The sequence below is a fragment of the Poromitra crassiceps genome (genome assembly GCF_964638095.1).
Source record: "Poromitra crassiceps genome assembly, chromosome: 15".
In the NCBI taxonomy this organism is placed as follows: Eukaryota; Metazoa; Chordata; class Actinopteri; order Beryciformes; family Melamphaidae; genus Poromitra; species Poromitra crassiceps.
This window is the reverse complement of record NC_139634.1, coordinates 17,756,494-17,828,582: the sequence shown is the minus strand read 5'-3', so window position 1 is coordinate 17,828,582 and position 72,089 is coordinate 17,756,494. Positions and strand designations below refer to the sequence as shown.

The window sequence follows — 72,089 nt, the reverse complement described above, 5'->3', positions numbered from 1 at the left end:
TTTTTTTTTATGAAGACATCTCCCGACATATATACTTCAGTTTAAATGTGGTGCAATTTGGAGGCAATTTATTTTCGATTTATTTTCGATTTATTTCTTCTTCTCTCCATATATTATTGTCGAAGCCTTCTTCTTCTTCTTCTTTGAGTTTTATGGCGGTTGGCAAACATATATGTGCATTACCGCCACCTACTGGAGTTTGATATCAGCCAAATGCCTGAGGGGTGGGCATAAAAACGAAGGCCACGCGAGCCCAGTGCATTGTGGGAAATGTAGTATTTCGAGTCCCCGCACCCGCACCTCCCCCCCACCACCCCCCCCCACACACAGAGTGGATTTCGGTTGATATCTCTGTGAGTAAACCTCCAATTTCAAAAATTTCAACGGATTCGAAAACCTTAGGGGCGTGAGATTTAATATATATTCATATTCCCCACGGAAAACCCATCCTTTAAGCACCTGTGCCATGCACACAGCTCGGAATGTGAATAACTCTCTCTTGATATAGATTTTGATAGCACTTAAAGGAAACACTCCCATAAAAAGTCTTTGTGTGGCGTTGGGCCACAGAGTGCTTTGGGAAGAATGTGGAGCATAGCTTTAGCACACTGTGCTGCTCCAGCATCCTCATCTGCGAGCCTTGAAGCCATTCAACACATTTTAAATCAGCAGCCTGTGGAAAGCCGGCCCAGCACACGGTGTTTTAGAAGTGATGTCTTTCACCTCACAGAGCAAAAACACTTTTCTTTTTGAAGGCCACTTTCATCTTCGCACGATGAGTTGTACAGTACAATGGGCAGCAAAATGGCTTCACTTGTGGCCAATATACTGTATATGGTAGACTTCAGAATGAGACTCATCTCAACTATGGTTCTGTTTGTTTGCAATACGTTTACCAAGGCGTAGGGCTGCATGATCAATTGTATTTTCATTATCATCGCGATACGGACATGTGCAATAAACACATCGCAAAAACTGCTTGAAATGCAATAAATAAGAAAAATCCTTTCATTTACACGCACCATGCGTTCACACTCAGCATGCGATCATTTGGTCTTGTGTCCAGCACACACCTTTCCCTTGCAGCGGTGTGCTCCGCCAAAGCCCAAACACGCTGTGTGGAGTTTCAGCTTGAGTCGGTAACAGAGTGCTTGTTGTCATAGGCTATTCGATGTTTAGGGTCTATGTATAGCTAATATGCATTTATTTATTTATTTATCTACAAGTCATCTCGTCATCGCAATATTGAACGTTGCTGATTTTCCTCATTATTGTGCAGGCCTACCAAGGCATCAAAATGACTTTGCTAATGATATATTTAAGCAATATAGCATGAGAGCAAGTGTGTTGTGGCGAATATATCCCGCTGATAAGCTGTTATCCCACGCGGCCTCGTGGGATAACAGCTTATCAGCGGGATATATGCCACAACACCATGCAGCTCGAGTGCTATATTGCTTTTATAAAACGGTTTCCAAGTATAATAATATAATAATAATAATACTATAAGTCCGACTGGCATGGTATTCTGATAGAGTCAGTTGAAACACTACTGTAAGGCGGGACCGCAAGAACGTGCGGGTGATTTGATTGGATCGTTCTGGAGACTGAAGTTGACATTGGCCAATCCTGGCGCTTGCTGAGAAGCTGAGAGCTTTCTGGAAAGCCGACAGGCAGCTCGAGCGCAGCGCTGCATTCTCAGCGCTTGCTGAGAAGCTGAGTGCTTTCTGCAAAGCCCGACACCAACTAACGTTATGGGGTTAAATGCGGGGTTAAATGCGGGGTTAACAGCCTTTTTTTGCAAAGAAGACATTAGCCCGCATTTATTCTTGTACAAAACATAATTTTCTGCGAAGTATTAGTAAAGTTATAAGCGAAGATCGATTCACAAGGATCTGACAGCTGTCTCCGCCATTTGTTTTTTTTGAGGTAACCAAAGGCTTTTAGTAAGAGAGTTGCCATGGCAACCAATAACCCATGGCCATGGGTTATTGGAGTGGGTTATTGGATTTATACAATGGCTGTGAACCAATCAGATTGCTTGATTTGAGAGAGCCGTTTTATAATGAGGTTTATACTCAACTGGCTGTCATCTGACTATCAGTTGAATATCAGTGATTTGTCAACTGAAGTTTAGGTGATAATGATTTTTTTTATGTTAATCAGTATGTTAATCAATCATTGATTATCAGTGTGTTATGAAGCATGTTAACTATCTGCAGCAGCTCAAACATAATCCTCCATCTACATAATGAGGATGTGGACCATCCAAATAAAGTGATAGACAGTTGACCATGGATAACTCTGTAATCAACGGCATGTATATTTAGATGCTCATCAAAATGACAGTTGACTGTCAACAGAACTTAAACAGACAACCTGCAAAATATCCCAAAAGAATTGAAAGAGGCTTTAGCATCGGTGATAGTCAAAAACATATATCCAGATACTCAACAACCTATAGAGAACAACTCACCACCTGATAATGTAGCAACACTTGTGAGAAAAATGAAGAAGAAATAAACACATTAAAGCATACGTATATTTATTGCATGCGTTATGATTACAACACCTTGCGTTGCAGTTTTTTTTTTAATGTAACAGCTTGTGTTGTGGATGACTGAGATGTCTTGAGTCATCTGAGATTGATCTATTGAAAAAACCCTCAAAACAACATCATCCTCAGTCACATTTACAAAATGCTCCTTGACAGTCTAAACAAACCATCAGAGTATTTGACATTAATGAACATTTTGCATTAGTTTCCTTTTGATCCACCTCCCCTTTCTATGTTAAAGGGGAGTTCATTTATTTGTTTTAGATATTTGGAAGTCAGATGATTCAAGGTACAAGTACAAGGTAGTTTGAGCATGGTGGGTATACCCACCATGCTCAATTGCTTATATTTTGACTTTGTAAGTGAGAGCAGAAGTATAGCTAAAGGGTCTGACGTATACAATACATGTACAGTATGTAGTGATAAAGTTGTGTGAACTGTCACAGTTTTAAAATGTGTGAATTTAGTCAAAAGTACAGCCTGGGATTACTGCGCTTGTCGTCACGCGTGATGCTAAGGTCGCTATGTCTCTAGATTACGTGTGGCGTGAGGCAGCGTAACTGGTCTTCATCTTGAAACTAGGTCGAGACCATCATTAAATATGTCTTTTTCAATTATCTGTTTCAACCAATCTTCGACAAAACAAGTGACCAAAATATTGATGGACCCTTAGGAGGCAGAGCTGACTTGGTCCGTCTCATGTCTTCCCTCCTGACTGGGTGTATAGTGTTAATGTTCTGTCCTTTGGAAATGTATGATGCTAATAATTTGAAATTGAGTGCGCTTCCATAGCTGCTCGCCTTCCCCTCAAATTAATCAAAGGTTCATGTACAGTATAGGTGAACAGGCTATTTCTGGTTAAGGTCTATAACACCGTCTACATGAGTGAAATATTCGATTCAACAGTTCTAAACAGCTCACTGGGAAATTAAAGTCTAGCCTCTATTCATAATGTATGAAAGGTTGCCAAGTACTGTGGCATTTCTCAGCAGAACCTGCAACACTAAATCTGAGTTTCTCCAAGGTCTTGCGCGCCACAGTGGAGGCGCAGGCGAAGCCAGACAAGATCACACTACATGAAAAAGAGAAAAGGGGCCAGCACTCTCAATGTTATTATTATTATTTTTTTTTTAATAATTCTGGGTCAGACCAACAACAACGGACCCGTTTCAGCAAACAGCCTTCTTCAGCATTCTCAAGGGACACAGCGCATTCTAGTCTATTCTATTCTATTCTACTAATTATGCCATCACCAGTCAAGTTAAAAACAATATACAGTATGAGACGTTTGAGCTGCATCATATGACATCAAAATTAAAATCAGTTATGTGCTAGAGATATGAGCCAGTGCTGACTCTCTGTCTCCTCCTATGGTTCTTTTGTCAAGGTGCAGCTGACCTCCAGCCCATGAGCAACAGGTGCTGAAATGGCAAACAAAAGCAGACCGCCTGATTCGGCAGATGAAAACACTTTTCTTCACCAGCAATTGCAAGAACAAAAGTTAGTTTATAAATTTCCATAATAACCTTCGCTTATATAACTATCATTATTATGGTGTTTTGCAAGTCGATTGCAATCATATCCCAACACTTCATCCAGTGAACTTCAGCATAGAGAAAGAAGCCTTAACCCTGTGTATGTGTCTGACAAGCATTGGTTGTCATGGAAACAACTCCATTCAAAGTGTGTGGTGCACATGACCCTACCTCCACTCCATGCAGGCCTCTTTCGCTATTTGGAATAGCCTAATACACAATAAATCATTTGTTTGAATTTTGATGAGAATAAATCTTAACACCTAGGAACTACTGTGGAATATCCAAGTGATCGTGCGTGACTCAACTTGCCGGTGATTTTACCACATCAACTTTTCAAAAAGCCCCCAGGGAGAAAGAAGACTTGTGCTGTGAGACTTCAGTGCAAGCTGATAGTCTTTCAGACAGTGTTCTAATTGTAAAAAGCATGCTACTGAGATTGCCATCTGAGCTTGGGCACCAACTTAGAGGTCTTCACGGGTCCAAAATCACGGACCCTAATGGACCCGGGGAATTTGTGCCCGAACCCGTAATGGACCCGTCTATTATTAGAAATCTGAGACCCGGCCCCGTTCAGAACCGATGAATGTCGGACCCGGACCCGGAGTGGACCCGTCTATTATTAGAAATCTGAGACCCGGCCCCATTCAGATCCGAGAAATACCGAGGCAGAGACTAGTGGTGTCGACGTCCAAGTTGCTTGTTAACTGCTACAAGTTGTATATCAAATGAAACTTTGTGCATCTTTATTAACTAACGTTATAGCATTCTCCCCTGGTTGATGCTGCCTAACGCTAGTTAGATAGTACAGTGGCAGTCTCTCTATGCTACCGCGGTTCCTTCGCCCAAAAACACACACAACAGCGCTAGAAACAATCACATACATGTTGTGACTTGTGTACTCACCATGCGATCATCGAATAATAATCCAAAAGTACGGGAAACAGTCATCTTCAATTAAATCCATAGCGAGAGGAACCAGCAAGAGGGTTACCTCTCTGCAACGAGGCGCATGTGTGCGCATGTGTACGCATGTGTACACATGTGGTCACATGCGCCTCATGTAAACGAGGAAGTAATTTTCATTGCAGATGGGAACGCTCTTTGCTAGTTATTTTCTCTATGGATTTACTTGCAGTTTGTGACAACAAGCCTCACGAGTGCTGTTTTGATGCATTTCTCTCGTGATCAGCGCTGATCACAGGTCTTCTCGGATCCACTCGGGTATTACACGCCCTCGGCTCGCACAGACTCGGGAGGGGAGGGGGGATGGGAAAAAAAAGTGGGGCGGGGTGATTTACAGCTCTGACAGCCACTCGCCGGGTCCACTCGGGTCTTATTGGATCCGGCATGTCACTGTCAGAGACCCGTGACAATCGCTACCGGAGCCGACCCAGACCCGGAGTCACTTCTTTTGAATGGACCCAGCCCCGGCCGGGTCCGGGTCGGATCCTCGGGTATTTGGGGGGTCGGGCATACCCGAAGACCTCAACCAAGTGATGTTACTGTACTACTTGTTGTACTCTATAGCAGGTGACATCACGAGACCAGCCAAAAGGCTAGCAGATGGACATTTCAGTAGCTTTTTACCATGAGATGTCAGACTGGTTTGGTGTTCAGTTACTCTTTAACCATCTCAAACTACCAAGGCGTAAGCAGCCAGACCCTTCTCAAACCTCTAGCTAACGTAGCTACAGATAATAAGTTGGGTTATTTGAGCACAAGCATGATGCATGGACTACCACTGACCCACCATGTTTCAGTTGCCCATGTTGAAGGCTGGGAATCATCAAAAAGGGGGGACTGTGTGCCTTCAGTTTGCCAAAATGTAGTTGACTCGACGCCACCATGAGTGGAACTTGACTCGGTTGACAGGTCCCTACGTGAGGAATCCAAAGGTGAGTTCTAAGGAAGGAAACAAAGAAACAAACTAATGCCCTTTACAAAGGGGAGTCAAAGGGAAACAAAGTGGTTATGGATGTGAAATAATGTGAGGATTTCCCTTGGACTCTCAAGCAGAAACGAGGACGGAGGATTGCATTGTTTTGAGGGATTTTCAATAGAGCTGTCAATCTCCGATGACTCAGACATCTGTCATCCAAAACACAAGTCCTTGCATTAAAAGACTGCAAAGCAATTGTTAACAAACAAAGATAACAGATGCAACAAAGACATTTACTGGAAGATGTGTTTCTTCTTCATTACCAGATGGTGAGTGTTGTTCTCTATAGGTTGTTGATTATCTGGAATTCTGGGACACATTTTTGACAATAACAATGCTCAATCAACCAATCAATCTATCTGTCAATCAATCAATCTATCTTTATTTTTGATAGCACATTTATAAAACAAGGTTACAATGTGCTTTACAAGAGATAAAAGAGCAGCGAAAGACCACGCTTTGGAATCGTAGGACACAATATGAAAGAGCAAACAATTAAAGGGATTTAAAAAAATTACAGCTACAGAAGATACTGTGAGGGGCAGAGAAAAGAGAAAGACAAGGCAAGCTAAATCAAAGCAAGAGAATAAAATACAGGTAGGAGAAGAAAGAGGACCGAAAAAGGGAAAAACGGTATCAAATACAATTAAAATGGGTGAATAGAAGTGTCTTCAGACGACGTTTAAAAATATTATGGAACCATGATGCTGATCTAATGAGGCTGTTGCACAACAGAGAAGAGAACATCCTTTTAGATGTATTCCTACTGTTAGGCCATGACAGTAGCTCTTGGTTTAAGGAGCTATGGCATCTCTCAGAGTTATGAGGAGCCTAAACTTGATAACCAGTGGAGGGAAGTGATGTGCGATCTCAAGCGAGCACCTGCAGCTTTCAGACTAATTGGAGTGAGGCCAATGCTGATTGGCTAAAATGCATTTGTTGAGCAGAATCAATCTGACCTCGGCAATCTTTCTCAGCAGTAGAAAACACTGAACCAATTCTGTGTGTTGTTCTAGCTTCAACTGTGGGCAGAAAATGACACCTTCATTCTTGGAGGCAGACTTTATATTGGAAGCGGAAGTTGGGAACTTTTGTGACATCCAGTCCTTTCAAATAGCCAATCAGGTCCTTTACCTGGATATAGACAGTTTTAACTTGACAACAAAAACATTCTAAATTGAACCCCCGCTCACTTCCTGTTGCAGTGTTTGCTATGGACATAAAAGAAAAAAAAACATTCAAGTGCAGGACTGACTATTCCGTGAAAACCGTCTTTACAGCTGAGCAGCGAAAACAAAAGTAACGTTGTCAAGTGAATATTTCTGCAGTTTGCCGAATGCTGAGAAAAAGGAAGTGCTGTGGGGTTGCGCTCTGGTGAAAACCGTCTATATAGTGTAGTCCAAGTGCTCATGTTTGACTTTACTTGCATAAGTTCATTGACATGCCACAGAGTAAAAAAAAAAAGAAGCCTTTCTGAGCATTTGTAGATTGTCTATTAGTTCTGTTGACAGTCAAATGACATTTTGATGATATGTTGTTGTTTAACAACAATGTTCAACTGTCTCTCACTTTATTTGGATAGTCCACGTGTTTAATATTTAATATGTTTTAAACCGCTAAATTAAAATAAAGTGTTACTCCAGGGTGCCTTTGTATTTTTGTATTCTCGCTCAGTCATCTTTAATTGGTTTCAACACATTCTTTTGTATGGTTCAGCTGTTTGCGTATGAGATCATCCGATGCCCAAACAAGCTGTTAAAGAGACCGTGCGTGCCGTCTCACACACACCTGACGGAGACCGACTTGATCAAAGCGTTTGTGATCATACAAATTGTAGGAGAACAACATTGTTGCGTGTTTGAGTTGTACAAGGGGTTTTTTCACCATAAAACAGTTTTTGTAGAGGGTTGTGTTTCAAACCCAATTCACAATTCAATTTCGACAAGTATGTGCTTCCATCCACTGTAGAGCTCATCGCTTGCGTTCGGGGACATTGGATTGCGTTGGCGTAGTCAAAATGAAGCATCCCTCTCCCAGTTTGTGAGCGAGTCTGAAATTCGGGTGACACTTTATTTCTAGTCCTTATCACCAACTCAACCTTTCTTAAGTTACCTTTGGCAGAGAGAGGTAATACACATCGGGATGGTTGGACTGTAATCCCTGTGGATAGAGTGAAATCTACATTGGCTAAAGGACAATAGTAATGATATTCACCTAATCTCCCTTGACAGATTCAGGACATGCTTTTCATTAAGTGAAAAGTGGATACGAGCGCAATAAGCACTGTTTCAGAGTTTACCTAAATCCTTGGAAGGTAGCTGAGATTCACATTCCGCCGGCGTGCGTCTCTGTCTGCTTGGGCTTAAGCCAATGCAGGCATCGTATTTACAGAGCTCTTTGACATGCGTCTCCAGATGTATTTTTTCAAGGTGTGACGACAAACAATAAGCAGGGACAAAGTTAACTTTGCACAGCTGTAAGCTTAAAGTATTTTCACTTAGACGGCATAGCAAGACGATTACAGAGGAACCGCTGTTGTTATTTTCAGTTTCATTATAGAAGCAAGATTGTTTCCTATAGTTCTCTTTGCTGCATTTTCGAAAGAAAGGGTCGATCAAAGAATCTCCTGGGCTTCTTAAAATTCATGATTTCGGGGCAATTGACATCAAGCTCTTCTTAGCTCTAATAAGTCTATTCCTCTATTTTAATGCTAGACTCATAAGGAATCCAGTTCTGAAGAAACTGTACCGATACAGATCATACATGTAAGTTCAAGTTCAAGTAAACGGTATTGTCCCCGAGGGGAAATTCCTCATACAGCCAGGTAAAAATATAGAACACATACTGTAGCACACCGACTCAGGTGCCAAAATAATCATAAAATACATTGATTGATTGATTGATTGAAGTGTTTATTTCGAATATGAAAGCAAAATAATAAAATAAAAGCCATTTCAGAAACAAAGAAAAATAGAATATATACATATTACATGAATACATCAAGTGAATCAGCGTGTGTGTGAGCCAACACCAAAACCATCATTCACCCCCAGTGCCTATGGAAAGTCATCAGCGAGTCCTCATGGGCATTAAGCAGTTTGATGGCCTGAAAGATAAAATTATTTTTCAACCTGTTAGACTTGGCCTTTGGTCTTCTTCTTCTGTGGTGTTTTATGGCAGTTGGCATCCTTTATGTTACATTACAGCGCCTCCTTCTGGATTTGTCCATCCACTGTTTCCCTACATTCTGTCCATGGTCATCTCTTGGCCTTTGGTCGTCTCAATCTCCATACGGAGGGTAGGAGCTCGAATTCACCATACAGAGGGTGTATGTTAAAGGGATAGTTCACATTAAAGCCTAGCCCTATTTGCTATACTTACCAATAATGATGTTTATTGGTAGAGTTCTTTCTCAGCACTGCTGTTGCTCATAGTATTTCTGGAAAATTGGGGGGAAATGAATTCAAGGTCAATGGGGTCATGCTCATGTATGTACAAGCTGACTGAAACTCACTGAAATGTACTTTGTGTGCACTGTGGATGATAGTGAGTCAGCTTGTACACACACCAGTGTGATCATCCTTAACTATAACTATAACTATCCAGAGCTACTATGAGGAACAGCATGGAGAGTGCTATCAATCAACATCATCATCTATACACTTTTAGCAAATCATGAAATGATCAGCCACACCATTAGTACATGATTAACAAGTCATTAGTTGACATTATGAATAATTTGCAGTCAGCACTTACAAACACTGCAGTACAGTACAAACTACAAAGTGTCCCTCACCTGTTATAAATTATGAAGATGTGTAAATCATTTACAATTCATTTACAAGGCTCTCTGTATTCCCTAATCTAAAGTGTAAACAATTCATCACACATAAATACAAGGGGGTAGCTCCATCCGTGAAAGTTGAAGCCAATGCAAAGGCGTCTTAAACCTGCATTACTTCGAATGACCTGCAGGAGGCGACTCCACTGGCTGCAAAAAGAAGTCCGATTGTATGGAAGTCAATGGGGACATGACACTACTTTTCTCACTTGATTCATGACCTCAGTAAACACTTTCCTATGAGTTTATGGTCTCAATCGCTAGTTTCAAGTCTTTTTCAATGCAGCATGATGTTCATTTTGTAAATTATGGTCCCGTCTTAGTTAAAATTGGGTGGCGGTGTGTGTGGTGGGCGGTATGTGTCACGATTGTGATGTCACTTGAGCAATTGTTGATGTCATCAATGATGTCATCAGTGATGTAACTTGAGCAATTGTGATGTCATCAGTGATGTAATAAATCCTTCCTAGGTTTAGAGTATAATAGATGGTAAAACAGACTATGTTTTGGGGCATGATTGACAGGTTGCCTGTTGATTGACTGTGCAGCTCGCCGATCACGGACCAGTACTGTAGCAGGCAGCTCTGCGGCTCTTCTCATCCACATTTATGTCACTTCTGGCTCCAAATAACCAAGATGGCAACAGTGAAAATGACAACCTCGAGGCTTCAAAATGGGAGTCCAAAAACCAATGGGTGACGTCATCTGACTTCTTTTTGCAGTGGAGTCGCCCCCTGCAGGCCATCTGGAAACAATGCAGGTTTAAGACATTCCACAATTTTCATGAACGGAGCTACCTACCTTGTATGCAACATGTTTACATGTGATGAATTGTTTACACTTTAGATTAAGGGATGCAGAAAGCCTTGTAAATTAATTGTAAATGATTTACACATCTTTATCATTTATAACAGGTGAGGAACACTGTAGTTTGTACCGCAGTGCTTGTAAGTGCTGATTGCAAATGAGTCATAATATATCAACTAAAACTGATTAATCATTTACTAATGATTTGTTTATGATCATTTCATGATTTACTAAAAGTTTATAGATGACTTATACACATTTGTGATATGTATACACATATTAATGATCTACAAATGTATATTAATGTTTTGTAAATGATTAGTTTAACATTAACTGAAGACTTATAAATGAATAATGACTTACAGTATGACTGAACGTTATTATAAAGTGTTACCAAATAACCTAATAAAAAAGACATTTCTCTGCTCTTGCGGAGAAATGTTGATTTCCAAAGCACTTTAAATCCATTTTGGCAAGAAGAAGAAGAAGGAAAAAAATGGGGCGGGGGGGGGTATTATTATTCAATATATCTAACAGATGAAGTCTGAAAAGTGGAATTACTTTGTCAACAACATTCTTAAGTCACCTGCTATCCTTTAACAAGAACCACCATTTATTTTTCTGTGCTGTCAATCATTTTGCACGAGCAGGTGTGACCTCCTTCAGATGGCGGTTCTCTCTCGTCTCTTTAGAGAAGCTCCTGCTTTCTTGATGTTTGGGGGGAAAGATAATCAGATGAATCTTTCAAAAGAGCCCATCTCTCCCTCTTCCTTCTTCTCAGTCTTACGGGAAACCAAAGGGATTTTCACCGCCGTTTCCCATTCAGATTGCAAAGGAGGTAAGAAGAGGGAGGATAGCACTTATTTTTCTTTTTTAATTAGCTCCATCTGAGGCATTATCCAGCACTAATATAATGGCTCGATTCATCTCCCACACCATCTGGCGTGAGAGAGGTGCACCTCTGGAGCTGATTGCTTTCCCCTGGTGCGGTGTCGGGGTAATAGGCTGTTCAAAGGCTGCTGTGGGCTGGGACAGCTGAGCAGAGGTGGAGCAGCAGCAGCTGGCCCCAGCACCATCACCTGCTGCCTGTCAGAAGGCTTCCCAATATGGACCATCCACACCCTAAGTGTGTGTGTGTGTGTGCATGCGTGCATACGTGCATGTGGACATGTGCATCATACTTCAGAGTCTTCAGGCTTCAGGCTATGCCAGTCGCATCCTCTTCCTGAAGCGAAGGGGAGAGAGAGAGAGAGAGAGAGAGCGCACATCATTAGAACTCTCGTATGAACATCTGGGAGAGGTGAGACAGGTGACAAATAAACAGTAGTGTCTGGAGGTGAGATGATACCAGCACTCGGGTTAGACAGCCAAGTGGACACATAGCGTCATGACAGCCAAGTGGACTCACGTCATTTGTTGCATTGCTTTATTCGATCAACTATTAAAAGGCTGACTAGCAGCATTTCAAACATCAACACGTTGTTTTGTTTTTTAATGATGCCCTTGCAGCTAAAGTTTTGGTTCAAGCTTTATTGGTCTCAATGGGACCACCCCAGACAAAATACAGAAAACATAGAAACCATTATAAAAAAATACATACATATACATGAATCAAACGAGCGATGTTAAGTGCAGAAACGGGCCAAGGAAGATGCAGCATGGGGACGGGGGGGGAGGTTATCTCTTACAGCTGAGCAGGTTTATGGCTTTTAATAGGCAGCCCATATCGGCTTGAATTGTAAATATGGAGTGCCATTGTTCATTTGGAGGCGTGTACATCCTGTGCTTCATTGACCTGATGCTTCGTCATGACCACGCCGTTCATTACACCACAATTAAAATGAAGAGAGGCTGAGCCAGACAGGAAGCCATTTACACCTTCGCCCGAGCCGACTTACACACACCAGACACAAATTCCACCGTTACTTGAAAACTTCCCATGCGTGGAGCACATTATCGTTTGATTTCCATCCAGAGTTCTCAATTAAAATTATACAGAGGTTGCATTTCATTACCTGAGCTTGGGGCAATTTGCAGGCCATTAAGCTCCTACCTGTATCAGTGGAGATGTTTTCGAGGTGAACATCTGGGGTTGAGGAGGCAGAGCATGAAATGAAATGCCCCTGGCTCTGCTCTGCCTTTTGTCCAAAAAGGGCCAAGGGTATTTGAACAGCATGCATAGTAAAAAGCATGTTACTACTGGCTGCTACAAATTGGTCTGCGATCTGGATTGGAATAGAAAATAGAGTGGTTACTGTGTTCCTCATGCAGCTACCACGACACAAAAAGTCCCTTGTTTCCGTATTCCAATAGGAAAGATGGAATTATTATGATTTCATGATTATTTTTAATAATGTAATGTGTCCCCAAGGCTGTGATTTTGAAATGTCCGCCTTTGCATTCATGTTCATCCAATCAAAAAATTAATTTCCACAGGCTTTTTGCTTTTGTTTAACACTAGAGTGTTTCCTTCATATAATAGTGCAGTAAAACCTCTGCAGATCCTAATTTAAGGTCAATAAATATACAGGCAAAGAAAACAGAAGGACAACTCATTTGCATTTAAGGTTATACTGTAGAGGAGTACAGGACTGAATCCATGAAATCTCAGTGAAGAATCCTAGCCTCAGGAATCCATAAACCACAGCCATCACTACTTTATAATTTAGCGACTGTGTTATCTCCGATTATTTGAGGCTCTGAGGGCAAAGTGGGGAAAGTGTTCCGCTGCAATAACGCGTCATTACAGCCTACAAGCTCACTGCTTTTAAACAGCAGCTCTCCACTGCACTTCCCCCATTGCTCAAACACAAAGTACATGGAAAGACCAAGTATAAAACAATCATCCAGCGAAACGCAGGCCAGCTGCTTACCAATGTGTGATAAGCCCTGGACGATTTGCCATTCATTCTCATGCTAATACTGTTTTCAAGTCACAAAACTCTTCACTATGGACCAAATCCCAAAGTCCTGTAAAAATGCAAAGTGTTCCTTGCTGAATTCCCCATAAGGGATCAAGATTCTCTATAAAACGCTAATTGATTGCTGTGCCAGGCGATAATAAAAACTTAGCATGAAAATACTGCTCTTATGAGACCTGTTAAGAATCAGACCTTATTATGCTTTGAATCTTTATTTATTTATTTTTTGGTCTCTCTAAATCAAGATTTACAGTACAAATTGCAATTAGGTTGTGTAATGATAAAAATGTAAATTGCTTGTTAATCTCACGAAAACTGAAGCTACAGAAGATTGTTCTCTGGACCTGAGTAAGATCTGATACGTCTTCCTTATGTCGGCTATATGTGGCTCAGTGTGTGATGACGCTGGAATCGCAAACAGACTACAGTAGCTGATAAAAATAATCATATCAGATTTTCTTTTCAAGTGATTTAAATGCCATGGTGATGTGGGCTGAATGAATCTCTTGGAAGTAAATGCCATTCTTTTATTAGCTGGCAAACGTTTGATGGAAATTCGTAACGCTCACATGGATGTTTTGCCTCGCTTTCAACAAATCCTTTTTAGTAACTTTTATGTCCAATGTTTTATTGTATCTTTTCAGATACAGTAAATTAGTCATTGTGAATGAATCTTCTTGGTTGAAACATCTGAAGTTAAATGTTTAAAGGAGGTTTGGGTTTACAGGAATTGTGAAATCTGCTTATACAGTAGGACCATGCCATGTTCATTTACTGTACACTAACATCTATACTCAGTGATACTCAACCTGAGGCTCTAGAGCCACATGCAGCTCCTTTATGGGTAGTTGTGGCTCTTTTAAGTCCTACTTACTCAAAATAAATAAATAATTAAAAACCAGAGAATAAATTGGGAGGAAAGGACTTTGTTGTATTGTGGCTCTTGCAAAGATTCTTTTGGGTCAATGAGTAGGGGAAAGGTTGAGTACCGCTGCTCCAAATAATCTGAACAAGTAGTACTACATGCTGACGAGTTGGCACATCAAGTTTATTTGGAGAGACGATATATGAATCGATTAGAACATATGGACAATCTACATACATGATCTTGTCGTTTTTGATTCAGCATTTCTCATTACACTCGACAGCTTGCTGTCACACACGGAAATGACATTGACTTTTCCCCTTTTATGCAAGAAGCAATATCTATGCAAAGAGCAGTTTTATCAAGTGTTACTGTGCTTGCTGTAGAGTACTGCCCTTTCATCTTCTGCACTTGAAAGAAGCGAAAAGAATGAAAAGACAGTCTAATATCTTTCATGGGAAAAAATGGACTAAAATGATCAAAACCCGTAGCAAAACCCACACTTGGTGTAGGGCAGCTTTGGTGTGTCTCTTTCACACCGTGTGAATAATAACGTTTCTTTGTCGGGGATTATAGGTCGTTGCTACAGGGTGTTCCAAATAATTTTGCTTGTGACAGCCTGAAACTGCTTTCAGTTTGTCAAATGTACTGTAACTGCAGAGTTGCTGTCTAAAGTAGGGGCAGGGAAAATTCGCCCATCACTTTCCTCGACACAGGGCAACTTGTGTTAAGAGAAGCCCGGCACAAACTAGCTTTTCATTTCTGTTATCATACTCCAACAGTACTGGGAATCTCACTGGAGATTTGGGCGGTACAAGTTGTATTCTGGATGATATTCAGTAATCAGCCCCTTTGAGTCTCTCTGTCTCTCTCCCTCCCTCACTCTCCTCCGGTCCATCTCTCTCTCCCTCCCTACCCTGCCCTTGCTTAAAGCTGGTGCGCGCTCAAGTTTTGCAGTGTTTTAGCATTACATCACTCCACATGGCGCACTATTGGGAACTGGGAAGACAGCCCAGGCCTTCAGATTTGTCATGGCGGTAAGCTTCATTGTTGCACTGAACAGATGAATCACATGCTGACCAAATCAGCACTATAAGCCAGAGGAAATCATTAACGCACGGCCACCCCCCCACCCTCTCTTTTTTTTTAAGAACAGCGTGCATGGCCAAGTGCTCCTTGTTACCAGATTTAGTCCCTTTTGTGTCAACATCAGTGACACATGTTTGTTCTGCAAGAGGTCTCTGTGAAAAGAGAGGGAGGGGACACACACACACACACACACACACACACAGGCCCGCCCTCCTCTGGAAGGCTTTTCAAACTCCCTCCCTCTGTCCATACTTCCCCTCCGTCTCCCCCATATGATATTCTATCCAGGTGCGATGTCATGGCGACGCTTAGTTATGCAGTGGGATTTATTGTCTGCACTGCGGCAGATTACCATTGCTTAACATGCCACACAGGAGACTTAAAGAGGCAACACCTATCGCAGTGTCGCGTCCCGCTGGCAGGGCAGCATGTTGGGTTGTCTCTGCATGGCTCCCTGCACTGTGAAGGACATGCGGGAGGGAGAGAGAGAGAGGCGAGAGACGGCGCTCGCTGCTCTCTCCCTGCTGGTCGCCGTCTTCCTTCACACGCATTTTGTTTTCAGTGCTATACTCAAGCCGTACACTGTGTTTTTTATGGGGTGTTTTTATGGTCGCCATATACACTGAATATCATTCTAAATCATCATTGCAGCCGTCAGAAATCACAAGTCACACACCCGAGAGCTGCACTGCAAATGACAATCTGTTGTTCTCTCGCTCAAATATGATGCGCTTTGAATAGAGGCTGCCGGTGGAAACATTCAGTTGTACTGTATAATAATCAGGTGTACAAACCCCAACATTTACAAGGCCAATATGTTTGTTAAATTTACCCTCTAAACTGAGCGTACTTCCCTTCATAGCCGGCACCTTGATGCTTGTTAATATTCTTTTCCATTACTTGCCTGTATAATAAAATAGAGATTCTTCCTAAATAATTGAACACCTCCGCACGTCAAACAGGGGGTATCAGGCAAGAGCCTCCGGATGCATTTGAAGGGAAACTTCTTTACCAAGCTGAAGGCTATGTAACAAAAGGACTTAGGCTAACTCTAAGTACAAGAGATTTTCCCACAAAAGAAAATTTGTAGTAAGATGAGAGCTAATCTTTTGAAGTTGTTCTCTGCATGCATACGCTACCCGCTTTAGACAGTGAGCTATAGGAGAATGAGAAAGGTTCGGCTTTTGTCTGCCGTGGGCAATCCTCCTGGCAATATGGCTGCCGTGTGGGTTTTGCCTGTGTGATACCGCTTGCCTGCGGTTAAGCAAGAAACAAAATGTTCTCAAAATTGATTAAATCAACCCTGGTGCGTCTCTGTTCAGATCCCATCTGTAGGTAGTTATAGACTAGCCTGAAGGCTGCAACACTGTACCACAAGTGTTGGCTTTTGCATCATCATTCACTGTACTTGCACAGTATATTCATTTGGAACATTCTTGCCGTGTTCACAAAGCTGTCATTTCATCTCTGTGTGTGTACACACAATCTTGTGTATGTCTTGTATGTATGTCTTGTGTGAGATAGCTCAATAATGTAGTTTAGTTTGCGTCAAATAGATTTGGATTAAATATGCATTCGAAGCCTGTAGCCTATATGTGGAGTAATGCTCATCGTACAAATGCAAAGGACACATGCGCTATGTAAGATTCAAGGTGATAATCTGTTTCATTTTGCTAGTCTCTATCATGGGCAATTGATATAACACAATAGTGATTGAATAAAAGCTGTTAAATCTGCTATTCCATAAACACCCATAGTGGTAGCTCTTTCCTGGGAAAGAAATCTCTAGCGCAGAAGATGTTATGTTTTCAACAGCAGTTTGTTTGGAATAAACAGAAGAAAAACTGGGTAGTTAGCATGAGGACCGCATGGCTGAACAGACAGAAAAGAGCGCCACCTACAGAACCTTATGGTGCAAACACACTGGATCCGAAAGCGGTGCCGCACCTAAACTCGGTTCGAGCAGGAGCCTAGCCATTCACACCAGAAGCCATTCACACCAGAATCCATTCACAACAGAAGCGGTGTGTTTTCTTCTCTGCGTCGGTCACAACTTGTACTGACTTCCTGCCTGGCTGCACACAGTCGCTCGCGGCTCACGTCAGAAGCAGACAGATGAGGAAAATATGGCTGCAGGCCGCGAGCCGCCTGTGTGCCGTGACCCGTGTGACCGCTCTAATATGTTAAGGGCACAGAAATGAAACTGCCTGCACTTCCAGCCGCTTTGCGTCTCTTCAGCGTCCAGAGTGTTTGCACCGTTATGCGTCAACAGACAACAGACAGTGCTGGACAGAACAGTGGGAAGAATACAGTTCAAAAACACTACAGGAATTATTACAATTGTGCAAACATACTATGGCCGAATAAAATAATTCTGATTCTGAAGAATGACAACAAATTTTGTATTAGAATAGTCAAGAATCTTATAGATCACCACTGTAACGGTCGCCAGCGGATAGTGCTGTGCAGTGAGTAAACCTCAGGTGATGATGGGCTTTAGCCTCCTTGCTGTAGCATCCGCCAAACAGGGTTCCCGGTTCGATCCCCAGCTGCAGGGGGACTACACACAACGACGCAGGTTACACCACTATGAGTGTGCACATTTGCATAGCGTATTTCCTCCCTCTGCTGTTCTTTTCTGTCCTTCCCAGAAGTTTGTTTTCACACTCCCCCAAACTCCGCTAATGCATTCTGTAAGTTTCCAAAGTGCTCTTAACCTGCACGCGTCCATCCATCCTGACCCCGTGTGTGCGGAGCGTTGGACATTTGTGGGCTCTTCATCCGTCCCATGCCTCTCCATTACGGGGCCGGATGACAGATGCAGATACTGCGGCGTTCTCCCCGCCGGCTGTAAAGCATGAGGCCTAACCTTCCATTCAGCAGAAGTAATGGTCCACAGCTTTAATTGTGGTGGGCTGTTCATCTTCACTAACAATAGCAGTAACCAATGGCTCTGCGGAAGAAAGCCAGCCGGCTCTGACAAAGGAAGTGATTTAGTTTCCCGGGGCAGTTCGTAAGCGGATGTTGCAGGGCCAGCAATAATGTGCAGGAAGAACGATCATAGTGAGGTAAGAGATCGTAGCAGCACAATGGTGGTACACAAGCTACAATAGATGTCTTTTTTTCCCCTTCAGCCGTAAAGATGAACCGGGGGAAAAAATGGCTATAAAATTTTGAATGTGTGTCCTTCAAGGAATGAAAGTGTTGGCGTTATTGAGCTGTACATGATGTTCTCTGGATGGTGGATGTTGTAAAGACTTTGAGAGAGTTAGACAACACAAACTTGGGAGTCGCCGCTGCTATCAGTCGGTAAACAAACCGCAAATCGTCTGTAAAGAACTGCGTGGTTTGTGTGTGAGAGATCCCCCCCTCCCCCTCCACTTTTGAAATATTCCGTCTGATTTTGCAGCCTCATTTGATGTTCAACTTTTCAAAAGAAATGTGCATTTTTTCTTTGTTCTTCTGTCCAGCCTTCCGAAGAGGCTGAACCTGTGTGGGAAAATATGCCATTGATGGGTCACTGGTTGCTGTTTGAATTAGACACATCAAGCCGGGGAATAGACGAGTCTAGTTACCAAATTACAGTGTGTTCCCTGGGAAAAGTTGAGGCCTATTAAAATGATAGATTGCACTGCGTCATGGTTTATGCAGAGGGATGTTTTACACCCACAAAACAGTCTAATTGCATTCATTCCTGTGAGAAGTCCACAAATGTTGAATCTAGACTCTCGGGCGTATTGGCGGCAAGCTGCTAGACAGCGGATGACTAGCTTCAAGTGAGGGAGCGAAGGGAAGGGGAGGGATGACAAGCTTCAAGCGAGAGAGCGAAGGGAAGGGGAGGGATGTAAATCTTGACAAACAGTGAGAGCCGGTGTCCACATCATCTCTCGCCCCTGACAGGCTTCCCCATGCATGAATTCAAAGCTGGTAAAAGCATGGCTGCATTCTGACATCCATCTTGTAGATCAGTGTTGTGCTTCCAGTGTACTGTGTCCACGATAAGATGTTTTGGCAATCGGCCCATGAAGTGTGTGGGAACCGCTGGAGAGAAACCGCACGTCTGTCACAGGCTATTGTTGGCTTTTGGCTTTTGGCACTGTTCAGTGATATTAGAATATGCAAGCATCTGACTTCAGAATCATCCCTGAACTTGGCATATATTATCTAAAGGGTGAATCAATGTATTTTCCGTTCTTTTAAATTCTTATAATAACATAATCCATGTGTATATTTTGGTAACACTTTATATTAAAGGGATAGCTCTGATTTTTGGAACCCTAGCTCTATTTGCTAATTACCAATGATGATGTTGATTGGTCGATTCACAATCATGTTGTTCCCCATACTAGCTCCAGATAGTTAGCCACAAACCAGTACAGGTCAATGGGTCACGCTCCTGTCTGTGCAAGCCGACTGAGGCTCACTGAAATGTACTTTGTGTGCACTGTGTGTGTGTGTGTGTGTGTGTGTGTGTGTGTGTGTGTGTGTGTGTGTGTGTGTGTGTGTGTGTGCACTGTGGAGTAAATTTCAGTGAGCCTCAGTCAGCTTGCACAGGCAGGAGCGTCACGCTCCCATTGACCTTGTACTGGTTTGTGGCTAACTATCTGGAGCTAGTATGAGGAACAGCATGGATTGTGCTGAGAAAGGAATCTACCAATCAACATCATCATCGGTAAGTAGCAAATAGAGCTAGGGTTCCAAAAATCAGAACTATCCCTTTAAGGTACACATATTCACCATTGACTAGTTGTTTATTAGCATGCATATTAGTCACATATTGGCTGTTTATTATTCATTATAAAGCACTTATTAATGCCTTATTCTGCATTATCATATTATATAACTACTAGGCCATTAGCTACAGTGTAAGCGTTGTCCCTCCTAAGTACAGCTTGATTATTGATAGTAAGTAAGGAAGTTGGACATGAATTACCATCTCAATAAGCTTTGCTCAATATGCGCCTTAATGTATGGACCTTGTAGGTAGTAGTACCACTAAAGCATAAGATCGTAATTCATTTACCACAACTTGCGCAATAAATAAGTATTAATTAGGAGGTTATTGAGGGAAAACTCTTAATGGTTGTAGAATATGACCATGCAGAGTAAGGCATTAATAAGTGCTTTATACATGTATGACTAATACACAGACACTATGCTACTAATATGCATGCTAATAAGCAACTAGTTAATGTGAATATGTACCTTAATATAAAGTGTTACCTATATTTTTGACGGGCCCACATAGTGATTTATTGACACATGAGATAATACGATTCTTCTGTGTCATCATGCAAATCCCACATTTCACTGCATCAGTCCCATGTAACGGTGTGTTTCCTGTGCTGCATCAGTCTCATGTAACGGTGTGTTTCCTGTGCTGCATCAGTCTCATGTAACGGTGTGTTTCCTCTGTGCTGCATCAGTCTCATGTAACGGTGTGTTTCCTCTGTGCTGCATCAGTCCCATGTAACGGTACGTTTCCCTGTGCTGCATCAGTCCCATGAAACGGTACGTTTCCCTGTGCTGCATCAGTCCCATGTAACGTTGTGTTTCCTCTGTGCTGCATCAGTCCCATGTAACGGTGTGTTTCCTCTGTGCTGCATCAGTCTCATGTAACGGTGTGTTTCCTCTGTGCTGCCTGAGTCCCATGTAACGGTGCGTTTCCCTGTGCTGCCTCAGTCCCATGTAACGGTGTGTTTCCTCTGTGCTGCCTCAGTCTCATGTAACGGTGTGTTTCCTCTGTGCTGCATCAGTCTCATGTAACGGTGTGTTTCCTCTGTGCTGCCTCAGTCCCATGTAACGGTGTGTTTCCTCTGTGCTGCATCAGTCCCATGTAACGGTGTGTTTCCTCTGTGCTGCATCAGTCCCATGTAACGGTGTGTTTCCTCTGTGCTGCATCAGTCCCATGTAACGGTGTGTTTCCTCTGTGCTGCATCAGTCCCATGTAACGGTGTGTTTCCTCTGTGCTGCATCAGTCTCATGTAACGGTGTGTTTCCTCTCTGCTGCCTCAGTCCCATGTAACGGTGCGTTTCCCTGTGCTGCCTAAGTCTCATGTAACGGTGTGTTTCCTCTGTGCTGCATCAGTCTCATGTAACGGTGTGTTTCCTCTGTGCTGCATCAGTCTCATGTAACGGTGCGTTTCCCTGTGCTGCATCAGTCTCATGTAACGGTGCGTTTCCCCTGTGCTGCCTCAGTCTCATGTAATGGTGTGTTTCCTCTGTGCTGCCTCAGTCCCATGTAACGGTGTGTTTCCTCTGTGCTGCATCAGTCCCATGTAACGGTGTGTTTCCCTGTGCTGCATCAGTTTCATGTAACGGTGTGTTTCCTCTGTGCTGCATCAGTCTCATGTAACGGTGTGTTTCCCCTGTGCTGCATCAGTCTCATGTAACGGTGTGTTTCCTCTGTGCTGCCTCAGTCCCATGTAACAGTGCATTTCCCCTGTGCTGCATCAGTCCCATGTAACGGTGTGTTTCCTCTGTGCTGCATCAGTCTCATGTAACGGTGTGTTTCCCTGTGCTGCATCAGTCTCATGTAACGGTGTGTTTCCCCTGTGCTGCATCAGTCTCATGTAACGGTGTGTTTCCTCTGTGCTGCATCAGTCTCATGTAACGGTGTGTTTCCCTGTGCTGCATCAGTCTCATGTAACGGTGTGTTTCCCCTGTGCTGCATCAGTCTCATGTAACGGTGTGTTTCCTCTGTGCTGCATCAGTCTCATGTAACGGTGTGTTTCCTCTGTGCTGCATCAGTCTCATGTAACGGTGTGTTTCCCCTGTGCTGCATCAGTCTCATGTAACAGTGTGTTTCCTCTGTGCTGCCTCAGTCCCATGTACCAGTGCATTTCCCCTGTGCTGCATCAGTCCCATGTAACGGTGTGTTTCCCCTGTGCTGCTTCTCCAGCCCTGGAGGATTTTTTGTAAATTGGAAAATTGGGAGGGATTGGAGAATTAAAATTTTGCTCTCTATTCAGTTGTCAGAAAGTATAAAACCCTGGCAGCCAGTTGCCTGGGGTAAATGAGTTTTGTGTTCTATTTTAAAACCATTGGGGGGAAATGAGTAGACTACACAACTACACATCAGCTGCTGCAGTATTAATGATGATGTGTAAAGCAGACTAGATACTGTGCGATATAGTCACAGCCTTCCCAGCAAGCAATAGCCGTCATTTCAATATCTGGGTTCGATGTAGTCCCGTTTTATCCAGCTATATGCAAGCCACTATAGCCAAAATTATCTTGAAATTGGTTAGCTGTAGTCTTTTGCCAACGCAGCTTGAGAGAGATACTGTATGACATTCCATCATGTAAGCAAAGTCAATAGACCAAATCACCGTGACGTCACCATGTAAACAAATTTACTTCCGGGTACCACTTGGGGAAGGCGGCAGGTTTAAATGTGCGTGTTGTCAAATAAATGCTGTCAAACCCTCTCGTTGTTTTCAGCCGACTACTTTCAATTTAAATGGTTAAACGGTTGGTAAACATGCTTGTCCGACGTATCTAGCCTTTCTTCTGTGTTTGTTTTATGTAGTGTTAGCTAGCTAATAGCGTTTGTTTGTCTGTCAAACTCGCTGTTTTTTTGCAGTCGTTAACGTTACAGAGTAACCTCGCGTCACCAGGCTCTTCTCGGCGAGCCTGGTACAGACAGAGATACTGACGCCACGTCAATTTAATTTAGCTTCAAGTCTACTCTAGTCTGGTCCAACAGGTAAATTAGCTAGTCTGGTCTCCACTAACGTTAGTGAAAGTGTTGTTATGAATGATATTAAACAACAACACAACACGGACGAACCATTTTTGTCTTCTTTGTCTGTTTTTGTCTTCAAAACGTCAGTTTGTGCCGTTCACCGCCATTATAATGTGTGGACCCAGGGGTACCCGGAAGTAAATGTAAACATCCCGCTGATTTGGTCTATTGAGTGTTTATTTCTTTGACATGGTCTATGCGTAACCCATGTTAGCCATGATTTAGCTCCCAATTAGACTAGCTATTTGTAGCCCACTTCTAGCCAAAACTGTTTCATTGTAGTTTTTGCCTGCGCAGCTTATGATCCCGCCCCCCCTGATAGTTATATACCAATATGAATATGAAATATGAAAGTGAGTCCTGATAGTTGCTGTATATACCAATATGAAACAGTGAGTGAGTCCTGATAGTTGCTGTATATACCAATATGAAACACAGTGAGTCCTGATAGTTGCTGTATATACCAATATGAAACAGTGAGTGAGTCCTGATACCTGAGTGAGTGCTTAAGATGCATGTCATGTATCACAATCACAAGATCTGTGGTTCAAATCTGGCTGTGGGTTTTAGTTCCACGTCGCTGTATCTCTCTCGCTCCTGTTATTTTTCCTGGCTTTAAATGTTTAACATTCACATTCACACCATAATATTTAATAATATTCTTCTTCTTATATTATTAAAAATATCCTGGTGAGATCTGGTCTAAATATGAATGGTAGAGGTCTACTCACTGACAGCCCAAATTTGGCCACTTTTTAGCCTAGACGTCAGGTCTAGAATAGACGGCTCATAGACATCTATTGAAGGCAAATTTGCTTGCTGGGTTGTTCATATACTCATCCCATCAGAAAATATATGCATTCTCTTGATTGGCAGTATAAAATGCAACACTTTAGTTAGCATATGTGCCAAACTGCTTAGCATATTATCCATCCTTAGCATGTTCGGACTCCATCCATTAGCTGAGTTACAGATAAAACTGCCACCAGTGTTTCTCCGCCAGCTAGTAGCCGAGGTATGGTGGCATGTGTGCAGAAGGCGTTAGGCAGATGGGATGCGTCTGATATCTCTCACTCAACATAATGAGACGCGAACGCGCTTCGCCGGTCTTAGGGGCCCGTGTGATGAGGGGCCCCGTGTGATGGCAATAGACACAGTGCCCACTTCCCCTCTTCAAAGATAATGAGATGACAATGTATTCGACTAACATTAGAAAGAGGCAGAGGGGGGGGGGGGGGACATTAGAAAGAGGCAGAGGGGGGGGGGAGACATTAGACAGAGACAGCGGGAGGGGGGGGGAACATTTTGCAGCACGTGTCTGCCGCCTTTGATCAGATGAGAAAAGCAACTGTCGTTCTTTCATTAAAGCATAGATAACTATTTTATCACCGTCAGTGTCACTTAAATGCTAGTTTATAGTATACCTCTTCATGGGTATTTTCAACTTGAGTTAGATTATGTATTTATGTATTTATTAATTTATTAATTAATTTATCTATTTGTTTATTTGTTTATTTATTGAAAAGAAATATGCATCTCTGTAGTGAGATCCTGTCCTGTATTTTTTTTTTTTTATTAAATCTTTGGCTGTCTCACTGTAAACAAAATTTTCCATCACCTGGGAAGAGAAGAGGTGACGTTTTGCGTGACATGATGGAACTCCATTGCAAGATGTCAGAAGTGCCATGCAGTAAGTCTTATTGAAGCAGGCTTGACGAGACAATCTTATTCTAAATTGACAGGTTGTCATCTCTGCTTTTGTCCACGTGGCCAAGACAATCCTCCAATTGCTGCTTTTTCTTTTTCTCTCTCTTGTCTTCCTTGGAACATGTTGTTTTGACAAATAAACTATACACATCCTCTCTTTCAAGCAATCCTCAGAGAGAGAGAGAGAGGGCTACCCATCTGTACTGAAGCTTTGAGACAGGATTTTGACAGAAATCATTTCAACATTTATGTCGATTTAATGTTTTGTATTTACTTATCAGCGCTTTATGAAAACTAGGTCCAAAAATGATGTACAGATGTATATGATACCATGCTTCATTAAAGAAAATGACTAACTTGGTACACAAGCAGGCTGTCTTCACATCCAACAACCAACATGCATACTGTTTGCAACTGATAGTGCCCTGTTGCATCTTCCTCTCATCACTTTGCCCATCTCTTCACTGTCACTAAAAATAATAAAATACGAGGGAGACTTGCTCTCTCACCTATAATAAAAAATAAACAAAAAAGGTGAGGAGCAGAGCTCAAAAATAGAACAATGTGTCTACATTTGTCACATAATTATGAGAGATTGTTTGAACTTTTGTGACTCAAACATTCCTTCAAAACTTGACAAATCATGTCTGAAGTCAGACCTCATCTCGCTCGCAGGCGTCACGCTCTACTGGTGAAAACTCAGCAAGATGCTCATTTGAAAGTAAGAGGGGGGAAGAACACCTTACCATCCAATTTCTCAACATTTCATCATCATGTCTGTGTAATTATGCAGGGTTATTAGCTCAAGTATTTGTCCTTGGCATTCTTAATGCCGGTTGACATTTATTATGAACGGTAATGGTGTTGGTTGGAGATCTTTGATTTCCCTGTCTGTGGTGGTGTGTGGTTTGGTGCGTCCTCTGAAGTGCAACAGCACCCTCTCTTGATAAATGATGATATGATTACATCACACACAGAGCCATATCCACAGAAACATGTATGTCTTGTGTGAGACGTTATTGTCAAGGAGCCATGTTTGAAAAAAATTAAATCATTGCAGAAGTCTCATATCTACTGCTGCTCTTTGAGTCTCTCTTATATATAAATTTTTAAAGATGGCATTACTTTTTCAAGCATTACACCCCTCCAAATGATGAGAGGCGATACAGTGAGTAGGCTACGTGATGCTGATGGAAATATACTCAAACTCTTGAGGTAACCTGTTGCTGAGTCATCAGCTGTAGTGTGTTTTAATGATGCCACAGGGGGATGCCAGTGATTGATGAAGACATGAAAGCCACACTTGAGTAAAAGTACAGATATCTTGATGACACTTTATATTAAGGTACACATAGTCACCATTAAATAGTTGCTTATTAGCATGTATGTTAATAGCATATCTGCTGTTTATCAGTCATAAAGCACTAATCAGAATCACAATCACTTTTATTACCACAGTAGCCTATATGTAATCAGATTACATACAAGGAATTTGACTCAGTATGCAGCGTAGCACTCGCATCAATAGTCAGAAGACCAAAAGAATACAGAAGACAAATCCCCCAAAAAATTAAGTGCAGTCCAACATATCTTTCAAGAGATGTATGATGGGGAGGATATGTTCTTGTCAGTGGGAGGATTCTGGCTTGTTGTTGAGGCGGCTGTGCTCAGGGGATAGCCGGTGAAATTTTAGTGAGGCTCAGTCACATTGTACATACACTACAGGCGTGTGACCCCTTGTATTGACCTTGTATTTGTTTTTGCCCAACTTTCCAGAGCTACTATGAGGAACAGCATGCATTGCTGAGAAAGAACTCTACCACTCAACATCATCATTGGTAAGTAGCAAATAGTGTTTTTAGTCAATAATCCCAGACTAAAAAGGAGGCAACAGTTCAATTTACTCTGGTAAAAGTGTACCCTTTGTCATCTTCATGTTTTGTTCCTCGGTTTTCTGTTCAGTAGACCTATACAGTAATGTTGTATTCTACACTGATCTCCTTTAACTATAGAGAGATAGATTGATAGATAGAGAGAGACAGAGAGAGAGAGAGAGTATACATGTGGACACGGTCGTCCACGTGTCTGTGTTTGGGTCGTACCTGAGACAACAAGGGACAAAGAGAGTGAGCTGGTGTTTTGTGAAAGATGAATGAGTCACTTGTTCAACATCATTCTCTACTTTCAACTCCGCCTCCTCAGGGAACCTTAGCTCAGGTTGTGCTTTGGCTTGGATTACTGAATCCCCAAGGGCCCTCAATGTTCCAAAATCCTAAGAGATACACAGTGTATCTATCTCGTGTTGCCACCAAAGTGTCAAGTTGCCTTGAGCAGCTTCAATTATATAGTTTGTTCTGAGCCAAACTATTGAGAACGGAATTCAAATAAATACGTGGCAAGATGATATGTGGATAATAAATTGTATGCATACTGTAGGACAGTGTGGGTAATAATACTGTCACTGTCTCACTGAATCATTGAAACCGTAGACATGACTAAAGTGCCAATAATACGAAATAAAATAGCTTCACATGATTTATTAGGCACTAATTGTTTCCAAATTATGTGATTTGGTACAATCGGTAGTTCCCATAAAACTGCATGTAGAACTTCTGATATCAAATACAGCCTATTTATAAGTATATTATGCTTGTCTTAAGGTGGGCTCGGACATACATGATTTTGAAAATCCTAGCCGATTTTGAAATCTGGCTGTGACATGGACTACAGGAGAATCTTCCCAGATTATCTTCCCTATAATCTCAAACATGCACACACTACAAGATTTGTAAATGTGGCGCACCACACACACTAGCCTACAGGATATTATTAAGATTATCGACAGGATCTGATTCGATTTTGGAGCATCAAATGGGGTTCCAGCAGCGACCAAAGCGCTCCGCCCCCACCCCACCTCTCTCTTTCTTTTCGTCTCTTTCATGCCCGCGGCGAGACGCATATGCTCCCCAAACAAATCGTCAGTTTAAATATAGCAAGCGTGTAAACAACGTGACTCTATAGCAAGATTGTCTGGACAAGTGAGAACACAAACACATCGGCTCCCAAAATATATTCCCCTGCTGCATGTCATGATGAGATCAGATCGGCAAAAGTTTGGATAGACTGGATTGCTTCCCGCAGCAGCAATGCCTTTTTTCCCCACACTGCCTGATAGACAGGTAGGAGATTACAGCCTCTGACTGGCAGGGGCTCAAAACTACGGTATAACAACTTTTTATTCATTGGTCATTCATTGTGATATAAATTAGTGACATTTTCCCCAAAATACTCATGCGCTGTTGGTATTTGGTAGCCTATCTGATGCCTGCAGTGGCTATAGACGGTTTTCACGGAATTGGGTTGCTATGGGAACAGTTTGAACCCTATCTTATTTCCTGTCAGCTATTGTATTAGCAAACATTGCAACAGGAAGTAAGCTAGGGGCAATTTTCAATGTTTATGTTGTCAAATTAAAAGCGTCTATAGGAGCAGAAATTGACGCGCATCAAATGAGCCGCGTCAATTAACGATAATGGCGGGAGTCTTGCGCAGCAGCAGGATGATGTATTCGCGCAGGTTTTCAGTCCTAAATATCAAACGTGTTTGATATGATCGGGACGGCCCCGATGAGGCTGTGAGCAGGTCGGGAGGCTTAAGATTGGATCTGCAAACCGCTCACATTACAAGATAATCTGTGCCGATCATCAAGCTGCCAGGCCAGATTTCTCCTCCGATTCTCGGGAGGCGTAAATCGGGCATAAATCGGGCGAAAAATCCTGTAATCTGAGCCAGCGTTTAGACGACTCCATCAACACAATATAATCAGTGTTGAACTCTTACTAGAGCTCTCACTGTGCGTTCACACGGGGGCGATTTTCACAAATTCACACAACGAGATTATATACAAAGTCAATGCTAATGCGCGATTACTCGATTTCACGGCGCGGCTCGAATGACGCACAATTTCGCGGCGCGAATGACGCGATATTCGCCCCATCGCCCATTCGCTCGAGCTGAAATTTTTCAACTTGTGCGACTGAAGCTTTTTTCGCCTTGGTGTGAACGCACATTCACACATCGACTGGACCAATGACACTATTAGAGATTAGAAGGGGTTAAAATGGATACCTGTTCCATTAATGGGTTACACTTGTTCCCTTTAAAAAGCAGCTTGTTAACTGAAGCAGCACGGTATCTGGAATACAGCAACACATGTAGACACGTCATCAACCAGCTTTTTGTAGACAACAGCCACTGAGATCAAGCCAAACAAGCTGGAGCCCCCCTTGCAGTGGGCGGGCGGGGCGATCATCAGCTTGCCCTACTGCTTTCAGCTCTAAGCTGGAGCTTTCTGCCTTTTTGGTCGCTAAAGAGTGACAACAATGGATGCAAACAGTGGCAGTTGGTCCACCGTCTGCCCGTCATATATTGCTCTGGCATAACAGAGCAATATCCTCAAAACATGGTTGCTTGATTTAAAAAGAGAGAGCTCCAGTGTGATCAAAACCCATGCCAAGGCCGACATCAAACTAGCTTCCAAGTGCTGTATGGCGACAGACTGGTAAAAGATGACCAGATTATTCATGCGCCGCCCTTTGACGAGCATGACTCAACCATGAACACGGGTTTGAATGACAATACAAACAGAGAATGAAGTTGTTTTATTTGTAGGTCTGCATGCTGTACAAAATTATGATAAAAACATAAAAAGCAACATTTGGCCCCAAAAACATGTTATAATTGCAGTTAGAAATTGTGCCCATCCTGAATGAGTTGGTAACATTCAACTTTTACGACCATAGCAACCATCAAAAAATCTTAAAAGAAAAGAAAAAAATCCAATTTAAGTAATGTTGTGGAAATCAATACTTTTGATTGCATTTAAAAATGTCAAATCTTACTTATATCCCTCTCATGTACAGTACTTGGGGCATACCGTTATGCTTGGGTGCACGGGGTGCCACTTGGGCAGTTAGCTGTTTTCTTTTTTCTGGATTATTCCAGTGGTTGCTGCCTGTCAAACACATATGCAAAGATCTTTTTACACGACCCTGAAGGCGTTATATCTGTTCAAATGCAGAATAGACAGTGATCATGTGTATCAACAAAAGTCTCTAATACTGTACAGATCAAATGAAACATTCGCTCAGCTGGCATGCCCAAAAGAAAAGAAGGGAAGAAAAAAACAGTCATTACCAGACTGCACTGCACTGTTTTACCGTAGGCATGATCCTATCAACACAAATGCAGTTTTAGCAAGTTCACAAATATCTATACAGTAATGTTGAAATATCAATATGATATATTTTGTATAATTCACAATTTTGTAAACCTTTATTTGACGTGTAACAAGACTTCTAAGACAAGCAAATGACTTTGGTGTAATCAGTAGCTACAGGCTCGATTAAAAAAAAAAAAGGAACATAAAAAAAAACTCATTAAGAGTTTTCCTGTCAAAACTCATTATTCAGCAGGAATTTGTACACGAGTGATTTCTCCCATCCCGCTCAGGATGGGACAAAGTCCTCGCCCCCGCAGTATTCACAGTGCTCCTTCAAAAACACGTTTGCCCATGAGTAAGAAACATCTGTTCAGACCACCCACTAAGGAAATACATTGTTAGATAGTTACATCTATGTATTACAAGAATTTTTTATTTTATTTTATTTTTTCAATTGAATGGCTAAAAAGGGAAATACAGTACATGTATGAGTATAAACCCAAAAATATATGCGATGGCACCGATAGGAAATGCTACTGTATAAATGTAAACTAACCCTCAAGTAGGTTTACTTACTCAAAATGTAACTTTTATCGTTAATCTTACGGACATAGACGGAGCGCTTCATAAAACCAGTATAACAAATCAGTACGACAAAAGCTTGGCACTAATTTGCTACAGCTTAGCCAGAATTGTGAAAATTCTTGATCGGTTGAGCATGTGAAGAATGTACAGTACAGTGCGTCCCAGTGTTGTGAGCCAGTCCTCCCCAGTGGGCAGACAAGCACTTAATGATAGAAACAATGGTTTATGGGCAAAGGCTCTCTTCTGTCTGCGTTTTCTCCACAACAAGGGGGACAAACAGAAACTCCAGTCTCCAAGGACGCGTCCTTTCGTCTGCCGCTTTGTCCCCGGTCCAATCTCGTTTGTTCCCCCAAGCCGCCACCAGACACCAAACGCTCAAGGCAGCTTCACCACCACCACGCAGGCGCCCGCCCTGCCGATGTTGAGAGGGACCTCCTGCCGGGAGACGCAGAGAGAGGTTAACCTGCAGCCTCTCATCCCAAGACTTCAAAACACTCATTTCACTTTGTGCACATAAGAGGGCAGCAGTGGAGACATCAAAACAATTAATTGCAAGGAAAAAATAATAATTTATCAAAAGATCCATATGCATTCCAGCAGATTGATGCTTCCAAATGCATTAACTAGAACACTAAAATCACAAAACCCTAACCTGTTCTGCCAAAAGCAAGCAACAATTCCATTAAAACATATTTCATATAAAATGTTTTACTATTTAAAGGTCAAAAATCCCCCTAAAACAGAAGTGCATGGTCCTTTGCCAAGTCTTTCACAGTTCAATCAATATTTTTATGAGTGTGAATAAAACTCGCCAAAAGCTAGAATCCTGAGAATACTAATATATTTGATGTTGTCAATAGAGACTTCCTGGAGCTCTTACATCTAATCCAGCTTTATTTCATAGTTACATTTTGTTTTTTGTTTTTGGGGGTGGGGGTGGGGGATTTATGCTTTAACCCTTTGTAACTGTGATTGACAAATTAGAATTGGTGCATTTACCTCAGTCCACTCGTTGTTCTGTGCATCGTAGGACTCAACAGTGTTCAGGTAGGACTGGCCGTCATAGCCGCCCACAGCGTACAGCCTGTCACCCAGCAGGCAGACACCCACCGCGTCCCGAGGGACACTGAGGGAGGACACGGTCGTCCATGTGTCTGTCTTTGGGTCATACCTGAGACAACAACGGGCAAAGAGAGTGAGCTGGTGTTTTGTGAAAGATGAATGAGTCACTTGTTCAACAACATCATTCTCCACTTTCAACTCCCACTCCTCAGGGAAGCTTAGCTCAAGTTGTGCTTTGGCTTGGATTACACAATACCCAAGTGCCCTCAAATTGTCCAAAATTCGAAGAGTTACTGTATCTCTAAGGCTGGCTTTACACGGTGAAACTTGCACGCAACTTTAGTTGCATGAAACTTAGGTGAAACCAAGTTGCAAATGAATTGCATGGTATAAACCCTTCTGCAACTCACTTGAAACTTCTGTGAAACTCAGCCGCAACAGTTGCAAAGCTCTCAACTTTGTGGAACTAGTTTCATGCAACAGCCAATCAAAATGCTGATAACCAGTCAGCTGATCACATAGGCTCTGGCTGTCTGAATCAGTGCGCAGTCTCAGAAGACCTCATTATGTCAATATCCATTTATAGTCATAGCGCCCCCTACTGGCAACACAGAAAGTGGTTTGTAACTCGGCCGGACATGGTCCCACGCGCACCAAAATCCACATGTTTGATGAGCATCCCAGCCTGAAGACATCTAGATGACCATTTGGAGTTATCGGCAGAGCGCCCCCTACTGGCCACACAGGAAGTTGGAGTAACTCCATTGTAGATTGTCCAATCTGCTCCAAACTTGTCATGCATGATAAGTGTCCATGCCTCAAGCCATCTATGTGTCAATATCCATTTATAGTCATAGCGCCCCCTACTGGCAACACAGAAAGTGGTTTGTAACTTGGCCCTACATGCTCACACGTGCACCAAACTTCACATGTTTAATGAGCATCCCAGAGCATTGAATGTATTCTGATCCATGCGGAGCCAGGATCTACATGGGTTAAAAATAATAATTTTAACATGTTGTGAAGTATAGTGATCACATAACTGTTCAATGCTATGCTATGTTTTAATGATAATCAGTTATCTATATATGAAGCTACAATTTCATACTGTTGTCACAAGGTGGCAACAACGAGCTATTTATTTATTTATTTTCCTTTAATCAATCAATAAATTTGAGAAAAATAATAACAATGCACTCACCGGAGGCTCATTGGATCAAGCTCTTTGAAAAGAGTGTGAAACGATCCACTGGTATGTCTTTTAAGTAGCCAGTCCCTTCACCCACATACGTTTAACTTTTTTTTCATGTTGTGTTTTTTCCTCCTCCTCCTCCAACATATCCATGAGTATTAATGCACTAATAGCTCTCTTCCTATTCTCGGGGCCCGGGACAGCCATATTTTATCTAACAAAGTAGCTAGCTAGCTAGCCAACCAGCCAGCCAGTGCCAGAAGAAAAACTGATACAACACCTCCGAGTCCGAATTGATATTTTCCAGCGAGAAAACGATATGAAATACGATACAAAGATGCAGAATGACAATTCTCACTTGAAAAAAGAAGAAAACGATACAATAGATGAAAAATGACCAATCTAGCTAGCTAGTTTTGCTGGAAGAAACTGCCAAGTTGCACGAGACTTGATTATTTTTGAATTGCTTTGTGTAACTGTGAAGTTGCATGGAAATTGGGTTGCATGCAACTTGCAACCTGCAACTAGTTGCGTGTAAGTTTCACCGTGTAAAGCCAGCCTAAGGGTTTCTGTATCTCTTGCTGCCACCAAAGTGGGAGGTTGCCTTGCACAGCCTAATTAGTTTGTTCCGAGCAAAACTATTGGGAACAGAATCCAAATCCAGACGTGACAAGATATTATCTGAATAATAAATTGTAAGCTATTATTTATGCATGCTGTACTGTAGCTGTTTCGCTGAATGATTGAAACCGTAGACTCAACTAAAGTGCCAATAATACTAAATGAGGCATAATTAGATGAATACGTGATTTAGTAGGCACTCCAAATTATTTGTTCTTTTTTATTATTTGTTACAATGGTTAAAGTGACCATAGCACTGCATGTAGATCGAACTTCTGATATATATAAGTTATTCAGGGGCGTAGTGGGGGGTAAACTCAGTTTACCCACCTATTTTCAGAACAACTGTACCAATCAAGGTGGATAGTTATACCCACCTCTGCATTTACCATCAAGACAATAAGTTGATAGACTATGAGAAGGCCATGATAAATGGTTGTAAAACCTGTTTGTGTATCACTGAACTCTTAATGGAGCTCTAACACATTGACCAGACCGACAGTGTTAGGGATTAGAATGGGTTAAAATGGATACCTGTTCCACTAATGGCTTCCATTTGTTTCCTATTAAAAAGCACCATGTTAAATGAGACATGCATAAAGAGTGATTGTCTGTTGTTTGAGTTGATGGGAAAAGTTAATGGAACTTCAAATGAAGCACCGTATGATGGAAAGTGTGTAATTGTGTGTGAAGTTCATTCAACCTGATCTGTGATTTAGGAAGATTAGTAAAGTTCCTAAACCAATAAACCAAGTCAAGTTTACCAATTAACAAGGTGTTAATTTATAAGTTGTTGCAAAAATCAAAACATGAAAGATGAACAGGAAATGCAGGACTAACGTGTTGAACTCGCAAATGAGGTACTGTGATCAGTGTGACTTCAAATTCAGACACAAGAGGATGTTACGACCACCAGATGGTGCCATAATACTATCAAATAAAACCATCCATGGAAACTGTGATCCTCCCTCAGTGAAGTATCACAGTATAATGGAGACACGTCTCAAAATGCAGGAACAGGGTGGGGGGAGCAGAGCAGCGCAGCACGGAAAAGAGTTCAACTCCCTTTTGGTTTTAGGCACAGGCAGCAGCCGCACCCCTCCGCTCACAATTCCCTCTCCTGCATTGCAAAACAGAACATCTTACGCAAGAACCCTTCTGCACTTGGTTTACGGGATGGGAAGCGTTTTACAGACCTCTCCACGCAGTCGGAGAGTCTGGAGCAGTGGTTGGATGCGGGGGCGTCGTGTCCGCCCACGGCGTACAGGAAGCTGTTGTACGTGGCCACGCCCACCCCTCCTCGCCTCTTGGCCATGGGAGCACACATGCTCCACTTGTTGGTGTGCGGATCGAAGCATTCCATCGACCTCAGGCACGAGCTGCCATCCCGACCGCCCACGGCAAACAGTCTGCGAAAACAAACAAACTGTGATAAAAACTAAATCTCAAGTCCTGTACGTCAGTGATGTTCGGCAGATCCCATGACAGAATACTGATAATGTGCCAGATTTGATAAGATGCAGCTAGTCGATAGCGTCTCTCACTAGCCCGTTCTTTGACAGCATCCTCTCCCAGAAGAAGCACGTCAGACTGTGTGTACGTGCTTCTCTCTCACGGGCCCGACAGCAGGAAAGCGAAGGCTAGGGAAACAGCTTACTTGTTGTCTATTTTTGACCTAGATGCAGAAATAACTCCAGGATCGACTCCAGGAGTTTCAGCACTGAATACTCATTGTAGCCAGGCAGCAGCCTCTTTTCCCCTTCGACACACAGATATATTTAAATCAGGCTGATAGGTGCTTAGTTTACTTTACAATTCTGTTTTTAAGGAAATAAAAAAAGACATTTATAGTGCTATATTGGTATATGCTACTGTGTAAATTATTACACTAACCAAAACACCCTCTCTTCCGAGCCGTGTGGCGGTTGACTCGTACAGCCACATCGTAGCCGACCTTATGCCAAACAAATTGTGTTGTCAAAGAGCACTTAAGCTACAATATGCCTTTTTCCTGTGGCCTCTGCACTGAGCGTTAATATAACATCTGAATAGGAATAATGAATAGGTGCTTGTGTTCTTCATGGCTAAATTCCTCCGTTGGCATGAAATTGGAATTTCAATGATGTTTGGGACACCTTTTTGGGGCATCTGCCATTTGTTGTGGGTGTGTCCAGTGGTGAGCTGGGCTGTGGCCAACAAGCTCAGGGAAATCATAGAAACGGCAATAATGGAGGAAAGCAGTAAGAAACCAAACAACACATAATGGCGCCCGGCAGGCAACACCCGTCCCGTTGAAAAACACAGCATAGCTTTTTATATTGCTGATTGGCTGCATTCACTGTCTGCTTCTCCAACTCCTGTTGTGGCTTTATGGATTGCGGATGCTTTGGCCTCAGGCTGGATGACAGCTCATCAAGATGAGTGACAGCTGTCAGGGGGCGGTCCCTTGACTCCAGTGAAGTGGAGGAGGGCGGGACTAACAATACACTAACAGTGAAAGGTGAAAAGCTGCATAGTGTAGATGGGCCCTAGCTGGCCTGGATGTAGACAGGACAACGTACTTCCCGTTGAGGGCGGTGACTCCCACAGTGCTGCGTGGCGTCGACATGCTGGCCACGTAGTTCCACTGTCTGGCCTGCGGGTCCCAGCGCTCAACCGTGTTCAGATAGCTCCAACCATCATGGCCTCCTACAGCGTACATGGGCCCCTCCAGCACAGCAATGCCTGCAGAGGACACAGACAGAGGGCTACAGTACAGGATGTTACCAGAGGACACAGATAGAGGGCTACAGTACAGGATGTTACCAGAGGACACAGACAGAGGGCTACAGTACAGGATGTTACCAGAGGACACAGACAGAGGGCTACAGTACAGGATGTTACCAGAGGACACAGACAGAGGGCTACAGTACAGGATGTTACCAGAGGACACAGATAGAGGGAGGGCTACAGTACAGGAAGTTACCAGAGGACACAGACAGAGGGCTACAGTACAGGAAGTTACCAGAGGACACAGACAGAGGGCTACAGTACAGGATGTTACCAGAGGACACAGACAGAGGGCTACAGTACAGGAAGTTACCAGAGGACACAGACAGAGGGCTACAGTACAGGAAGTTACCAGAGGACACAGATAGAGGTGAGGGCTACAGTACAGGAAGTTACCAGAGGACACAGATAGAGGGCTACAGTACAGCATGTTACCAGAGGACACAGATAGAGGTGAGGGCTACAGTACAGGAAGTTACCAGAGGACACAGACAGAGGGCTACAGTACAGGAAGTTACCAGAGGACACAGACAGAGGCGAGGGCTACAGTACAGGAAGTTACCAGAGGACACAGACAGAGGGCTACAGTACAGGATGTTACCAGAGGACACAGACAGAGGTGAGGGCTACAGTACAGGATGTTACCAGAGGACACAGACAGAGGGCTACAGTACAGGAAGTTACCAGAGGACACAGACAGAGGTGAGGGCTACAGTACAGGATGTTACCAGAGGACACAGACAGAGGGCTACAGTACAGGATGTTACCAGAGGACACAGATAGAGGTGAGGGCTACAGTACAGGATGTTACCAGAGGACACAGACAGAGGTGAGGGCTACAGTACAGGATGTTACCAGAGGACACAGACAGAGGGCTACAGTACAGGATGTTACCAGAGGACACAGACAGAGGGCTACAGTACAGGATGTTACCAGAGGACACAGATAGAGGCGAGGGCTACAGTACAGGAAGTTACCAGAGGACACAGATAGAGGGCTACAGTACAGGAAGTCACCAGAGGACACAGATAGAGGTGAGGGCTACAGTACAGGAAGTTACCAGAGGACACAGATAGAGGGCTACAGTACAGGAAGTTACCAGAGGACACAGACAGAGGGCTACAGTACAGGATGTTACCAGAGGACACAGACAGAGGGCTACAGTACAGCATGTTACCAGAGGACACAGACAGAGGGCTACAGTACAGCATGTTACCAGAGGACACAGACAGAGGGCTACAGTACAGCATGTTACCAGAGGACACAGACAGAGGGCTACAGTACAGGATGTTACCAGAGGACACAGACAGAGGGCTACAGTACAGGAAGTCACCAGAGGACACAGATAGAGGTGAGGGCTACAGTACAGGAAGTTACCAGAGGACACAGACAGAGGGCTACAGTACAGGATGTTACCAGAGGACACAGATAGAGGTGAGGGCTACAGTACAGGATGTTACCAGAGGACACAGATAGAGGCGAGGGCTACAGTACAGGATCTTACCAGAGGACACAGATAGAGGGCTACAGTAGAGGAAGTTACCAGAGGACACAGATAGAGGTGAGGGCTACAGTACAGGAAGTTACCAGAGGACACAGACAGAGGCGAGGGCTACAGTACAGGAAGTTACCAGAGGACACAGACAGAGGGCTACAGTACAGGATGTTACCAGAGGACACAGACAGAGGGCTACAGTACAGCATGTTACCAGAGGACACAGACAGAGGGCTACAGTACAGGAAGTTACCAGAGGACACAGACAGAGGGCTACAGTACAGGAAGTCACCAGAGGACACAGAGGCGAGGGCTACAGTACAGGAAGTTACCCCATGTGAACCTTTGTTGAGTCATGTACGGTACACTAATGATGCCAATGTCAAATTAAGTATTGACCCTGTTAGTCTGTGGTGCCTGCCTGCATGTCTTCTATATTTTGTGAAAGAGCATAAAACTATAGCAATGGAACTACTCAAAGTACAAGTATTCTGTAGCATCTAAAGCCTTCAACTGTTGTTGTTGTTGTTGTTGTTGTAGTAATGCTTTCATGTAAATATCAACCAAAGGCCAAAATACATTCAATACCTCGATTCCCTGCCTACCAACCTGAGGGTTCTACATCCTGCCGGTGAAACTCCTCGCTGTCAGGTCAAAAGAAGCGGCTGGCGACTGCTCATGTATCGGAGGAAGCATGTGCTAGTCTACTCTCCCCAGATCAGCAGAGGGGGAGGAGCACGAGCATGAGAATTTCAGATGGCAGGGGCAGCCCGCCCTACTCTGCCTCTGCCACCAGGGGCAGCCCGCCCTACTCTGCCTCTGCCACTCTGCCTCTGCCACCAGGGGCAGCCCGCCCTACTCTGCCTTTGCCACTCTGCCTCTGCCACCAGGGGCAGCCCGCCCTACTCTGCCTCTGCCACCAGGGGCAGCCCGCCCTACTCTGCCTCTGCCACCAGGGGCAGCCCGCCCTACTCTGCCTCTGCCACCAGGGGCAACCCGCCCTACTCTGCCACCAGGGGCAGCCCGCCCTACTCTGCCCTCTGCCACCAGGGGCAGCCCGCCCTACTCTGCCCTCTGCCACCAGGGGCAGCCCGCCCTACTCTGCCTCTGCCACCTGAAATTGTCCCCCTTTTAGCCATCCGGCATGAGCACAAACACACACATTTATACACACAGTTGACCTCCACGGTAAAGTTCAGCCTCCTAGGGCGAAAACTGTGAAAAACTGAACTTTTTGTGGACCAACCGACCGACCCGATCAACCAACCTTATAGCTGCTGGTCACGGATAAAAAAAATGCCTTGTTTCAACCAAACAATGTTTGCTTACATTTCTCACAGTAGAGCAAAGTGCCAAAGGCCAACTACCATGTGTCAGTGAAGAAGCAATAGAGAGGAATGAAAGGACGTGTAAAGATCAAACTGGCTCTTTGGGCCGTTCTTGGAGAGGACGGAGCCGGAGGCCACAGGTACTTCTCTCATTTTCGATTCGCTGGGAGAGCAGGCAGCAGAGTGACTCATTGCTACAGCACTGACCAAATCCACTCAGCCAACAGGAAGGATATAAAAATGCATTGTTATTCCTCGATCCCAAGTCACAGAGGAAAGTGGTTTTCACCAAGCAACAATGCAAAGGATGTTTTAACACAATGGATCTTTTTTATGCTACCACTCTTATTGTCTTTGGTGAGAGTCCAATTTTCTTGGGGGAACGTCAGGGCAAGACCACATTCCTGCATTCGGAGAACCCTAAATGACACAAACACAGTCGGACAGAAACGATTCTCATTGCGAGTCTGCCAATTTTTCAGTGGTTCTTCAGTGGTTTTGGAATAAAAATGAAAGATTTTTTTCCTCTCTGTGGTCTTTGCCCATAAAGCACGCAGCAGGCCATATCTGAGCAGACATGTGGGTAGACAATAAGCTCAGATATACTGTATCCAGACTCAAAATATGCGCACCACAATGCAGCAAGAGATATTCGCCACAGGAAAGATCAAAGAAAAGACAGGTAATCTATACAGTGTAATCTCCCGGGCGGGCGAGCTGATACCTCCGACCACACCGGGTGAGTGAGCCCAACGCTTGACAAGATCTCCCTGCTCTGCTCCCCGGACCTGTTTCAACCACAAATCAAAACGCTTCTGATAGGAGATTTATCAGGCGGGGAAGGGGAAAGAAAAGCAAGGCCGCCACAGACTGCCAAGCTTTGATAGGGGAATGGGAAAATATCAAAGGTCTACAGTATCTCAAAAGAAATGTGTTTTTTTCCCTCAGCATGTCAGCTACGACTCTTCTGAGCTTGAATCCTGCAATTTTAGGCGTTTCATCAGAACAGGTATCCTAACCGAGCTAAAACCTTAAAACCTCAAAGAGCTGAGACAGCAGTTACTTCATGGGCCAGTTTTACATCTTAACCCTCCGACTTCACTTTCCTAAGGAGATCTATATTAACAGAATCGTGTATGGGTTATTCACTGTCTCCTGATGTCATCATATTAGAGATGTTATTAGAATATCTATCTATCTGTCTATCCAACCCGATCTCCAAAAAAATTGTAAAATAGCAACGTTTGTGGACAAACGTTGGTATTTTACAATGTCGGCTAAGAAATTGTAAAATGGGAACGTATGCGTCTACAGCGGTGGGCGTGGTTTGGGCGTGTTTAACGGAGATTTTTTGTTTCTAACCCCTCCCCCTACTCTAATCCTAACCCTAAAATCTCAGAACGTTACTATTTTACAATTTTCGAGCCGAAATTGTAAAATAGCAACGTTGGTCCATATCGTTGGTATTACACAATTTTCTGTGAGACTGTGTTGGTCTATCTATCTACAGTATATATCTATCTATCTATCTATCTATCTATCTATCTATCTATCTATCTATCTATCTATCTCAATTTGGCAATGTGGGCTCTGTTCTCTGTTTCAATTTTTGTCCCACTGATGATGTCATCAGTGATGTCATAAGGGGGCACACACACAAGGAGGCATTGTGACTTCACTGATGATGTCATAAGAGGCGCACACATAATTACATTTGGTGAGCAACACACCCCCGCGCGAGGCCATGCAGCATGCTAGGAATCGAGTGCGCGAGATGCCTAGTTAGAACGAATTACTCATAAGAATATTATGTTGTTATGATGAGAACAGTAACAAAGAAGTGTGTGCTTCCTTCTAACAAGTTATTATGATACATGATTACATACAATGATGTATTAGACATGAGTGCACTGAGATGCTTGAAATGAGCGCGCAAAGTGCACAATATTTCTAGTATCGTTTATATGTGTGAGTTAATAGCCCAAACAAAACAATAACAATGCACCTAAACATTGTAAGTAGTATGTATCCCTACTATGGGTATGCGGGTACACTTGTATTTTGTCTGTGTGTGCACAGACAAATAAATAAATATACAGTATTGACATCTCCGTATTTTTAATCTTCTGCAGAATGTGTATATACAGTCTTTTTGTGTATCCTCTGAATATATTTGATATGTGGTAGTAGATACAGTAGCACTGCACTGTATAATGCCTTGCTGACTGCCGCTCTTCAATCCCCTGGAGGCTTCTTGAGCTTTCTTCACTCACTTTTAACTTTTTTACGGGTGGATGAAATCCAAATGTGAAGTGAAAATGCTTCTACAGCAACACAATGTCACATCGCTTGATCTGAACGCACAATGACAGAAATTATTGTTGCACATTACAATACATCATAAGATAGGGTAGGATTTGTTTACCAATGTATCAAACAACATCGATTTCACAACACGTACACTCAAGTCGTATAGTTCCAGTTGAATGGAATAAATCAAGCTAGTGGCATGAAAGTGTGGCACACTCACCAAGTCCGTGTCTGTGCGTTGACATGGGGGGCATGGTGGACCACACTTTGTTGATTGGGTTGTAGCACTCCACCATATTGGAGGTCTTGAGTCCGTCCCTCCCTCCCACCACGTACAGCTTGTTGTCGATCACCGCCACGCCGAACTGCAGACGCCGTCCATTCATGACTCCCACCTGCATCCAAGTGTTCGTCCGCAGGTCATACTTCTCTATGGTGGTAGAGCCTGCAAACAGATGCGCAACTATCACATTATATTCAACCACTTTAATGGTAACACTTTCTATGAAGGCCATGTCTACAATGCATTATGAGCACATTCATAAGATGTTATTATTATAAATGCATGATGTAGTTCTTTATAAATGTTTATAATCATGCATAACAAGGTTAAGTAAAGTATAAAGTATAGTATTATACAGTAATTGGTGCACAATATTATTGTAATAAACATCAATAATATACTACGACTGTACTGAAGTAAAGTGAGAGCACTATAAGGTTATTAGCAATTTATAACTATGAGAAGTTATGAGCAGTATTTGCTGGCTGCAAGTAAAGCATAAAACAAAAAAGATTATTCTTTCTAACACAGTTGTCACTTTGGCATGCAGGTATAAAGCATTATGGCTGAACTTATGTCCACCACTTATAATACTTTATAAACCTTGTTAAGGTTTGTTGAAGTTGCCATGCATGATTCTAAACATTTATAAAGTGTTTTATAAAGCGTTATAAATGCATTATAATGTCGTATGAATGTGCTCATAATACTTATAATTATAGTATTTGATAGCCAAAACATGTATAGAGATAACTGTGGGTCAAGTCAAGTTTATTTGTATAGCCCTAATTCACAAGCATGAGGGCTTCACCGAGAGTATGTCTAGCTAAATCTAGCTGACACAACAATAACAATTACAGTAATAATAATAATAATAATAACATGGTTGAACAATCTTGTTGTTCATACCTTTGGTAGCATCCATCCCCCCCACAGCATAAAGAGCTCCTACAGTGGACTTTCTAGGTTTGGTTCTAGGGCTCTGAAACATGGGTCGTCGCTCGGGTAGAAGATGGTACTTCATGGCCTCCATCAGTAGCTTTTGGCATTCCAGATCGTCAGAGAACATCTTGTTGTTTTCCAGATCTGCCAGCAGCTAGATTTAATGAAAACAGAAACATTGGCTACATTGTAAAAACAGGGGAATCTTGTTTGACAAACGAATCGCTAGAGATGTGCGAAATGTTAACAGGGAAATGCATGCAAATCACCTTTGGGGTCTCTTAACATAATTGGGCTCCAGGCTAAGATAATACTACAACTGTTTAACACTTGTAGGTGCTGTCTGTACGTGAGACACGTTTGATTACATCTCTGGGAACAGAGAACAGGGTAAACTGTATCTGTAAATAACTTCAGGTGGAAACTGATAAACTCACAGGACGAGGAGTGAATATACAATATGTTTGTGTCAACCTGAAGCATGCATTCGTACAGATATGTAGAAAAACAGCTCAGCTTTCCGTAATGGATCTCTCTCTTGCTCAAATGATTAATCCAACAAGAATCCCTGCCAATGGCGCAACTAACAATTAATAGCACATACATTATCTCCTCAGAGTGGAGGGAGTGCGTTTTAATTAAAGAGCTTTTAATAACACGGTTGTATACAGGCTGATTTGATCTTAAGATGTGGTAAAGGCATATTTCATTCAGTATGTCATTCATCAAAATGTGTCATAATCTTTATTGGAATTCATGCATGCCATTAACACCTACGTTTTCTCAAGACCACCTTTGGCCAGACTGTACAACCATATAAGCAGCTTTGTTCTGCTCTTTTCAGAGAACATCCTCTTATGAGCCTTTCTTACTGTTGGAATATAAATATCTTCCCTCCCGCCCACCCTGTAGGTTGAAGCAATTACTGTGCTGAGAGCAATTTTTTGTGCATGTTTTTTTATTGAATATTTCACCACTCATTACATATTTATGGGTGAAAGGTTTGGTTTGTATATTTTTTTATTGGTGGTGTTCTATCTGCGACGTCTTTACAACATCACAACATTTCCAACATCACTTTTGACAAAAACAATGATTCATCGCTGATGCCTCACGGTAAAAACATTGCCCAAGCCAATCTAATATATAAGGTCTTTATTTCACCCCCATTTCAATATTTTGTCTCTTTTGTTCTTTTCATTCATAGAAAATCACTTCATCTACATTTTGTACAGGATGCTCTCCATTATTATTTGCTGCATTTATTCACTGGAGACCCTTTATAAAGTGAATTCTAAAAGGGGTATTTGTATAATAAGTTTAGGAAAGCAATCCCCCCGTGAATATGAAGCAACGTTACTGTAAAAAGGGAGCTATTTCATAGCTACTCTAGATATGCCAGAAAATGGGTAATCTGTGTGCCACATTATGTAAATTAGGGTGCCACATAAAAGCGTGCTCCAGCTAAGAACTCTGACATTCATGAAACATCACGGGCTTTAACAGAATAATGCAAACATAGGCAAAGCATTTATAGCCTCACAATATACTGTATATCAAAATCTATCAAACTGACACTCATCTCATTCTTTATTCAGAGTGAAAGAAAATGAGTGTAATTTCTCCTGGGCCGCTCCCAGGTGAAGATGCGATTGTACAAATTATTGGGGACATATTCGTGATATTGAGCTGCAGCATTGCAAAATCCACATCTCAACTGTCTCCAAGCTGAAAAATCCTTCTGCGACTCGTCCTTCCATGTCGTCCTTTGTGCTTGGTATGGATTTAATACGCTAAATCAATAAGGAATAATGGCTTTTTGCCTGGATCCACTGCAGTGTATTTCATGTGTCCCTAATGTTTTGGACATTCAGTTTGTAAATGTGGAGCCAGGCGATTCGGAGAAAGTGTATTAATGCCCAACAAACCTTTCCCTGGACAGACTGTGTAAAGGTCAGAAATAGCATTTCATTAGTTTTTGCTGACAGTGAGGGGGAGACGGGCCGCGATGTGACAGCCGAGCGTGAGCTGGGCTTCAAATTCGCACAAGCACCGCATAGAAGCCTTATCATGCTCCGTCCCCAGCCACTGCCACCAACCCCCCGTTATCGCCCCCCTCACCTGTGGGGGCAGAAGAGGCAGGCGGATGAAGGCGAGAAGCAGCCCCAGGTCCTGCTGCCGATGCTGGACGTCGTACCTCACCCACATCATCAGAGCCTGGAAGATGGTCTCCTCGTCGGGCACGTTGATGTCGTCACTGGACAGCAGCTTGAGGATCTCTGCTGTGGGGAGCAGCAAGAACTCCTGGTTCTGAATGACCTCCAGGAAGTGTTCCTGGAGCGCAGAGGAGAAAGCGATAGTCATCAGTCATTAACAGAGGGCTGCACCGAGGCTCTTCATATAGCATCGTGTGTGGTTAGGTGTGTGTGCATGTATTTCTATTCCTATGGGACCAAATGTCCTCACAAGGACAGATAGGTGAGGACGTTTTATTGACCCTCACTTCTTTTAGGCTCCAGTTTAGGATTTAAAGTATGGGGGCACGGTGGTGCAGTGGTAGCGTTCTGCCTCAGACTCTCACCTCACAGCAAGAAGGTACAGGGTTCGATTCTCACCTGGGACGCTGTTTGCACTGGGGGTATACCTAGTGCCCAGGTGGGCTTTCTTGTGAAAAGGGCGCTTCTGTGTGGAATTAGCATGTTCTCCTGTGTTCCCCTGAGGTTTCCTCCATATAACATCAATATGGACCCCCATTAAAAACATGCAAGAAGATTGTCGTCTGACTTGGAAGAAGTTGGTCCCCGGAGGCTTCACTGCAGCCATGCCCTCTGCTCCTGGCCAGCCCGTGGAGGAGGACGAGCCAGGATGGGGAAATGCGGAGTACAAATTTCGCTGCACCTCTAAGCATGTGTGTGTGACATGTGTATGTATAATGCATATGTGCATGCATTGGTGCATAATTGTGACAAATAAAGATGGGGTTTGTCCTGTACCTGTGCCTTTAGGGTTAGATTAAGATTATTATAGGGTTTGACACTATCTCACTATCTAGGCCTCTGTTACCTGCGTTACTACCTTTGTTACCTGCATTACTACCTCTGTTACCTGCGTTACTACCTCTGTTACCTGCGTTACTACTACCTCTTACCTGCTTAAAAGGCAGAACAAAATGACACTGCCCCCATTCCGTATTCGTACCAACACTCCCACCTTGAAATGGCAGTGTAAAAAGGGACTATGTTTGTTGACATTCGAAGATATAAAATCTTAATTGCCTCATCAATAAGTCATGTATTGAAGATCTAATATATACTTTTAGCTATATCATGACTACATTGAGTTATGTATTCAAGCCTTAGACATTTCATTTTTGTGGCAGTTAGTCCAACATTTCACCATTACAAATTGGGTTGTCTTTAAGTTGGATAGCATCACTCAGCTTCTCAGAAATTGGACAGTGCTTTCATTTAACATTTAAATTCTCAAAGTTAGTTGCATGTTTGGCACATTTCATACTTTTCATTTGATTTTCCTACCCAAGCGCAGCATGCTATGGTGGCTTTCTCACAACAAGCTGATTTGAGCAGGGGGCCGGCAGAACGTGTCTTCAAACAGGGGCTCAGATCAGGGACTGCTTTGCCAGTTTCAATTGATATGGTTTTTATATGATGTGGACTGACTACAGCAGAGTTTTTATATGATGTGGACTGACTACAGTAGAGCTTTTATATGATGTGGACTGACTACAGCAGAGCTTTTCTATGATGTGGACTGACTACAGCAGAGCTTTTCTATGATGTGGACTGACTACAGCAGAGCTTTTCTATGATGTGGACTGACTACAGCAGATTAGAAGCCTTATTTCTGGAGGCTTCGTGTATTCACGGTCTGAAGCGTCATATTCCTCCTGGAACATAATCAAGGCCAGGTTTCCCCTTTTAACCACTACTCAGTAGTCAGTACCCATAGCTAGCCTACTGAGTCATCCTCTCCCACTTCTCAACACACTACATGAAAAGATAAGAATTTGTCATCCATTTCAATTAGCTCATTAAATAATGACAGAACGATCCGCAGTGAGTAACACAATCTAAAATCTGTACAGGCTACAAATCCAATTCTGGCATAACAAGACTAAAACATAAGTCTCCATCAGCCTTGAAGGCAGTTTTCCTCCTGAACATTCACGACACAGCAAGCAGTATTGATGGGAAGTAGAAAGGTACACAACACAGCGACATTAGCATCACACCCATGCAGAGTCCAGCTCGACTTTTTGCCGGAGCTGTTCTTTATGAAATGCCTTCCTAAAGATTGATCTTCCATTTACTGGCCTCCAGCCCAGGCGATATTACAGCGCTGCGTGGCTGCCTCTTCAAGGACATTGTCTCTGGGCACTTCCATTAAGGACGCTGCTATATAAAACACCATTATGTCTCTTTGTAATGTCCAACATTAAAACACATCAAAGACATGGAGAGACATCTTTGGGCCGGGGACAGTGCCAGAGAGTTTCATCTCTGAATGTAGCAGCTGAGCTGAGCGTTATTTATTTGCTGCGCCCGGATAACTTTGACAAACCAGGCGGTCGCTGCAGTGCGGGAACGCTAACAATTAAGAAAAACAAGCTGGCTATTGATCATCAACATGTAGCGAATTAGAGTGTCCTGGTCCCATCTATCATGAGAGCCCGGTTTAAGAGCTTAGCACAGACAGGCTTAATGAAATGAGGGACATGCATTGATCTGTTGTGGTTATTACTGAGGGACACGTACCAGCCAACTGTTTGACCAATCATTCGTAATTACCATTCCAGGACTGCTTGACAACAAAATTGAAAGTTCAAGCGCATTGGCTCCAGAACAATTTAAAAGCATGTTTGTGTTCTCAGACGCGGACAAACTCGTTGGGGAGTAAACTGCTTGGAAAACAAGATCAGCGGGAGACGATCCTAATTGATTTAACTGCCGCAAAACGGTAATTGTGTAATAAGTGTGTATTTTGAGGAGGAGGAATACTGATGTTGCAAAACACCAAGGCGCCATGATTACCTTGGAAGACTTTTCTGTGTATTTTACAGATGCTGGCAAAAGAATAGACTGCATTTTATCTATTTTTTTTTTTAATGGGATTCATTTGAATTTGAATGAATCTGTCAGGATTTTTTTTGTCCCGGTTAGTGTAGCCTTTATTCCACAATGCATGCGATATATTCTGTGTTGCTGGAAAGAAACACAGTCAAACAATAATACGCTACATTTTGCACCACCAGGGCACCAGAAAGCAACACTTTCACAAAGGAAAGGGATGTCAGAAGCGGATCTGGGTTGCCATGCTCAACCAGGAAAAACAAGCTTATCAAAACAGCACGCGCTCCACTCACAGCCCAGAGGATGGACTTCCAGGAAGCCCCGAGCGCTCTCCGCTCATTATTGAAGCCATTGAACAGGAAGTTGGCCCTCTTGTGCAGTTTGGTGATTAGATTAACCTCCTTGTCCTGGATGGGGCCTTTGTAAACAGGCTGAGCAGATGTCCTTCAGGAGATAACGGCTGTCACTCCTGCATGGCCAGCCAGACGTTATCTGGTAAATATGCGCACAGATCTCAATGCTATGCAAATATCCTGCGTAGGAATATATAGCCTCGATACGAATGGCATTTTCATAAGTCTAGTGTTGCAATAATCAATGTGCTGCTATGCTGTATCTCGTACTGACAGACAGAGCCAAATTCAATAAACTGAAAGCATGAAACCACTCAATTTCTATTCAAATGTGCACAACATCCATTCCTCTGTTGGAATGAGATGTTATAAATAAGCGAGACACTGACAGTTCGTTCCTCTAGTCTACAGGTTATGACAGGTTATTTAAATTAACTGGTCTCAAAGCAGAGGATGGTCACAAATAATCCAATGTGTCTATATCCAGCGAGCCGTGAGGCTTTGTTTTGTATGGAGATGTTTGTCTTACCTGCATATTGCTGTTTATATTATATTTAGGCTAGAACAAATCACATTTTAATGACATTTGTAAGGGATCTGATCTGAATTTTAATGAGATTCTGATTAGAATCAGAGTCCACGTGGTTTCTCCTGTGCTGCAAAAGTACAGTACATCCATCTTAAAGGGCCAGTGCAATTAGAATAGCATTTCACATTTGTATGGTATAATTTAACAAAGGGCCAGTTAATGTAAAGTTACTCAAATGAATATACAGTAACTGTCAGGACTGTGGAAAAACTCTTCCTCTGGTTGTCAACAGAATCAAACAGATTTATAATTGCAATCTACTCCAATCTCCTGGTGCAAATTATATCACCTACAGTACACTCAGGTTTTAATGAATGCTGTGATTGGTATGCATAGTTAATCAGATGCCTAGACACACTGCAGAGCGCATCATACTTAGAAAGCCACGTTCACCATGGGGGGAAACAATATTGCTTTATTTGCTTACAAACAATGCAGCAACAGATATGGACAGCCTGACCAGGTTTTTCCTGTTTTCTGTCAAATAATAATTCCGGCACACTGCCTCCAACAGAGAGGGAGATGTACACTGAAAAAATGAATTTAATGGCCTCATCAATGTCCTTTTTCATTACTCCAATAAAGCTAGATAAATGATCCCACACAGTGGCCTACTTTGACATTTACCACCGTTAAAAGTAATCACCAGGTAAGATAATAAGTTGACCTTGAATGATTTCACTTAATACCGGTATTTAAAAATCTGAAATTACAGCTATGCCTTTCAGAGTTCAGAGACTTTTAACTTTGAACAACGCTGACCTGTATTTGTTATTAAAGTGGATTGCTGCTAAGTTAACCATCTTATGTTTGCTAAAAGTCAATGAGATTTCTTACTTTTGCACCCTTCTCCCATGTACCACTGTCAGCACCTCTATCCATTGCCTGTGTGTAGTCCCCCCGCAGCTGGGGATCGAACCGGGAACCTACGGCATGGGAGGTGGATGCTCTAGAAAAGAGGCTAAAACCCATATGGGCTCGCTGTCGCTAGAGCATCTCTTCAGGCGTCAGGAGGATGGAGGTTTACTCACTGCACAGCACGACCGCTAGCTATACCGTTAAACCTGGATCCATTTGTTTTGCTCGGGAGAACAAAAACCACGATTCGCGGGTTTTAACGTTTGGTGGCTGTGCAGCCCACCACACAACATTTTTTAGGCATGTTTACTTTGTGGAATAATGAACGATGTACATTCATTCAGACAATGTGAATGGAGAGCAGTGTAGTGTTTTCCCCCATCTCCCCCGGTCTCCCAGACCGTCACACTAGCCAACATTTCTGTGCTTCTATTGCTGGGTGCCGAAATTCTAACACTGGATATCTGTCATGCAGTGGAGGCACATCATGAAAGGTTAGGCTGTCATCCCAGTCCTACAGGCATCGTACCATCTAACCATCAGAAACTGACTGTTAGAAATAAAGAAATGATGCTCGCTGTGTTAGAAATCAATATCAAACTTTTCTTGCCTGAGCTGAAAATCATTGCACTGGATCTTTAAGGGCTCTGTGTAAATCCCATCATTACCTTGGGCTATGTGGAACAGAGTTTATTTGATCCACTAGAGACCTTTCATGTGAAATCAAGTACAAATTTAATGAAATTGAATTATTAAATACAGTAATTAATGCAGTAGCTTTCATTACTGCTGTCCTTATGTCGGGGGCACTTTGGGAAGGCAATCGCTTACTGCAGTTAAATAATTAAGCTGAAGCAGCCGTGTAAGACATGTTTTAGGTCTGATTCCACTCCTACCATGGTGTAGCTGTGAGCCACGTTGAGCAGATCCACGCAGCCCTGGGCGTCGGCAAACGAGCGTATTCCCAGACAGTTGGAGGGATGAAGCTGTTTCATCAGGAAGGTACAGCAGACCTGGATGACTTGTGAAAGCTGGAGGAGGCAAGCTGCCGCCAATAAACTCTCGATGGTCTCCTCCTTCAGCTCAAGGACACCTGCAATGTCAGGAGAAGCAAGCAACACGTTTTGGCCAACAGCTGGCGGATGTAGTCGCATCTACACGCACACCAAAACATACTAGGTTATCTCAGGATGTTTTCCACTATTTTACAATCTCATTAAAGTGAATATTCTCGATGAACCACACAGTGGGGGATTTATCAGAGAAGAATTCAGCACAAGCCCTTAAGCCCTTAATACAAGCATGTGGGAAGTCAAAGAAATATGACAGAATAAGCGAGTGGCAGATGACAGTAGTCAGTGGATGTGACGGATGAGATAGCAGTGTGCAAAAAATACTCCATTGACTATGGCGTAAAAGAGGCAATATCATCTGGATGTTGTCCCCGCTCCCTCGTCCCAGTGATAAATTGCTTTATCGATCCGTTTTAATCAGGCTTGCACATCGGAAGTCTTATAACTACTTACAGGAGGCAGTGAACGTCTTTATGAGCACTCACCGGTGTAGGCAAAATGAACCAGGGATCTGAGCGCCTCGGGGTCCACTCCCTCCATCTTGATCTCCTCCTGTTTGGCCTCCCTCACATCGTTGGTGAACATAGCAGCAAAGTAGTCCGACACTGCGCTCAGGACCAGTCTGCATCCAAGAAAATGCAATGAATTAACTAATTAATGCTTTTGTGCATTTACTTATGACTGAGAGAGATTGAGTTTAATCTACTGTATATACTAACAACAATCCTGAGGCTGTGTGTTTCATGTCCTCAAATGTAGTTTTGCTCCATAGGATAAGAGCATATTGTGCAATTGTAACCCGCGTTGTGTAGTGTCCACCACAGCTGGGAATCGAACTCGGGACCCTCCGGGACGGGAGGCGGACGCTCTAGCAAGGAGGCTAAAACCGACGAGCTCTAGCGTTTGTCGCTAGAGCATCTCTCGAGGCGTCAGGCAGTGGTGGCTAGGCTACGTTACACAATGACTTGCAGTGTACTACATCACAGTGTAGTATGTGTTCCCAGTCTAATCATTTAACATAGCCATTTTTCTAACTGTGATTTATAATGTTTAGGTGTTTGCACGCCATGCTAGGCCACCATGGGAGCTTGCGTCCCCTTCATTCTGCACCCATCCAATTTGTCAACGTGCATGATGAATGAAATCATGCCACAAATGATGACTTCATGTTTCTAATAGCTCCAACAGTCAGAGTTCTAATTGTGTTTACACATTTGTCTGGTTCACACAACATGTTGCTTAATTGATGAGGGCAAGGACTGATCATGTGCTATTACAAGGGAATGAGTTTGCCCAGGGTGACGGTTGCACAAAACAGACTCTACTTGCCATTCTGACAAACAATATATTACCATCAGGTAGCTTCTCATCATATTTGTTCAATTGCTATTTTTGTTTGTGGCAAAGACTTCCAAACAATTCCTTTAATAAGCCTATGTTGACCATGGTGAGACAATGCGGCAACAAGGTGAAGAAGCTAGTCATTGTTTGGACCCGTAGTGTAGGTCAGGACACACACCATCACTGCTTCAACAAGGCAGCAAGGTGAAGAAGCTAGTCATTGTTTGGACCCGTAGTGTAGGTCAGGACACACACCATCACTGCTTCAACAAGGCAGCAAGGTGAAGAAGCTAGTCATTGTTTGGACCCGTAGTGTAGGTCAGGACACACACCATCACTGCTTCAACAAGGCAGCAAGGTGAAGAAGCTAGTCATTGTTTGGACCCGTAGTGTAGTGTAGGTCAGGACACACACCATCACTGCTTTGCTTGGACGTGTCCCATGAGCAAACAAGAGCCATGTTCAAACAAGCCGAGGAGGGCGGCACATTCCACCCTGCCAGGTCAAGGTCATTGATGCGTTTTACCCGTTGGTCTAGTTTTGAGCATTCTCTTCTTTCTTTCATACAGCTCTATCAGGATTAACGACCGAGTTAGGACACAGAAGCAGAAGCACACAGCGAACACAATACGTCTCAGCATTCAGGGGAAACTCATGCGCTCTGTTCAACTCAGCCATTCAACAGACGGGCGGATGCCCAAATATTGACATCTGGATGTGCTGGATCACAGTGTTCTCCACGTCTCCAGAAGAATGTGGAAATGAGAAAGGGCAGAGGTGTAATTAGATCAAAGCAGCGTTTGCAGTCGCAAACCATGTCTGAACATGGATTTATGAGGGTGAAAATTCATCTCGCATGTGTTTACTGTGTAACGTGTTCACCCTAAATCACAATGTTTTGCTTTGCATTTCCCCATTTATTCCCTCAGATTGTTAAAACTCCTTACGGCATGTTAACGGTGGTGCAAACCAATGCCTGCAAGACCGTATTGACATTTTAATGAGGCGAATCCATAACTAATGCAGATGCAGGTGTAATTAATGGAATCAAAGCGAGCACTGTAGCACAGACACCTACCTGTGCGCCGGTATCTTGTGATCCCCCGCTATCAAGAGGACATCGCACAGCTGCTTGTGCTGGAGGTAGGTCTCCATCTTACGGAAAGTCTGTTCTGCATGATTTGTGGCCTGGAAAAACTCATCAGAGCCGTTGGTGTTCATTCTGGAGTAGGTGCTCAGAGCCAACCTGTGGAAGAGAAGGAAGGGAGAGGGAAGATCTGAGAAATGGAGAAAATCATTGGACTAAAGCAGTGGACCCTGTCTGTCAGTCAGGTTTCATCTTGTCCTTCACTCGTTGTTTCGTGTCTGTTTTGCTGTTGGCTGTCAGATAAAAATGTTCCTCTCGGTTTCACTTCCCAGGTTCCTCTATTTGTGTCAAAACCTCCCCATTTTTCTTACTTCAGCTTTCTTCAAAGAGCTGGACTCCATAATTCTTTCTGTCCTATATTTGGAATTATAAGAACCATAGAATTGCAAAAATTTACCTGCAAAAACCTAAGTCTGCAGGGGGGCTGGCCTTACCAGGCATTATTACTGGGCTGCCAATGTTAGGGCTCTGATGTTTTGGCGACAAGGGACTTTAATCCCGGGGCCCCCCCTGTGGCTAAAAATGGAGGCCGGCTCTATCGCCAGGTCCTCCTTGCCAGCCATGTTGTTTTCTAAGGTAGAGGAGACTGGGACTTTGAAAGGTTTGAGTTGAGTTTTGTTGTGAAAAACTCAGAGCTAGAATCAGGTTAAGAAAATTTTTCATTTCGGGCAACTCATTAACTTCATGCAGCATTTCGTCTTCTTTCCATCCATTATAATAAGCAAGACATTAAAAAACGGTATGCTGTACGCTGCGTGATAAGCAAGTAAACAAACAAATTATTAATGATACAACAGGGTTTGTTTGGACATATGGCACTCCTGAATCCTGTAGTCCCTAGACTCCTAGAGTGATCTGCATCCTTCTTGGCACTCTAAGCTCAAATTAAAACTCTTATGGACTAAAGTCTGGACATAAGTGGATAAATAAACACTGTGGTCCAATGGGACCGAGCAGCACCGCAATCTGGTTGACAGCTTTCCATACTCAATCTGCTTGTGTCTGTGTGTGCGCACACGCCTTTGTGTCTGTGTGTGTGTGTGTGTATATCTGCATGTGTGCATGTGTGTATCTGCGTGTGTGCATGTGTGTTTGTGTGTGTGTCTGTGTGTATCTGCGTGTGTGCATGTGTGTTTGTGTGTGTATATCTGCGTGTGTGTGGGTGTGTATCTGCATGTGTGTTTGTGTGTGTATCTGCGTGTGTGCATGTGTGTTTGTATCTGCGTGTGTGCATGTGTATCTGCGTGTGTGTGTGTGTGTGTGTGTGTGTGTGTGTGTGCATGTGTGTTTGTGTGTTTGTGTGTGTGTGTGTGTGCACATGTGTTTTGAAAAGACAGGGACTTTGCCTCCTCCTCGCTGCATTGTGGCACAGCTGAGTCCCCCTCCCCACAGGCTGGCAGATTACACGCTGTTTTACAGGCATCCAAGTAATCGCTCAGACTCATGGCAAAATAATGCAGCCCAGTCACTTTGGTGTCCTTCACAGAGCAAATCCACTCATTGACATTTAGGGCTGTTTGTTACAGTGCATCAACAGACCCAAGCTGTCTCTCCCATAGGGAATTAACTGCCGTCTCACGCCCCTTCTGCTGTGTAAAGATTCATAGTTGGCAAAGTTTCTCTCTCTCTTTTTTTGAGAAGAGGAGCATATGAGCAAAGCTGAAAAATGTCACAGCTATTTAAAGCATTGCTTTATGTCCTCAGTCATTACCACTCGTATGCTCATATGAGAGCAGCATTAGTAGACTATGTCATTTGTCAAGGCAAATGAGGTGAAAAGTCTATACTGCAGGGCGGGGCGAGGCATTGGCACATGCTCTCTCAGATTGATATTGCACTTTGCACACCGGCGCAGAATCCAGGCCCTCAAACCGAAGGGGTGGCGGCTCTATATCGACGTCCCGATTAACGCACGATCATAAAGTTTTTAGCCGAGCGTGTGACTTTCTCTTCTTTGATGACCAAAAGCAACTACACTGCCCCCGCTGGGGATTGTTTATGTAGCACCCCGGTCACTGCAGTAGCCTATAGTCTTGCTCTTTATTGGGAGGCTTTATGCTAAATACACAAGTAATTTATTGCCTTGTCACGATAATTCCCTACCGACCCCCGAAGTCTTGGAGAGGAACACGAAAGGAGAGTGAATAAGCAATGTGGCCGTAAAAAGCGAGATGCATTGCCTTTGTATCGGCTCCGCGGCGCGCTGGACGGATATTTCATGCCTACCAATCTCCCCGACACTAATTGCTTTGGTATCACATTCTAGGGAGCTGTAAATTTCTCCGAGGTGTTTATTTTCTTTGCAGCGGTGGGTCGGCTCGTCGGAGGTATAGCCCAGCTTTATTGAGGTGGTAAAGCCCCACAACACCTTCCTATAGAGAGAAGGCTGTTGTTGGGACATACTTTACATCCCATAGGCATTACCTCCAAGCAATGGAAAGAGTAACAAAGGCTAACGGGGGGGCCTAGAGTGTGCCTGCTCTATTATCTGTTTCAAAGAGCGCCAAATCACATGCCTGCAACTGTGAGGAAGGGATTTCCAATTCCATTTGAATATAATAGAAAAGAACACAATAGAGCAGACAGAGCAGGGTTTGTTTCCCGTCCTCCTGCACATCAGGTGCCCCTCACTGAGCACATGACACATTGCATCTTGTCATCTTGGCTCCTTTCCAAAGATGTCACACCTAACTAAACGTGACTACCGGTAATTAGATCTGAGAAAAATGATTATGCACGTTTTTAAATCTTTCAGATTCAGGTAGGCTAAATCAGTGGTTCTGAAACGTTTTCACGTCAAGGACCCCTACTGCATACTGACACAAATTAGACCATGGGCCATTTGATCATATTTTGTCCCAGGGTCCCCCCATCTCAAGATTCTTGCTTTTAGATATCTTATTACAGAAAGTGTATGAAACCCATTACCAAAATAGCCATACATTCTTTTAGTTATATGGATGGAATTACAGTGAAAATAAATGATTCCCCTTTTTTCTGGGGGAGCCCCTGGAACTCCCACAAGGACCCCTGGGAGTCCCCGGACCCAGTGGGGACGACGCTCTTTCCTAAAGCAAAGAGAAAGAAAAGCTACCAAATGACCAATAAGGATGTTTTTCTACAGTATGTTTTCTTCCTGTCCTCCAAATCAGTGCGTTGCTCTCAGTCGACTGACTGATCTCTACTCTGAAACGGCCCAGGAGGAGATGCTGCAGGAGATGAGCGGCCCAGGAGGAGATGCTGCAGGAGATGAGCGGCCCACACGTTTCAAGATGTGCTTTTCTCCGGCCAGATTAGCCCCCGGCAGTAAAGGTCATGAGTCAGACGTGTTACTGAGGATCTCAGTCTTATTCCAACTATAGCGTCGACTCCATCCCTCGACAAGCGGGGGAAACCGTGACTGCCTGAGCCAAATGGGAAATAGCTCTTTCAAAATGGATTATAACAGCCTATTGTCCCTGCAGGCGCAGTTCAGTAGCTTGGGTTGTGTTGAGAATCCAACGACTCAGACAAAGCCCCCGCGCAGCATATGCCAAGTCTATATATTCCATATATGATCCTGATGCCTCTGCGCTTTTACACACAGCACTGCTGCGCATTCAGCTTGTGTACACAGAGATAGTACAGTATATGCTCAAAGTAATCGCTTGATCCCAGCAGTGGGACAGACAGACAGACAGACAGACAGACAGACAGACAGACAGACAGACAGACACGATAACTCTGCACAGGATTTGTTCTTCTTCTCTCCCCTGCACACTTTCCTCACTCGCCAAGGCTGACAACAGACATTTGTCTTCTGATGCCATTTGTTATGCCTGACACACCTGATCATATTGATAGTGATGCGCAAAATGTTGCCGTGCAGGAAATGCATCTTTTCATATTTCAATCCGACCAGAAAAGCGAATATCAAGTTGTGGAAACGGCCAGCGGGTCCTTTATGGTTCGTGGGCGCAGTGGAGGATTGCTACAGCTATTAGCCAGAGTGAAATATCGCCTCCTTATACCTTCTTTCCCTCAGCTATTACCAAACCCCTCACGTTGCGAAGAAGGAGTGTGCCCGTGAAGTCACGTCAGCATAATTCCTGCACAACATCTCGGGTGGGATATCGATTCTTATTTTGAATATTGAGTACTGTGTCAAGAGGGGTTGGAACAAGTGTAAAATCATCAGTCACAAATATGTAAAATTTGTTATTAATGATGGATTCTGCATAGCCGACCTGCTGGGGTCAGCGGAGTCCTCGGTTTGATGCCACTGGGGGAGCGTGCGCTAGCGGATTAATATATTTCACACTTGTTCTGCTGCTACAGCGCCGCATATTAGCATTGCTAGCTTGTCGGAAAAGGGAGTTGGATGCCATTTTTTTAGTGGTGCATTTTAATTCCTTATTGAGATTTGCAGTCCTCGTTCATAGATTACCTCTGATTACACTGCTGAGCTCTGCATTCTGATGCTGAGGAATTTGGTGGGAAGAGTGTGCGTGTGTGTGTGTGTGTGTGTGTGTGTGTGTGTGTGTGTGTGTGTGTGTGTGTGTGTGTGTGTGTGTTTGTGTGTGTGTGTGTATGTTGGTGCAGGGGGGGCGTTCTATGTAAGTGAAAAATGTGCAGGTCTTAGCAGAAAGCTCCTTGCAGGTTTGCTGATGGCAGGTTAAGTCATACAGTATATGAGAGTGTCATCATCGTTTGGCTTGTCCATAATTTACGATGTAAATATGGGTTGGTAGACAGATTAACCCACATAATTATACTGCTGGGTCCTGGGTGGAATATGTACTACTGTTTAATTGCTAGAAATATTTAGATCTTATATGCCAGTGGTTCTCAAAGTGGGATCCGTGGAGCCCCAGGGGTCCTTGAGGGGGTTCCGGGGATCCCCAGCAAGAAGGTGAATAATTTCTTAATGTGTAGCATGGTCACTTTGCCTTCTTGGCACACAAACACTAAAAAACAGATGCCTGTTGTGGCCCCATACACAAGGTGAATTGTGGCAATAATAAAATATATGCAAAAAAAGTATATATATTTTCTATAGACGGTTTTAACTTGACAACAAAAACATTCTAAATCCGCTCACTTCCTGTTGCAGTGTTTGCTATGGACATAAAAGAAAAAAAAACATTCAAGTGCAGGACTGACCATTCCGTGAAAACCGTCTATACAGCTGAGCGGCGAAAACAAAAGTAACGATGTCGAGTGAATATTTCTGCAGTTTGCCGAATGCTGAGAAAAAATAAGTGCTGTGGGGTTGCGTTCTGGTGAAAACCATCTATAGGATTCATAACTGGGAGAATGTTAAAATATTCAGTATTTGACAAAATGCAAAACATTAGTCCCAAAGATTGTATAGTGTGGTGTATGTCGTATTTTCACCTTCATGGCTTCCCAAAAACGTATCATAACCCCTAACTAAAAAACCAGTTGCATAACATGTGTATGTGGGATTATGTACAGTATAGTAAACATATAGGTTGTTATATACTGTAAAAACCTTGTAGTGTGATTTAATTTGGCTAGGCTATCATAGTAGATAGGCTAGTACATTTTGAGCTTGATCACAGTTGACCATGGCTGCATGATCCTCTTTCAATGCAAATCAGTGATTGTGAGCGCCCGAGGACACCGCTGAACCAACCCCGGCCCTCCTTAATAGTATGCATGTAAAATTGATGGAGAGCTGTGTCAGGGATTATTTTCTTTGAATCAGGTCTATCCTCATTTGAAGAGCAATGAGAGAGTGTCCAGCACATTATGCCACCGTACTCTATCTCCTCTGACCACAATTCAAAGCCTTTTCTGCACCAAGCACCAAGAGGCTCGGATGATCCAACAGCTGGGCTTTATCTACATCTTACACAAAGGACGGCCTTGTTGCATAGAGCTTGTAAACAGATTTATCAATGCTAAAAGAAAAAAAACACATTTAGAATCAATAATATATGATCACAAAATATCCTTATCCATAAGGATGCCATCTTTCAGATTACCAAAGATTTTGGCTGCGTTCCGATCTGCTAGTAGTTCCCCTTCGAAGTGGACTGCACAGGGTATTCAGCCATGTGAAGTAATATGGCTCAATACCCTGTGCAGTTCGCAGGGAACTACTAGCCGATCGGAACGCAGCCTTTGTTTTGGATTTTTGTTTCCATTTTTGTTTGGCAATTTACTACATCTCTAAGAATGTCTGCATTGGCCGTGTCAGACTGAAACCCTATAAGCCTTGAGGTGTTACTACTGTATGAGGCATCCAACAAATATCTGAATTACTGCTGTTGACACGGGAGAAGGTGGTGCTGTTGACAGGGGAGAAGGTGGTGGTATTTCTTCTCCAAGGCAGTGGAGAGGGGATTGAGAGATCATTCAAACCTGCAGCCCGCTGACTCGAGCCTCTGTTGGTGTTTACGTGTGAGAGGTCAGGGTTTCCATTCCCTTCAGGTTAATTTCTGTCATATATCCTCTGCCAAAGATGGGGAGCGGGAGTCACCAGGATAGGACAAATATATACGGTATGTAGGTGTGTTAGGAGCAGGGGTGTGGAGCAAGTGTTTTTATTCAAGTATAGTGCTTTCAAAGTAAATATCCTCCTCAGTCCACTAAATGGACTGCATTTATATAGCGCTTTTATCCAAAGCACTTTACAAGATTCAAGATTCACTTTAACAGCCACAGTAAGTAATTAGATTACAAACGAGGAATTTGACTTAGTGCAAGTATGCAGCACAGCAGCGGTCACATCAATAGTAGAAAACGGAGCAATCCAGAAAAACTCAAATGATAAAGAATCTTAATATAAAGCTGTTTAAAGTGACATATAATGGGGGGCTAAGGTAGTGTCCGTTCAGACACACATTCTAGCAGGGGCGTAAATATATAGTGCAGGCAGTACGGTTGCACTGGGGCCCCTGTGGTAGAGGGGCCCCTGGAGAGAGCAGGCTCTCCAACAATGTACCATGCAGATAACGGGCCCTTGCAAATGACTCAAAAAATTGCCACCCCAGAAATACACCTGTGTTCAAATAAGAACACACATTAGATTTAAATGGATAGTTCACATTTATAGCCCTATTTGCTACTTACCAATGATGATGTTGATTGGTCGAGTTCTTTCTCAGCACAATCCATCCTGTTCCTCATAGTCGCTCTGGAAAGTTGGGCAAAAACGAATGCAAGGTCAATGGGGTCACGCTCCTGTATGTACAAGCTGAGTGAAGCTCACTGAAATGTACTTTGTGTGCACTGTGTGTGTGTGTGTGTGTGTGTGTGTGTGTGTGTGTGCACTGTGGATGACATTTGAGTGAGCCTCGGTCAGCTTGTACATACAGGAGCATGACCCTGTTGACCTTGCATTCGTTTTTGCCCAACATGCCAGAGCGACTATGAGGAACAGCATGGATTGTGCTGAGAAAGAAAGTATAGCAAATAGGGCTAGACTTTAAAAAAAATTGAACTATCCCTTTAAAGTGGTGCCATTTGCTATGCCCTCGAAAGGCAAAACCATCTCTGTCATGGTTTTCTTTCTTCTTTTTTGTAAAATAGTAGCAATCTATAACAAAATGCTATGCTTATTCAACATAAAATCAACATTCATCAACCTTAGACAGTGATCATTTCAGAACCACAGTGAAATAGACACGTCTTTTGCTCTCAGCTGCTCATTTAAATACTTTATCAGGTGTCAGACGCGTTTCTAAAATATTATAAAAGGGAGCATGTGGGCAATGTTTGTTTCTCTCTCTGTCTGTTTCCATTTTTGTGTCGGCCACAGCTATGTCGTTTTACGTGTGATCGGGCTGAAACTTTCAGGGGGTGTAAAGAGCACCCGTGCGGGTGACCTGACGGAGCCGGATTTTGTAATTAGGTGATTGCCCTAATTACCTAATGATGTGATGTCATCAGTGATGTCGTAAAGTCCCACTGATGATGTCATAGTGACATCAGTGATGTCATAAATCACTGATGATGTCATCAGTGATGTCATAAGATGCGAAGTTGTGACATCATCAGTGATGTCATAAGAGCATGTGATGCAAAGTTGTGACAGCATCAGTGATCATGAGTGATGTCATAAGACCAAGTGAGCCCGCACAGCAGTTGAGCTGCAGGGCGGATGAGGGTCAGCTTGACGAGCTGCGGGGCGGGCGAGCCCAAGAATCGAGCACGCGTAGCGCGCAAGATGCCTACAGTAGTATAGCATAATGCCTAATGGTGTGTGTGTGTGTGTGTGTACTTTGTAAATAGCATGTACTAGGGCCCATCATAATTGCTTGCACTGGGGGCCGTCATGACTACGCCACTGCATCAATGGTAGCAAGCTACCGCACATGGTGCTGGTGCAATCATTGGGAGCAATTTGGGGTTCAGCATCTTGTCCAAAGATACTTCGACATGTGGACTGGAGGAGCCTGGGATCGAACCACTGACCTCTTCTATCCAAAGTGGACAACCCCCTCTACCTCCTGAGCCAGGCTGCCTCACTACTTTCAATTTTACCAGCCTGTAGTAGTGACTTGGTTAGAAACTGTTTACTGTACAAAATCATGTTTGAACAGTTTATAAAGGAAATATCCAAATCCAGTAGAAACAGACAGCAGGTTTGCTATCAAGGACAAGAGAAATCATTGACTTTGACAATCTTGCATGAATATTTTTATGATGTCCTTCAAAATCTGACCAGTTAATAAAACAAAGTAAAACTAAAGAACAAACACAACTGCTAATTTATGCCTAATGCTTCCAAGAAACTCACCCTACTAAAATGTGCATTTATATTTTATCCTTAAGTCCATTTAATGTCAAACATAAATACTTTTACTCAAGTACAATTCTAAATGGATGGCATTTCATTAGAGTACTATTCTAGCAAGCTATATTTACTGAACAAGTGTGTATTTTCAGCCCCACAGGTTTGACTTTTCCATTTCACAATCTAGGTTAAATACTGAAAACTGAGGAAAGAACTTAACCAATCAAATGATGTTGGAAAATGGACTGCATTTATATGCAGTAGCATTTTTATCCCAAGCACTTTACAATGACTACATTCACCCATCCACACACAACAATTTGGGCAATTTGGGCTTCACAACAATTTGGGCTTCACTACCTTGCCCAAGTACACTTTGACGTGCTGACTGGATGAGGCGGGAATCAAACCACCGACCTCTTTTATCCAAAGCGATTAGTGGCCGACACACTCTGCCTCCTGAGCCGCTCTGCCTCCTGAGCCACAGCCGCTCAACTGGATGGAATTAACTAAGACATTCTGTGCAAGTAACAAATCACTCAGCAGCGGCTTGTAGCCCAAAATGACTGGCCCACATTTTGCAGGCTACAGAGAAAGAGCTGAAGATCGAGGATGTTTCACTCACAGCAGCACTGGTTTCTACATATAGCCTGAGTGATTGTGACAAATGACGTGTCACGGATTTATGATGTGAGACGTAATAGGGCCACCCAGCTGCTGGAGTCAATGGATGTGCATATCTCAGTGACATCCGCCACGCCATGTGTCACCCACACACTGACTGGCCTCATTCACGGATGCAACTTAGCACGTCTAGAGACGATCTTTAGGATAGTGCACGTGATCATCGTCGCCCCTGTTCACCACCGCGTCGTTTCCACGAACTACTTCTGCACATTTACCCAGCGTTTACCATGCATTTCCATTAAATACAAGCCTGATGGAAAAGCAGCTTGTAAAAATGTGTTTGCCTGATTATCGCTCGTGTCAAACTGCATTATGCGACCGCTCTTGCTACGCTTTACTGATTCAATAAATGCTGTACCACTGAATCATCAGAAAAAAACCATAACTCCCTGATTCAATAATTATGTAAAACAGATGCTGACAGGATAATCAATTTATTTGGGTGAAATGAGCGAGTGATGGAACACTCTGTCAATATACTTAATGATTCATTCAGAATAATACATGTGTGCATTTTTACGAGTTTGGGCCGGGCAGACTTGGGAAGAAAAAACAAAAATAACGGCCATTACAGACATACAGTTCTGCCATTACGTATTAGATGGATATAGTCTCACAATCATGTTGGTGCAGCTAAGCCAAAGGATGCACGACTAAATGATCCAACAGAGCAGAGCCCACTTGCATATTTCAGCATCGTTGTCACAATCTGATGAGGGCTGCAGTGTATTTTACATGGTGAGCATGAAGTCCAGGTCCCCCAGAGAGCCAGAGACGTACACATTTTGACTGTGAGGGCACATCTTTTATGCATGCGCTCCTCTCACACAGGGACCCCCAAACACGAACATGTGCCAATTATGCCGAGACGAAGAGCAGAACATGGAGCCGATTCCAAAAACTATATCTTAACTCGGAATAATTCATCTTCTGTTTCGGGGGCACCCACCGCCCGTGGCATTAATTTAATCCACGTTGACACATTTTTGGCTGTAAGCGGAGGATGTGTATTTAAAGTCATGGATTGAATCGTATAACGCGCGCGCGTGCGTCTTTCAGAAACAAAGGGACAGGTTCACTTCCATTTGCTCATTTCCTGCATCGAACAAAAGCGCCCAGGACTCAGACAAAACACAAGGACCAATCACCTTAGAATGTCACAGACGACATTAAAGGAGACTGTGGCTTTTCATCTTTGATGGGAGGTGTTTTTAGTCTTCCGCCAGACTGCACACACACCCTTCTCTACCAACACCTGTTTACTTCCTGGAACCAAGACGTTGGGTCACATGGAAGATTTGGGGGGTGGCGTGAGAGGGGGGATTAAATTGTCTTCCCTGCACCAGCCCAGAGCTTTTAGCCATCGAGCGAGGTGGTGGCAGCGGTAGTGTAGATAATTCATTACCTCCTCTCTTTATAGGGCCAGTGCGTGTGTTACGTGATGTAATGGCTCTTTCGCACTACCCACTTTTAACTCTATGGACGAATGCATTAGTGCACTGTGTAAAGACTGAAAATACTCTGAGGAATCTGGCGACGGCTTCTTGCACATGTCATCTGCACCACAACACAGACAAGTGAGCAAAAAAAAAGTGCATTGGCTTTCCATCCACTGAATAATTTAGAGGATGTTTTATTGGTTTGCCTCGCCGAACACTGTGGACACTGAGTGAACTGTCCCCAGGTGAGTCATGGTGACACGCTGTGGACACTGAGTGAACTGTCCTCAGGTGAGTCATGGTGACACGCTGTGGACACTGAGTGAACTGTCCCCAGGTGAGTCATGGTGACACGCTGTGGACACTGATTGAACTGTCCTCAGGTGAGTCATGGTGACACGCTGTGGACACTGAGTGAACTGTCCTCAGGTGAGTCATGGTGACACGCTGTGGACACTGAGTGAACTGTCCTCAGGTGAGTCATGGTGACACGCTGTGGACACTGAGTGAACTGTCCTCAGGTGAGTCATGGTGACACGCTGTGGACACTGATTGAACTGTCCTCAGGTGAGTCATGGTGACACGCTGTGGACACTGAGTGAACTGTCCTCAGGTGAGTCATGGTGACACGCTGTGGACACTGAGTGAACTGTCCCCAGGTGAGTCATGGTGACACGCTGTGGACACTGATTGAACTGTCCTCAGGTGAGTCATGGTGACACGCTGTGGACACTGAGTGAACTGTCCCCAGGTGAGTCATGGTGACACGCTGTGGACACTGAGTGAACTGTCCTCAGGTGAGTCATGGTGACACGCTGTGGACACTGATTGAACTGTCCTCAGGTGAGTCATGGTGACACGCTGTGGACACTGAGTGAACTGTCCTCAGGTGAGTCATGGTGACACGCTGTGGACACTGAGTGAACTGTCCTCAGGTGAGTCATGGTGACACGCTGTGGACACTGAGTGAACTGTCCTCAGGTGAGTCATGGTGACACGCTGTGGACACTGAGTGAACTGTCCTCAGGTGAGTCATGGTGACACGCTGTGGACACTGAGTGAACTGTCCTCAGGTGAGTCATGGTGACACGCTGTGGACACTGATTGAACTGTCCTCAGGTGAGTCATGGTGACACGCTGTGGACACTGAGTGAACTGTCCTCAGGTGAGTCATGGTGACACGCTGTGGACACTGATTGAACTGTCCTCAGGTGAGTCATGGTGACACGCTGTGGACACTGATTGAACTGTCCTCAGGTGAGTCATGGTGACACGCTGTGGACACTGAGTGAACTGTCCTCAGGTGAGTCATGGTGACACGCTGTGGACACTGAGTGAACTGTCCTCAGGTGAGTCATGGTGACACGCTGTGGACACTGAGTGAACTGTCCTCAGGTGAGTCATGGTGACACGCTGTGGACACTGATTGAACTGTCCTCAGGTGAGTCATGGTGACACGCTGTGGACACTGATTGAACTGTCCTCAGGTGAGTCATGGTGACACGCTGTGGACACTGATTGAACTGTCCTCAGGTGAGTCATGGTGACACGCTGTGGACACTGAGTGAACTGTCCTCAGGTGAGTCATGGTGACACGCTGTGGACACTGATTGAACTGTCCTCAGGTGAGTCATGGTGACACGCTGTGGACACTGATTGAACTGTCCTCAGGTGAGTCATGGTGACACGCTGTGGACACTGAGTGAACTGTCCTCAGGTGAGTCATGGTGACACGCTGTGGACACTGATTGAACTGTCCTCAGGTGAGTCATGGTGACACGCTGTGGACACTGATTGAACTGTCCTCAGGTGAGTCATGGTGACACGCTGTGGACACAGTGAACTGTCCTCAGGTGAGTCATGGTGACACGCTGTGGACACTGAGTGAACTGTCCTCAGGTGAGTCATGGTGACACGCTGTGGACACTGATTGAACTGTCCTCAGGTGAGTCATGGTGACACGCTGTGGACACTGATTGAACTGTCCTCAGGTGAGTCATGGTGACACGCTGTGGACACTGAGTGAACTGTCCTCAGGTGAGTCATGGTGACACGCTGTGGACACTGAGTGAACTGTCCTCAGGTGAGTCATGGTGACACGCTGTGGACACTGAGTGAACTGTCCTCAGGTGAGTCATGGTGACACGCTGTGGACACTGATTGAACTGTCCTCAGGTGAGTCATGGTGACACGCTGTGGACACTGAGTGAACTGTCCTCAGGTGAGTCATGGTGACACGCTGTGGACACTGAGTGAACTGTCCTCAGGTGAGTCATGGTGACACGCTGTGGACACTGAGTGAACTGTCCTCAGGTGAGTCATGGTGACACGCTGTGGACACTGATTGAACTGTCCTCAGGTGAGTCATGGTGACACGCTGTGGACACTGAGTGAACTGTCCTCAGGTGAGTCATGGTGACACGCTGTGGACACTGATTGAACTGTCCTCAGGTGAGTCATGGTGACACGCTGTGGACACTGAGTGAACTGTCCTCAGGTGAGTCATGGTGACACGCTGTGGACACTGAGTGAACTGTCCTCAGGTGAGTCATGGTGACACGCTGTGGACACTGATTGAACTGTCCTCAGGTGAGTCATGGTGACACGCTGTGGACACTGATTGAACTGTCCTCAGGTGAGTCATGGTGACACGCTGTGGACACTGAGTGAACTGTCCCCAGGTGAGTCATGGTGACACGCTGTGGACACTGAGTGAACTGTCCCCAGGTGAGTCATGGTGACACGCTGTGGACACTGAGTGAACTGTCCCCAGGTGAGTCATGCTGACACGCTGTGGACACTGAGTGAACTGTCCCCAGGTGAGTCATGGTGACACGCTGTGGACACTGAGTGAACTGTCCTCAGGTGAGTCATGGTGACACGCTGTGGACACTGAGTGAACTGTCCCCAGGTGAGTCATGGTGACACGCTGTGGACACTGATTGAACTGTCCTCAGGTGAGTCATGGTGACACGCTGTGGACACTGAGTGAACTGTCCTCAGGTGAGTCATGGTGACACGCTGTGGACACTGATTGAACTGTCCTCAGGTGAGTCATGGTGACACGCTGTGGACACAGTGAACTGTCCTCAGGTGAGTCATGGTGACACGCTGTGGACACTGAGTGAACTGTCGTCAGGTGAGTCATGGTGACACGCTGTGGACACTGAGTGAACTGTCCTCAGGTGAGTCATGGTGACACGCTGTGGACACTGAGTGAACTGTCCTCAGGTGAGTCATGGTGACACGCTGTGGACAATGAGTGAACTGTCCCCAGGTGAGTCATGGTGACACGCTGTGGACACTGAGTGAACTGTCCTCAGGTGAGTCATGGTGACACGCTATGGACACTGAGTGAACTGTCCCCAGGTGAGTCATGGTGGCATCTGCCTAGGCTGAGTTAATTGGGAAACGTTAGCTGCACAGATTATCCTATTTTAATGAAATAATCTACATTCAGAATGCCACTGCAAGTCCTGAATAAAGTTCAAACGCTGTAGGCATACACTTTATATAGTCTCAGAAATATTGAAAACTGATTATAGTTAAGTCGTCTGGTGTGTGCTAAGCATACGCAGCAGGATTGTAGATATTCTTCCTCAAAACATTCCTACTTCTAATTCCAGAGGTGCAGACTTTCTTCATTAGATGGAGATTTTGTTAGACGCATGAAGCATGTTAATGAGATGTGTGCTCCCCAAGAGCATCCCTTAATCTGGCCTCTGCTAAATCCAGATGCAGTGTGCACAGTGAGAATCTGGCTTTTGCTAAATCCAGATGCAGTGTGCACAGTGACTGTTTTGGTTCCATGCAACTTCTCTCTTCTGGCCTTCACACCTCACAGAGACATCATACCTTTCTCTGGCTTCCACCTCTGCAGGATCCTCGGTGCTGCCCTTCACATCCTCTTGCCCGCTGTTGGCGTCCTCTTTCCGGGTGGTGCTGGGCGAGCTCTTGGGCAGCTCCTGGCTGACCTGGACACCCTGGATGGTGTTCTGCTGCTGGTGCCATGACTGCTGACCCGCTCGCACGTAGACGGGCGTGGGCCCCGGGGTGGGCACCAGGATGCTGTGGACCGGGCTGCTGGTCTTCCGGAGGAGCCCCCCTCCTCCGATGCCCCTGTCCCGGGAGTGACTCTTCAGCCGGCCCTGGACGGGCGTCCCTCTGTGGTCCAAGCCATCCTGCTGGATGTAGCCTCCCACGCCGCCGCCGCCACCGCCCCCGCTGCCGGCCGAACTCTGGGACGAATGGCTGAACCAGCGCCAGCGGAGCCGGAGGATCTGCTTCACGTCAAACTCCTTCTTCCCCGACACAGACATCCTCCTCTGGGTTTGGAGACGAAGGCAGCGGTGAAACGGTGAGTCCCCAAAAACATGGAGGAGAGCAGGGGAGAAGAGAAGAGCCTTGGTTTCAGTCCTCACTGACTACAATGTGCTCCTGCTTCTTCCTTTATTGTCTCACTACTACCTCCACCCACTCCTCCCTGTACTCCTCCACCCACTCCTCCACGTACTCCTCCACCCACTCCTCCGCTGGTCTGTTAGTGGGGGTGTAAGAGAGATGGAAAGCAGTTCTCTGCAGCTTTTGTTCCTGTGCCTGAGATTATTACCCTCCCTCCAACTCTCTCTCTCTCTCTCCCTCCTGTGCTGCTGCTGTCTCTCTCTCTCTCCCTCCTGTGCTGCTGCTGTGTCTGTTTGCTGCTGCTGCTGCTGCGCCGCCGGAGCTGACTTAATGCACATGCATGATCCACACTCCCTCCTCCTCTCTCTTTCTCTCTCTCTCTCTTCTCTCTCTCTCTCTCTGCTTGTCTCTCCTGTGCGCGCGCACACACACACACACACACACACACACACACACACACACACACACACACACACACACACACACACACACACACACACACACGGCACACTCTGACAGATAGACACATATACTGGAAACGAAATGAGAAAATCTCCCCAAGCCCTGCACAGTCCTCTCTCCTGCCCTGTGTGTGTGTGTGTGTGTGTGTGTGTGTGTGTGTGTGTGTGTGTGTGTGTGTGTGTGTGTGTGTGTGTGTGTGTGTGTGTGTGTGTGTGTGTGTGTGTGTGTGTGTGTGTGTGTGTGTGTGTGTGTGTGTGTGTGTGTGTGTGTGTGTGTGAGATACCGGGGCTGCCTGTTCTTGCTAAAAGGGGGAGGTGGGGTATCATGGAGCCAGCATGATGAGGTCACACCTTAGGCAAGTAAATCATTGCTGGTTGAGGGAGGGAAAGAGACAGACTGCTCACTACACGGCCCTATCTGGGGCTTTATGACTAGGAGCTTATCAGAAGAGAATGTGTTTGTGTAGACGGACACACACACACACACGCACACTCACGCATACACACAAAATGCATAGGTTACATTCATAACTCGTCTTATAGATAGCCATACACACATGTATACACACACTCACACTTTTATGCAAGCAATGCGAGCAAGCACTCTGTCTCTCTCTCTCTCTCTGACACGCACACACAACACACACACACACACACACACACACACACACACACACACACACACACACACACACACACACACACACACACACACACACACACACACACGTGTGCATCTGTGCAGGCTGCTATCCTCACATCAAACAGAATCCCATGGGGGCATTGTCTCAGTGTAGGTAGCCATGCAGAGAAAAAATATTCTCCTCAGTCACTGACTGTGTCTTGCAATCCCCCAGAGACTACAAGTGAAAAAGTACATCGTGATGAACCTTCAAGGTCAGTAAGCTGCCTCTTCCCCAGTCAGGGCTTCAGAAATCACCGTTGGCCTTTTACGTGTACAGTAAAAATAGATTGTGTTTCTGCTGTACGCGTAACACTGCACCATAGCACCTAATTGAGATAGCATGAAGCTACTTCAAAGCCAAGGGGACACTGGCAAAGCGTACAAGGTAATCTGAGGACATGCGATCAATGCTGACAGCGTCGCCGGCATATGGAAATAGAGGCATGCTGTAGGGTCTTTCTGTCAACACTATTGGATCTGGGTGTTTTAAGTGCGTTATTATAAGTCAGTTGTCACAGGAAACGGTACATGCCCACGGGGCAAAGCGCTGTAATTGGATTTAGAAATGGATTGTGAAGAGCTTGTGAAACGTATAGAACAGCATATCCCAACACAGCACAACAAGCGCTATACTGTGATACTATACAGATCATCTGCTTGGATTTATGCATTTCTCCATCCAAACTATACACTGTATTCTCAGGCTTCTGTTACCACTGTGATGATACATTGATCTGATACATGTAGCCTATACATTTCTGTTACCATGGTGATGATACATTGCTCTGATGTAGCCTATACATTTCTGTTACCATGGTGATGATACATTGCTCTGATACATGTAGCCTATACACTTCTGTTGCCACTGTGATGATACATTGATCTGATACATGTAGCCTATAACCTTGCAGTACAGTAAGTGTGAAATATTTTGATCCTGTGAAAATGTGTTTCTGTGCTCTTTGACATCCAATTCCATTTAGTTGGACCTTTTCTCCATCAGCATGATGAGAGGAGAATGGGAATGAGAAGAGATGCACTCCAACTACTATTTCAATAGTAGCTCTCAACAATATGTCAACATTGAGACTCTCATCCGCCTCCACTGCCTCCTACTGTATATTTGGAGTGGACACTGACAAATATTAAACGAACAGCTTCTGCGCCCACTAGTATCTGCCTGTACTAAGCCTGTAATGTATGCTATCTAGCTTATAGTTATTTGATGGGGCAATTTGACAGGATGCCTGACACAAGATGCTTTAACATGCTCCGTTCACAGTCTACACTTTACATCAATTTATTGACTTTAAATAACGTATTTATAGCCAGGGCTGGAATGCACAATTCGTTTTCTTTCCCTTCACCAATGCTTGTACCTAATTAGCAACAAGCCTTGTCGAGCTTACGGATATCCATCCAGCTAACTAGAGCTTTTATCTCAAATTGGCTGAGATTCTCACATTTATTTTAAGTTCTTGCTAAAGAGACTATAACAACAATAATATCAAGAAATATGCATTATAAGATGTCCACGTTAATGCATTATTTAAATCAAATCTATGGTAAGAACCACAGGGGATTGGAGAGGATTGCATGAAGTGTATGGATCATCCCATGTTGTTGTTTTTACCCATGTTTCTGCTCATAAGCCAATGAGCTTAAAACCCTTATTTTTACAGTCAATAGGCACAAACACTGAATAATTAAAGAGGGCTTTCTCTGCATACAAAATCATCTATTTTTCTTACAGTGCATTCTGTTGTTTTTGGAGCCTGCATGGGAAGACCAGCATACAGCAACCAATCTCTACTGGGGATTGGGATAATTGAAAGGGTTTGTTTGCTGTTGTCCCTTCAGTAGCATTTCCAGATCGAGAGGCCATCTTGGTTTGATGGTGGATATATGATTTATTCAGCCTGTTTCCAGTAAATGTTTTATGATAGAGCTGATGCTCATCTATAAGCTTATAAATGAATGAACAATACTCTCTCTGTTGGGAAACACTGTAGCCTAATTGTCGTTTGGTGGTTACTGATAAAAGCTGACATATCATTGGCTAAAAGCTGCCAGTAATTGTTTGATCATAAGTTTGAGTAATATCTTGCATACATTTTCTATGATGTATACGGGTGATGCTATAATAGCATCACATTAAGCGCCCTAATAACATGCAATACATTATGTCTTTATGTATTGTCGATACTAACCTCATTCTGATGCTCCAGGACTGGAACAGGGCATTCATAATTAGTGACATAAAAATGTAGTAATATCTTTGTAGATAAAATGGATATTACTGCCTGTGCCATGAGCCTGTGTTTTTTTTTTTTTTTTACTCAACAAATCTAATTATCTAGGTTTTTGTAAGTGTGCCATGTTCTGCAGGAGTTATCCCCC

The 72,089-nt window shown here is 43.8% G+C and overlaps 1 protein-coding gene across 2 annotated transcripts; it reads right to left on the bottom strand.

Annotated features, from left to right (window-relative positions):
- Positions 1 to 30,492: 30,492 nt before the first annotated feature.
- Positions 30,493 to 68,461, bottom strand: klhl4 (kelch-like family member 4; the record flags this gene model as incomplete). Of its 2 annotated transcripts, none has more annotated exons than XM_083651395.1 (11): positions 30,493 to 31,252; positions 31,817 to 31,988; positions 34,889 to 35,101; positions 36,254 to 36,416; positions 41,815 to 42,039; positions 42,787 to 42,973; positions 44,941 to 45,153; positions 50,606 to 50,802; positions 51,268 to 51,404; positions 53,202 to 53,369; positions 67,998 to 68,461. In XM_083651395.1, the coding sequence occupies 11 exons, from the start codon at positions 68,459 to 68,461 to the stop codon at positions 31,193 to 31,195; spliced, it is 2,199 nt and encodes a 732-aa protein (XP_083507521.1). In that variant the 3' UTR covers positions 30,493 to 31,192. The 2 variants fall into 2 exon arrangements, with proteins under 2 accessions (XP_083507521.1, XP_083507522.1); XM_083651396.1 differs by having other exon boundaries at positions 53,202 to 53,345.
- Between the last annotated feature and the right edge of the window lie 3,628 nt (positions 68,462 to 72,089).